The 72089-nt window shown below is 40.4% G+C and overlaps 2 protein-coding genes across 3 annotated transcripts; both read left to right on the forward strand.

The window, feature by feature from the left end:
• The first annotated feature begins 7032 nt into the window (after positions 1-7032).
• On the forward strand, positions 7033-9478 carry LOC131228764 (uncharacterized). 2 transcript variants are annotated; one of them, XR_009163088.1, is made up of 3 exons: positions 7033-7341; positions 7456-7530; positions 9253-9478. XR_009163088.1 is itself a non-coding variant. In XM_058224630.1 (2 exons), the coding sequence occupies exons 1-2, from the start codon at positions 7793-7795 to the stop codon at positions 9440-9442; spliced, it is 312 nt and encodes a 103-aa protein (XP_058080613.1). In that variant the 5' UTR covers positions 7720-7792; the 3' UTR covers positions 9443-9478. The 2 variants fall into 2 exon arrangements, 1 of the variants encoding a protein (XP_058080613.1); XM_058224630.1 differs by lacking the exons at positions 7033-7341; positions 7456-7530 and adding an exon at positions 7720-7914.
• Positions 9479-11598: 2120 nt separating this feature from the next.
• Positions 11599-31122, forward strand: LOC131225365 (structural maintenance of chromosomes protein 4-like). Its single transcript, XM_058220891.1, has 4 exons — positions 11599-11839; positions 12074-12181; positions 13740-13974; positions 31040-31122. The coding sequence occupies exons 1-4, from the start codon at positions 11729-11731 to the stop codon at positions 31120-31122; spliced, it is 537 nt and encodes a 178-aa protein (XP_058076874.1). The 5' UTR covers positions 11599-11728.
• Positions 31123-72089: the final 40967 nt, after the last annotated feature.

Genomic DNA, 72089 nt, shown 5'->3' on the forward strand with positions numbered 1-72089 from the left:
ACATGTCTGACATCCTCCAGTTTCAAAGTTGTTCCATCTTTCTGACTTATATGAACGTCTCCCTTTCCAACAATACTGCACGGCTCATCATCATCCAGGTAGACTCTCCCGAAGTCACTTGATACATAATTACGCAGAACTTCCTTACATGAAGTGGCATGAAATGAAGCACCCGAGTCTATGACCTAAGACTCATTCCTCGTATCAAGAGACAAGATCAATGCCTCTGTGTCACTCTCCTTAGATAGATTTACTGAATCCTTCCCGCCTTGAGAGCTTCCTTCTTGTTTCTTGAGCGACCTACAATCATATTTCATGTGCCCCTTCCTATCGCAATGCTAAAACTCGTCTTTGTCTTTCGATCCCTTGGACTTCTTACTCGACTTAGAACGTCCGTGTTTATTGCCTCCTTTGTTCAGTGATCTTCCTCTTCGTTTAACATTTAGAGCATTCCCTGAATCCCCTAAAATTCTTGATACCTTTCTTCTAGATTCTTCGCTGAGAATTAGATTGGCCACAACATCAAATTTCAGTTTTGTCAACCCTGAAGAATTGCTCACAACAATCAGCAAACCATCCCAACTGTTTGGCAAACTGGATAAGATCAATAACTCTCTGACCTCATCCTAAAAAATAATGTCAACAGATTCCAACTGGCTTGTGACTGTATTGAACTCGTTTAGATGTTCAGTCATGCTCCCACCATTTGACATTTTTATGTTGAATAGCTGTTTCATAAGATGAACCTTATTGGATGCTGAGGATTTTTCATACATGGTGGCCAGGGCTTCCATTAATTCTTTTGTGGTTTTCATCTTAGATATATTAAAGGCGATGCTCTTAGACAAAGAGAGTCGGATTGTTCCTAAAGCCTTCCGATCTAATAAAAAAATTCATCATCTGTCATCTTTTCTGGTTTCTTCTCTTTTCCTCCTAGAGGAATATAGAGGTCCTTCTGATACAGATAATCCTCCATCTGTATCTTTCAGAAGGCAAAGTTTAAACCATCAAGCTTCTCAATTCTAGTCTTCCCTTCTTCCGTCATCGCTCCCAATAAAACTAAACCAATAACTCTGATACCAGTTGTTGCATAGCTCGCCAACAACACAATGAACCGAGATCCAATCTCCGGTATCACCCACAAATGATAAACAGAAAGAAATATAAACCAGAAAAAGAATCAAAACATTCCAAACAAACCACAAGATAAGATATACATAGAAAAATTCCAACAAGGGTAAAAAACCACAGATGCAAACTTCCACTATGAAGAAAAACGAAGATTACAAGGTAATATACTAACCTCTCCCTGTAAGTACAGAGAAAATCCTTTGTCAACACCTTAGAATTATTTTCCATATCCTAGAAAAGCCCTAGGGACACCTGTTTATAGTTTTGGCAACTTTTCTTTCGCACCCTTGCGAAAACCGACTCAAAAATCCGCAGTCCGCATCAAATCCGGAAACGAATCTGCGTAACCTCAACTGGTCGAGCATGGGCCTCGACCGGTCGAGCACCTCAAAACTCAAAACTTGATGCTCACTAGACTTTGAGTCGAGCAGTCCTCGACTGGTCAAGTGGGCCACTCGACCGGTTGAGTAGGGCACTCGACTGGTCGAGCGGCCCTTAGATGTGGCTCCACATCTCAACAGGATGTGTATGGAAAATCATTCATGATAATACTATGTGTCGATTTGTTGAAACACACATCATCGAAACTATACCTTGAAACTTAGTTGGTTTATTTACCTATTAGACTTAATACCATGATCATTTGTGATTTTTAATGTTACTTTGTGACTTGTAGAATACCTTAAATGGTATGGGTGACGAGTCCTTATTTTGTATTCACTTGTGATTGGTTTTAGTGCCTTAAGTGGTACGGGTGACGAGCCCTTTGATTTATGTCCATGATTGGACATGTGACTACAAGAATTATTAAATTTATTATGGTATTATGATTTGAAGGCCACTGAGTGTAAAGAAATTTCATAATTGGTTCTTTTGCAAACTGATTTAATCAAGGATTGGCTAATCATACATTCACGGTACTTATGACATCATTGTATGGCATTAGAGTTTCCGGGTAATGCCAGTGATGTCTCTTGTGATTTATTATTTCACTACAAAAAAATCGAGTAAAGGCTATGGACCTTGGAAGCTTTTAGCTACGGATATAAATTGTAGCTAATTTGTTACAGTTTTAATCCGTAGCTAAAACCTCCTTAATCCGTAGCTAAAATATACATTCCACCATCTTCTTATTAGAGATTGATGGTGCTTAAGGGGCTCCATGGGGCCCATTGGAATATATGTGTTTTATCTAAGCTGCCCCTAAATTCTGATATATAATTTCAGCAGATGAGCCCAAAAAGTAGGTAGATTAAAAGTCTAAGTGGACCACACCATAAGAAATAATAAAAAATAAATTTCTATCGTTAATATTTTATGTGGTCCAGTTACGGCTTCGATCTAACCCATTTTTTGGATCAACCCTTAAAATGATCTTTTAAAATGAATGGACGGAGTAGATAAATAACATTAATCACGGTGGGCCCCACAAGATCTAAGATTAAGGACTTAGAAGTGTCGTCCGTCAACACCCCCCCTAAAAAAAAATCTCGCTCGTGACCCAAATCTCTCTCTCACGCGCCTGCCCCTCTCCCAAAACCTACTCTCTTCCGCCCGTGCCTCTCCCCAAACCCAAACCCTCTCTCTCGCGCCCCCTGTTTCCCAACCTCTCTCTCTCTCTCGCTAGGGTTTTCAAAACCCCCTTTCGCTGCAAACTCATCGTTGATATGTGATCACACCATGTGCTAGGATTTTCAAAACCCCTTTCATCTTATCCTCATCACCACCTCATCTCCTCCACCAGTCGCAGCCCCTGTGACCACAAATTTCTTCCGCAGCCACCGTCCCTGCTCCACCAGCGTCGCCACCTCCACTGATTGACGCCAACATTTGCCCCATCGAGAGCTCGTGTCACGCCCCGAACTCAGAAACCGGGCTCACAAAATTCTCGATCGCCGAATTGGCACCGACAGCCTCCGTAGAACCCCATTCTCGGTTCTCGGCACTCATTCACCAGGTTCCGATCTTGGGATACTACAAGGAGGATTTATAATCATCAGTCTAATTCATAATGAGCATAACCAAAAGTATAACTCACAAATAATAACCACAAGAACACCACCACGAAATCCACTATGATGAAAAACTTTTGAGTACAATGCGTCTGAAAGGGAAAATACAATATGATGATAATAATAGGAACTCCAAAAGCTCGACTGCACGCTCCAACTCTAACGAGGCTATGGCTGCATCTTGGCGTCACTTGCACGCATCAATCGTGCATAAGCTTATAGAACGCTTAGAGAGTGGTGTAAGTGTGTACGCAATATAAGCGTGCTCAGAATGCAAGGTCAGAGTAATGCGAAATCATGTTGATGAACACATGTATGCAATCAACCATACCAAGGCCATGCGATGCAGAATGCAAGTCAAGCAAGTCAATCCTCATCCACATATCAATGCAGCTCCTCACTAGAACATCAAATCAGTACGGTTCTCAGTATGGATAATCAGCGGGGTCAAGTACACTCTACGCCAGCTTGCCGCCGCTATCCGAATGCACAACTAGGAGGGTGGAAGAGACCTCACTATCCGCCTGCCAATATCGGGCCCGGCTCATTGATAGCGGACCGATCCCTCAAGCTAGTCAAACTCAACCTAGAAATTGCCCCCTCACTTAGGCGGGTAAGGTCACACCCTCTTCCAACCGACCACGATACATTGGGAGATACAACCTACTAGTATACGGCCCTTGTACGCTCGTGTATCCACTCGGTCTCGACGTTGGAGTCATCCTCTGGTACCATCGGGTTTAGGGATTTTCACCTAAGGATATCTATGTCGCCCATATGCTAGAACCAAATATTTTCGGTATCCAATCCTGCCATCCACGATGTGTCTGTAGAGGCTATGGCCCTGATGTCGCTAGGGCATACAGTAACTACAATCACACAAATGCAAGTGCATGAGTCACATTATCAGTCATGCAACAGTCCTGCATGTACCATGCACTTATATGGGGTAACTCCGCCTATCAGGGAGCCTATAAACAGTCCGCCCGAAGGCATATGCTATGATCGGTCACTCCTCACATCAGGCATACATATGATGCGAATGATCATGAATCATGGATCTATACTAAACATGTATAAAGAGATGGACTCTGTGTATAACGGAGATGGGCCTAGACGGCCTACTTACCGCAAATATGGGCCTATCGTGAGCCTTAGGGAGAGTTATAATGCGGACATTTAACCAACATTATCCATTCAATGTGGACGTCAAACCATCATTGCTCCCAAGGTGTAGCCCACTATAAAATCAACACATATACCATGGTGGAATTACACTACATTGGGCCTTATGTACATCCTATTGGGCCTTGACCCATGGGCCTCCGGTACATCAAATGGGCCTCATACATGGGTCTCGTATATACATATCAAGGTGGGCCTCAATGACGGGCCACAAATGCATCATCATGGGCTTAGTCATATGGGCTTTGCATACATCACAATGGGCCTCATAATATGGGCCCTATACAAATCAAAGTGGGCCTTAACATGGACCACCAATACATCAAGGTGGGCCTCAACAGACCGCCCACACAAACACACCAAGATGGGCCCTATCACACGACCTTAAAATATTTTCCAAAATGATTAGACGGTTGGATGAAACATATGCATCAAGGTAGGACCCACACTAATGGAGGGTGTGGATCACAATATATACTTAAGTGGGTTCCAAGTGGGGCCTACCATAATGTTTATTTTCCACCCAACCTAGGGCCCAACCTAAGGTTTATTTTCCACCCAACTGATCATAAGGCCACGGGGACCTTGGGTAGGGCCCACTGTAATATTTATTTGCAATCTAACCTATTCATAAGGTCACGTGGACCTTGGGTAGGGCCCACTGGATTGGGGCCCACTGGAATGTTTATTTTCCAGCCTTCCCGTTGATAGGGTCACGTGGCCATGGGGGCCACTAGAATGTTTAATGCCATCCAACTGTTGATAAGGTCACGTGGACAGGGAGCCCACTGTGATAGTTATTTGCCGCCCAACCTGTTTATAAGGTCATTTGGACCTGGGGGTGGGCGTGGGGCCCACCGAAACGTGGTTCACAAATCTAGCCCACCCATTATGTGAGTCCCACCTGACTGACGGTCTAGACCAAGTTTCAGCAACATTCAAAACTCAGGTAGGCCCCACCAAGTGATTTTATATGTTGATTTTAAATGGTGTGGCCCACCTGAGTTCCGTATACGGCTGATTTTTGGGGTGACACATGGTCTGAGGGGACCCATCAAATGCATGGTGTTGATGGCCGAAACGCGTCAAGGTGGGGCCCACAGTTGGGCCGCGAGGGCCCTGCCAGGCCATCCACCCACCCAAGCAACCGCAGGCGTGCTGCCTGCGTCTTCTGACAGCAGCAGCGCTGCTACAGCATTGTTAATTTTTTTAAATACCGCTTTCTCACAGTTTTTCACAGGTGGGGCCCTCATCAGAAAAATCCGCCTCGCTCATTGGCTTCCATATCCCAAGGCCATCCAAACAAGCCCGATATGTAGCATATTTTTGGTGAATAAAAACATCAAAGCGGGTTTTAATGATAAACATTACTGTTTCCCATGGTATGGCTCGTATGATTATCAGATTGATCTCAACTTCTGGCTCAACGCCTAAAATGATCTGAGGAAGAGGATGGATGGCTTGGATTTGACTATACATCAAGGTGGGGCTTGCATGAGAGGCCCACCACTTCTCTCTCTCTCTCTCTCTCTTTTTAAAGTACACACCCATGCCAGTATACACACTCCATGACAGGCTCGCCCGTCTAGCGTCCAGTGACGTTGGACGGTGTGGATAAACACATGCATTGTGGTGGGTCCCACATGGACGTGGCCCACCAACTATATATATATTTATATATTAGTAAAATATAAGTATACCATATATATATATATTCCCACTGGATGGTGGATTTTTTTTGCCTAAAATGTGGTGGGCCTCACCATTGATGAATGGAGTAGATTTAACATGATTTGGTGGGGCCCACTTTATTCTAGGGAGGGGAAAGAAAGAGAGAGAGAGAGAGATATATGGTGATAGAGAGGAGGGACCCCGCCACTATGGGCCCTCCATTGATACAACACATACATCAAAATGGGTCCCACAATAAGTGGGCCCTAAAGATAAGATTTCAACGGTGGATCACCCACCTCTAAGCCTCCTCCTTGCTCCCTTGGCTTCAAATGCTCCTTGCCTTTGCCTTGGACAATGGATGATGGGAGATTAATGGTGTGGATGAGAGATGAGAGGGTGTAGATGGAAGATGAGAAGGTGGACCACACTTGTGGTTTGGCAGAGAGGGGTTGGACATGTGAGGCTTGAGTTGCTTGGGAGATTTGAGAAATAAGAGAGAGAGAGAGATGATATGGATGGGTGAGGTGTGATGGGTGATGGGTTGAATTAAAAATTTGTAAAAGTAGTATGGTTGTGGTTGAAATTTGGAAAAAGAGGAGTGGTAAAGTGGAAAGAGAGTGGACTTTTGAAAAAAGTAGGGATGGGTTGTTCTACTTTAGGTAAGGCTTGCACTTGACATTGATTAATGGGACATATCGTAGAGATTCCCTCGAAATTCGCAACATACGGTGTTTCTTCGGAATGAACGCAGATCGACATCTTCTAGCCTAAGTATCAGTTCGGTGCATGAGTCGCGGCGTTGGAACTGCGGTGACGGCGCGGTCGCTAAGGTATAGGTTTCGGTTCGAGCCAACTTTGGCATACAGGTCTTGGCTTAGAATTACGCACAAACATCGGGTATGGTGCGAAGGTTGCCGGAATTCGACCGGAAGAATCGTGGAAGGTAATGGAACGGTACAGACTAGGACACGGGTCTTACAGCTCAATTCAGAGTTTTAGTTGATTTTTCTTATTTCAAATCAAGGGTTTTCTGTTTTAGAATATCTTTTCTTTTTCCCTTTTCATATTATATAATTTTTTTTAACTTTTAGCCATTTTTCCCCGTTCGATTCGATGGGGATGGTGATTTTTTGATGAAGTTAAAAATTTCTGTGTGGTTGTTATACATGATGGGGAATCTAGCCCATGCAGAGTGCACATGGTAGTTATCCTGTTCCCCCAGTGGGCCTCGCCACGAAGCTGCAGCCATGGGATGCTCCTACTGATCCGTAATGGGAGGGTATAAGAGAATGTTGTCAGCTGAGGACATTGGAAGGGAAAACGCTCAACCCATTTCTAGGTTTTGGTTTCACCTTGTCCGGAGAAGCCAGAAACATGAGATTTCTCTTCTAATTTCTAATTCTTATTTGTTTTTACCTTCCTCATGATGTATTTTTTTTGCTGTGGAACATAGGTGACTGGACTACTACCTGATGCAGTCGGTACTACTTGCAATCAACATCTTGAGAAAGTACTTGGAACAGATCATGTAAGCATTCTGCGTGTTCCAATTAGAATGGAGAAGGGAATTCTCCAGACTTACATGGAGGTTAATCGTTAATTAGAAATCTTAGTTTTTTTCTGTTTAATCTGATCTTTTATAGATATCAAGCTTCTACATTTGATAGCCTGGCCCCAATCTACATTTAAAAAGAATGTTGAGGTTATACTCATGAATGCTTCTAATCAAACTTGCTAAAATTACAATACCAATTGAAAGTAGCAAGGAATCTAGCTAATCTCTAATCAATATGCAGTTTGTTGGTAATGAGAATGGCATCATTGCATTTCAGATGGAAGGTCAAGACAAATCAAATCAACAGAACTCAGTTTCTTCAGGAGATGCTTTGTTTCTTGTCCATTGGAAAGACAGGTTTTTAAATGTCAAGTTTTTTGTCATGTTGATTCAGGTTTTTTGTCATCTTGATTCAAGTTTTTAATTTTAATTTTAATTTTATTTTGTTGTTGAAGCATGTATGTTTCTATTGCCACTTGTATGCAGGTTTCTATTGCCACTTGTATGTTTCTGTTGCCACTTGTTTAATATTGCAAGTAAAGGTTCTAATGATTTGGTAGTGGGCCCAGCCTCTAAAGGAATCCGCCAATCAGCCATTTGGATTAGGACTTCTGTTCCCTACTCTTTTCTTTAATTTATTTGCTTTTATTGCTTGCTCAAAAAAAAAAAAAGTCGTATTTATTTGCAATGCATGTATTAGGTGAAATGCTCTGTCTATCAATGATGAGTTTTTTTTTTTTTTTTTTTTTTTTTTTAAAGGCTGGTGGGTCTAGTTAGTAAAAAGGTGCCATAGAGAACCACCTATTGCTTAGAGAAGCCAGCCTTTTGTCTCCTGGTCTATTCATCATGCGATTCCCATCCTAGGGGAAAATATCTGTGTACCTACATGTTTGTAATGGTCTAGTAATAGTGTTATAACCTGAGTAGTTTTTTGCTAACACACATGGGCCTTTCCTACTGTCTAATATGCTTTTAAAGTTTTGCATTAACATGTGTCTTAACCATGAATGATGAATGCTCTCAATCTAGTTGGTCACTCTCTTTTAACACAATATTACATAACTTCGACAGCTACAATAGCTACACTGACCATTATTTTGAGAGAAAAAATGTGCAAGTTGTCATATTACAAAACATGGCATAGTGTTTACTCTTATAATCATCTTATAATAGAATTAGCGAATGGAATTTGTCAATTTCTTTCCCATAATGTGACTTGTTTTTTGTTCATGTTACAACGTTTACCTGATTTGAACCTATCATCGTGTAGGTTCTCTAGTCTCTACCTTGGATGGGCCATGTCCTAAAATCATTTCATTGGAGTTTTGGGGAAGAAAGTGGATGGTTATCAGAAATCAACTGAAGTTAATTTGACTTCCCATTTTCACCCTTCAAAATCCTTCAATCCAAGGATTACATTGTCCAGTTGGCCACAGGATATGGTATATGGCCCTATCCCATGTGCTAGTTATGTGTATTCTTTTCCCGCTTTGTGGACTTTATAATAAATTGTTGTTTCCTCTTTAAAAAAAAGGCATTGGATTGAACCCTGGATCACTCACACACACCACACCGTCTGTCTGCTTATCTAACTAGCGGGAGATATCTAACACACTACATTTTCTTTTTGGTTGGATGTTTCCTTTAGCCATTCTTGAGGCCTGATTTATTGCACATGCTATTTTTTGAGTGCAGGTATCTTGTTCCTGCTGACTTAACTGTGGGGCAATTTGTTTACGTGATTCGAAAGAGTATGAATCTGACCCATGAGAAGGCCATTTTCTTCTTTGTGAAGAATATTTTGCCACTCACTGGCAAGGAATTTGAGACAAATTTCATTACTTCCATGATGCTCCATTTGGATGCACCGAGTGTATTGGATTAGGATCAGATTAGGAAACATTCACATAATGTTTGAATATTGGATGTTCTAATGAAGGCACAAAGGCTTAGTACAAGAAGTCACAAACCCATACATCACAGTGGGCTCCACAAAGCCCCTGCTTGGACCAAGTCTATCTAAGCAGGGGCTGGATGCAATCCATTTCCACCTCCAGGGGCCCGGTCTCAGATTATACGTCCCAAAACTCTCCAACATTGGAGGATTGAAGCCGTTCAACTTTTGGCCTCTTTATCGTTGAATTTCCCAATGACAACAAATTGTAGGAATGGCCCAATGGATCTTGGGTCCGGATTCGGATTACTAACTGTACAGACGAAATATATGATCTTGGACCTTAAGATATGGCTGAAACATGTGCAGGGGAAATGATACTTAGAGCTGACAGGCCGAGCATGGAAAGGCCATTTGTAGGCCAAATGGAAGGGTTGAGATTTCTCCATAAGGGAGTATTCAGGGAATAGACGCGGAATGCGTCCTACCCTAGTTGACAACGTATGGGCAGATTTGTGGGGGCCACTGTGACCTATCTGTTTATTCAAGCTGTACATCCCTTTTCTCATATCATTTTAAGGTATGAGATCAAAAATAGGTAGATCCAAATAGACATTAGCATGCTACTTAGAGAACAATGACATTATGGCTGGTAATGGGGTGGGCCAGAGCTAGGCAAAATTGATATTTTGAATAGGCCTGGCCTGTCTATTTCAAAATCCAATGCTGAACCAGCCCCAGGCCTGCCCATTGCTAGGCCTAGTTGATATTTAGAGGAAAAGACTTAGTTTTCTCTTCTCTCTTATGAGTTGGGTGGTTTTGTTTGTTGTTTCACAAATTAGAAACAAAAGAATGCATCTATGATCCTCCTTTTTATCTATTGGATCTTATCTTGATTCAACTATTTTAATTATGATTTTCTCTATGTTAAGTATTGTAAGGAGACATTTTATGATGTTTCCCTTTTTTGTTGATCTTTATCACTGACTAGAGGACAAGACTGCCTTTCTTATCTGCTTTCTGTTATACATATATATGCATATTTATATTGTTTATTCTTTATGATTTGCAGCTTCGCCATTTCTGTGATGCGTGGTCAAATTTAGCTAGTGCATATATGAGGAAAGGAAGACTTAATGAGGCAGCCCAGTGTTGTCACGAGGCTCTTGCATTGAACCCTCGCTTGGTGAATCCTTGTTTTGTTTTATCATTTAGTTTCCTTCTTTTGTTGTAGATGCATTGAAATTACTATTTGCAGATCTTCCCCTTATTGGCAGGTTGATGCTCATAGCATCCTTGGTAATCTGATGAAGGCACAAAGGCTTAGTACAAGAAGTAAGTCACAGTGGATTCAATACATTATTTTCATTGGATGTTCTTAAAGACTCGAAATTGCGCTAATTAGAAGCTCATAACCATCTGTCCATCGCCTATTTTGATATGTTGAGAAAAGGTTAGAGAAACCTGTCAGATTTAACAGTAATTTTTTCTAGACATGGGTCCCACTTGCAACCTAGACTGAGGAACTATAGGGTATTTTATTTAATGGATTTTTTTGGATGCTTATTACAAAAAAAGGACCTTATGAAGCAGTGTTTTGGGTCTTACTCTCACTTGTCATTTGTCATTTGTCCATCTTATATCAATTTTTACTTCATGAATAACCTCAAATGGTTTCTTTTTTGCAGTTTGTCAGAAAATGCATATGTTCTTATGGTAGAGGTATTGAAGAAAATGCATATATTCTATAGGCATTAAGCTCCCTTGTTGCTTCACTACTTGAGAAAGAAAAGGATCTTCAACTTCTCTCCGACTGGTCCAATTCCTCCTGCTTTGGGTAATTTGACCATGCTCAAAATTTTGTATTTTTTTTTTATAAATTAGATTTCAGGTACAATTCCTACAGAATTAGGGAATCTCAAGAATTTGGTTGAGTTGACATTGCAACGTAACATTCTGACTAGTCTAATTCCTCATGCTTCGAGTAATTTGAGAAACCTTACATTGTTGTTGGTCCGATTCCTCCAGGTAAGCTTGCAACACTAATTTGTTTATAACTACAGGTATTTGTGTGGCCTTTTGGATTATTAATAAAATTCCATCATTTAAAAAAATGACACAACTCTATAAATATCTTGGATGATTATAGCTGAAATGAGGATGTTCAGATAGATTAGTGGCAAGATGAGGAGTTTGTTCCTTGTAGGATTTTACAGCTTTGTAAAACTTCTAAGTCTCATGGTGGATGTGGCTACCATATGCTAGTTGTTGTCATTTATGCTGCTTTTGATTCTTGATTCACTTTCTAGTTATTCTGCTTTTGAAGAAGTTCTCCCACATGCTCCAACATTGATGATTGATGTGTTTGGCAATTATGTTATTCAAAAGGTATGATTTTTCTAGAAAAACAATCATTGGCTTCCTTCCATTTTTTTTTCTTTTTTTCCTTTTCCCCGTAAAGATACCTTCAATTCTTTTTCCCCTGCTCATCTGCCCTCCTTTATCTTTTTTTAAAAGGCTGTGGGTTGGTGATTTGGTAGTCTCTATATTTATTCTCATGTTGGTTGTATGAACTCATTCGCCTATGATATAAAAATGCTCGGTTATTGTTTTTCTTTGCAGTTTTTTGATCATGGAAGCCCTGAGCAGAGAAAAGAACTAGCAAATCAGCTTGCTGGCCACATTCAACCTTTGAGCCTTCAGATGTATGGGTGCTGGGTAATTCAAAAGGTATTATTATGGGTCATTTGTTGGGTGGGGCTTGGCATGTACTGTTTTCTTCTTTATACAGACAAATAGTTCTTGGCAGTCGGCTTTTGGACTGTCCTATATACTACTCAACATTGATCAATGCACACACTGTATACTAGACAACTCAATATTTATGAGGATACCAATGACTAATTCTGAATCAATTTGAATTTTCAGGGCCCTACACAATTCAATCTGACTAATCCACGCTTACACATGTTGCCCTTTTTAATGGACGGTATCTGCTTGATTTTATTTTTATTATTATTATAGTTGTTGTGGGATGCAAATATGCTCTGCTTGAATTCATGATGGGAGCTGATTACTTGGGTTTTACCAACCAAAGGGTAAGTGTTAATGCAGATGGACAACATTCTTATGATCTCAGACTAGTTTGAGATCTGTGACTAAGACTCACTAACACAACATCGACACCATATATAGACCAATGTTTCAAAAATTGAACCATAGGCCAACCCATTTCATAAGTAGGAAGAAAATCAGGTGCAATAGAAATGCTTGTTTTGGTTGATTGTAGGAAGATGTGAACCTAATGCTTGAGAATTAGTTTGAGTTAAGAAACACTTTGTAAGATGTCTCATCTGGAGTGCATCCCATTTTTAGTTGTGTTTGGACTGAGCGTTGAGCCCATGTGTTGGAAATGTATGTGCTTGTATTTTTAGATCTTGTTTAATTAATATTACTTCCAAATCTATAAATATACACGAGTGCAAAGAATTCTATGATATGCTTCATGCATTTGTCAAATCATTGTAGTTGTCCGATCAGTGTGATTTGGGCGCTATGGTGTATCCATGATTGGGTCCATAGAATAATCTGGGTCACCATGTGCAATTTGTATTGCACTTTATATTGCTGCCTTGCTGGTTGTATAATAGGTAATTTGCGATATGGATGTATACTTCTAACATGTCTGGATCTTTTTCTTGGAAGTGGATCTAAATGGTGCATAGGTAGCAGTCCTAAATATTTTTTTGTTTATAGTCTAAATTTGGTTTTTTGTCTAATTAGCTAGCAATCAAAGGCCTCAAATATATATTTTTTTAATAACTTGTTAGGCAACAAATGGTTTTTACTAAATCTATTTCATCACTATAGCCTTGTCTCAGCTATTAGGGGCAGCCCGGGCAGGATTCCATGAAAATCTATTTGTTGATCAAATTCCATTGCTGAATACATTGGGTAGTTTGTTGTTCTCTTAACATTAGTCCACTTCTGATTTTTATTTTTTTTCTATTTGAGAATGATTTACTATTGCACATCAGCTCAACAGATCTATGTTGTAATTACAATTATCTATAATAATAATAATTTTTTCATTATAATGCATTCATAATAGTTATCATTGTGGTTACAATTATTCATTATGTGACAGGTTTTCAGGTGAGATGAACGAGTTTCAAAACAAAACAGTCTGCAGTTTTGAGAAAATGGTTATACATGATGCACTTCTTTCACTTTGTCTTTCTTTCCCCCAATGGTCACTCTGATTTATGAATGCCATAACTATTTATAGGATGATGGAATATACGAAGCTGTTGTAGGAAGTGACTTTGTCATTACTAGAGTTGCATTTCGAGACAACTCTTTAAATGTCTACATAAATGATCGTGGAAGTAATTTTATAGAGGTCACTAAGAAATTGAAAGGAAAAGGAGTGGACTTGGACAACAATCGGTTTTTGATTCTTCAGGTGGGTGATGGGCTGATGGCTAAAAAAGGCCATCTTGAAAAATCCATTCATCTTAATGGTTCTTACCATCCGATCCATAGCATGAAAAATGGATGGCCATGTTCATTTATAATAAAAAAATAAAATAGGTCAAATTATCAATTTCAATCATCAATTGGTGGTGTCATCCTCTGTTTGAGTTTTGCTTGTGGTTTTGAAACAATTGCTTGCAATGAATGTTTATGAGCACTAGGTGGCCTATTAATGAAAACGATGTCTCCATCCATAATACGTCTGTTTATGATTTGACCAACTTTCAAATATGTATGTCCTTTTGAACCTTTCCTAATTGCATAAGTGGCTGAGCCATCTCTGTATGTTACACATAATTTGTCATCCACTAGTTTCTGTAAATGAAAATAAGAGGATTGATCTTAACAGTATGGTTGCCATGCACATAGAAAATGCTTGCAATGAATGTTTATGAGTATTAGGTGGCCTATTAATGAAAACAATGTCTCCGTCCATAATACGCTTGTTTATGATTTGACCAACTTTCAAATATGTATGTCCTTTTGAACCTTCCCTAATTGCATAAGTGGCTGAACCATCTCTGTATGTTACACATAATTTGTCATCCACTAGTTTCTATAAATGATCCATGTTGTATGCCGTGACCTTCTCTTCAAATGTGATCTTTGAACAATTTCTAATGGTAAACCGATTTCATGAATCCCTTTATATGCATCCCCAGTAATCACACTACGAGAAGAGAACCCTGATCCCTTCACAATATTTGGTGCAGCCAAACACAGCCTAATTTTGATTTGTATTATTAAGCACCCATGGTTTGGAATTGGCAGGAGATATATGAAACAAGGGAACCTAACCTAAACCTATACTTATAACCTAAACCTATTCTCAAACCCCAAAACCTATAACCTAAACCTTAACCTAAACCTATAACCTATAACCTATAACATGAACCTATAACCTAAACTCAATTCCCTAAACCTTAACCTATAACCTAACCTAAACCTATACTTATAACCTAAACCTATACTTATAAGCTAAACCTATAACCTACAACATTAACGTTAACCTATAACCTAAACCTATACATATAACCTAAACCTAAACTTCTAACCTTAACCTAAACCTATTCTCAAATCCCAAAACCTATACTTATAACCTAAACCTAAACCTTAACTTATAACCTTAACCTATAACCTTAACCTATAACCTATAACCTAAGCCTATACTTATAACCTTAACCTAAACCTATTCTTAAATCCCAAAACCTATAACCTAAACCTAAAACTTAACCTATAACCTATAACCTATACCTATAACCTATAACCTAAACTCAATTCCCTAAACCTTAACCTATAACCTAAACGCAATTCCCTAAACCTTAACCCATAACCTAACCTAAACCTAAACCTAAACCATTAACCTTAACCTAAACCTTAATCTAAACTTATAACCTAAACCTAAACCTAAACTTATAACCTAAACCTATTCTTAAATCCCAAAACCTATAACCTAAACCTAAACCTTAACTTATAACCCAACCTAAACCTAAACTTATAACCTAAACCTATTCTCAAATCCCAAAACTTATAACCTAAACCTAAACCTTAACCTATAACCCAACCTAAACCTATTCTCAAATCCCAAAACTTATAACCTAAACCTAAACCTTAACCTATAACCCAACCTAAACCTATTCTCAAATCCCAAAACTTATAACGTACGTCTCTTGTCAAGAATGCACATGTGTAGTTCATCAAACAATATATTATATGATATCGTGTGCATGATATCTATGCTGTAATTACAGTTATCTATAATAATAATAATTTGTTCATTATAGTGCATTCACAATAGTTATCATTGTGATTACAATTATTCATTATGTGACAGGTTTTCAGGTGAAATGATCAAATTTTAAAACAAAACAGTCTGCGGTTTTGAGAAGCAATTCCTAGGATGTATGTGTATTTCAAGGGCCATTTACACCTTGGAAGCATATAATAGAAGGTAAGGAAAACCCTCGAGTTCCCTTCTTTGAATCATGAAAAGGTATTTGTGATGAATCCCATGCATTGGCAATATTAGGCATGCTCATGAGCAGGACATGTATAATTCCGTAAAAATTGATGAAGCAGACCCGGATGTGCGTCGGAGCTATTCGGATATTGAGCGGGGGTCCCTGAAAAATGGGAACCGCTGTTATGATCATGATGAAGCTGTCCATTTCCTATGGATAATATTAGAGTGGCCTGGCCATTTGGACAGACCGTGTTTATATATTTGGTCGCCATTAATGGAGTAGACTCGGATGTGCATCGGAGCTATCCGGATGAGCAGGGGTCCCTAGAAGATGGGAACCGCTATTATGATCATGATGAATCTGTCCAATTCCTATGAAAAGTATTGAAAAGGCCTGACCAATTGGAGTAGGCCGTGTTTATATCTGTATTTGCAGGGACCACACCCTTATCCTATAACCTAAACCTATTCTTAAATCCCAAAACCTATAACTACAACTTAAACCTTAACCTAAACCTATAACTTATAACCTAAACTCAATTCCCTAAACTTTAACCTACAACCTAACCTAAACCTATACTTATAACCTAAACCTATTCTCAAATCCCAAAACCTATAACCTAAACCTTAACCTAAACCTATAACCTATAACCTATAACATGAACCTTTAACCTAAACTCAATTCCCTAAACCTTAACCTATAACCTAACCTAAACCTATACTTATAACCTAAACCTATACTTATAAGCTAAACCTATAACCTACAACATTAACCTTAACCTATAACCAAAACCTATACATATAACTTAAACCTAAACTTCTAACCTTAACCTAAATCTATTCTCAAATCCCAAAACCTATACTTATAACCTAAACCTAAACCTAAACCTTAACTTATAACCTTAACTTAAACTTATAACCTTAACCTATAACCTTAACCTATAACCTATAACCTAAACCTATACTTATAACCTTAATCTAAACTTCTAACTTTAACCTAAACCTATTCTCAAATCCCAAAACCTATAACCTAAACCTAAAACTTAACCTATAACCTATAACCTATACCTATAGCCTATAACCTAAACTCAATTTCCTAAACCTTAACTTATAACCAAAATGCAATTCCTTAAACCTTAACCCATAACCTAACCTAAACCTAAACCTAAACCTAAACCTATAACCTAAACCTAAACCTAAACCCAAAACCTAAATGTATTCTCAAATCCCTAAACCTAAACCTACACCTAATCCTAATCTCAACTTCCTAACCTAAACCTAAACCTAAACTTGAAAACCCAAACCTAAACCCGATCCCAAATTGTAACGCCTTGAAATTCGGGGGTCAAGCATAACTCAGCTCTCGAGTTTCAAAACATCACTTATACAACATATGTAATGATGGATGTATGTTATCTGTATGAGTACATAAAACATGAAATAGATTAAGCCAAACTACAAACTTAATTCAGGGATAAGTGCAAGTCGCAAGCGGAAGACTTAAAGAAATATATATGAACATGTACAAGTCCCTATGATATGTATACTCTGCCAGGTCATAATTACAAGTGTTTATTTTTTAAATATAAGTATCAAAATGAAATCATCTATTACAAAGAAAACCTAGAATCCCTGTAGATTAGGACACGACTCACATGAACCCGCCTGAGAACTGCATAAAAGAAAACGCGTCCTCGTCATCCTCAAACTCCTGCTCTACCTCAGGGGTCGTGTCATCATCTGCATCTAAGACAGAATCTAGTTGGTGTTGAAACACCGTCCTAGAATATGGGAGTGAGTGATCAACTCAGTGGAATTATACAGTAAAAGTTAACATGTTATCAAATCAATCAAGCAGTAATGATAAGGCAATACAATCAAACACGTCCTAATTACTCTTGTTAATGCAAGAATGTATGTAGAAATGATGCATGCTCTCGCCTGCACTCCCTCAGCGTCTTCATCTTACGGTACGCATGACAGCCTCCCGCAGTGCCAACGACGCCAAAGCACATGCAATGCGGTGCATGAACATGATTACCAAGTTGTTATTAGTCCTTTTCATACAGCTGGATTAGGAAGCGAAGGTACCTTCCTCATATCAATTCTCAAACGGTGATCCATTCTAGGGTCGTCAGTCCAAGACAATCTCACACGATCATATGGTTTTAGGTCGCTGCAAAGGGCTCGTCACCAATCAATGCATGCCTATCATACCTTAGTTACTACCTTAAGGCTTGTCGCCTCAATGCAGTATCAAGGTATGCTTGAGGTCACTACAAAGGGCTCGTCACCAATCAATGTAGGCCGACAGTACGAATATAGTGTCCCATACCACCATAATCGGCTCACGAGTTTGGTGTGCTCACTGGTCACTACGGGGAGGCTCGTCACCCCAGCGTAGGCCGACGACTAGACCACGGTGTCCCAAAACCACCATGCCCGGCTCATGAGTCTTAGCGGATCAAAGTACAATGGTTAACAGGATTGCATTGGTAAGTTTGGTACCCTAGATTCAAACAATAGCATCCATACATGGTGTACATCCACCAGGACAATCGGGTTACTTGACGAGCTCGACTGGCACAAGCGCACGTTGAGTTGAATGGCATAGAGTGCGCAAACACTCCATGTGGCTAAACCATTGCCGACAACCCTAATATGACTCGGGTTCGTCAAACACATCCTACGTGGCAACACGACCTCACCCACAAATTCAAGCTTGTTACCGATTTCCTGGACTATTTCATAGTCTCAGACATCTTTAATTATAACAGATATTCATACTAACAATTTAGAACAGTAATGGAACAACAATTCTAATCATACGGTAAGTGAGCATTTGATGAATATCAACTTAACATGGATTTACACATAAGTAGTGCTTGAATTTAAATAACAAAGAATGAAAATTGCATGTAGGAAATCATACACACCCATAGGATAGTTGAGAATCTCTTCTCAACGCCCGTAAACAGAATAATATATTACACGCTAGATCATTCAGACATTTCTACAAACACTTAAACTACATATTTCAACATACATAACGTATGTTGGTGATAACACACATTTGGACAATTCCTTTTGCCAAGGAGTTGATACACATACAACTAGCACAAATACACGACAATTAATCATGGCAAACACATGTTCGTATATCATACGTAATGCCCGTAAACAGAATAATATATTACACGCTAGATCATTCAGACATTTCTACAAACACTTAAACTACATATTTCAACATACATAACGTATGTTGGTGATAACACACATTTGGACAATTCCTTTTGCCAAGGAGTTGATACACATACAACTAGCACAAATACACGACAATTAATCATGGCAAACACATGTTCGTATATCATACGTATACGATACTTTCTACCTATACATAGAATACACAAATCTCAATATATCTCATATATATCAGGAACGCAATATAAATATCATATTTAACATGTGAAATTACACCCAAAACAATAATAAACCATTAACCGACATTGAAAGCCTTGAAAACCATAACCTATACGAATATAGTCTACACCTTAAACCAGAAAAAGCGCAACAGATCTGATTCAGACGATAAGTCTTCGTCAACAGCGACTAGATAACCTAAGGCATGAATAAAATGAACTACATCAACACTTAGACTATTTTAAGCTCTAAAATAGGTTAGGATTGATTAACTTACCCAAGAATGAACTTAGAATCGCCGGAATCATGATTCAGAAGTGATGGTTTAGGGACGCAGAATAACAGGGAAAAATCTCAAGATGATTCACCGACTTCTCTCTCACTTTCTCTCTCTTTTCCTCTCTCTCTCTCTTAGCTAGGGTTAGAAAATTCGTATGGAATTGAGAGTGAGGGTTTAAAGGTCTTTATATAGGCCTAACATTGATGAAAATAGCCCCAGGGCCAAGGTATACTTAGGTTATAACAAAATCGGGTCTATTTCGATCCAACAGAGCACTTCTAGTGGTCCGTTCTCCACGTGCGGTCGGACTTAAGCTCACTGACCATGGATCTAAGTAAGGCCGAGTTTTTATACCGATCAAATTTACAGATCAGCTGTGGCGGACCAATCTCAATTCAACGGTCACCGAAACTTGATCAGGTCCACAAGCACTATGACATGCCTGAGCCATCTTCACTGATCTGAGGGTAAATTTGGGTCAGAATCCAACGGTCAGAAAGCTTAAAATCGGTGCGCAAGCGACTCGACTCAGATTTCATAAATATATATTTAATTTCTCCACTTTCTCACACTCTTTACTCCGGACTCAAGCAACTCGACTCAGGACATCATCTGGAGTTAATTTTTGAGGTGATGGTCAAGCCTAATGAGGTGATCATAATTGTCTAAGATCATCGCTATCGGACTTTCGACGCGCGGTCCAGGTCCGATACAAAGTTTCCAAGTACTCCCGAGAGCAACTGGATTTAGCGTTGAATCCTAGATTTTAGAGTAACATAGCGCTAACGATTCTACAGGTTTTGAGTCCTGCAGATCAAATTTAAAGTGATTGGTGCTAATTTCACAAGCAATTGAGTTTTAACGCTAATTAACCCACATTTAACTTCTAAGGAATTTGAGGTAGTACTCGGGTCTTTGCATGAAATTTTTCGGGTCATTACAATCTACCCCCCTAAAAGAAAATTTTCATCCCTGAAATTCGTACCTTCTCTTACTCCTCAAGGATCTGAGGGTAGCTCTTTCTGACCGCAGCTTTAGTCTCCCAAGTAGCCTCTTCTTCACTATGTTACGTCCATAGTACTTTCACAAGAGGGATGATCTTGCTACGCAATACCTACTCCTTCCTGTCTAGGATACGTGTTAGTCGTAGTACATATGTGGCATCCCGCTGAACTGCACCTGCTCCCAACTGATAATATGCGAAGGATCAGGAACGTACTTCTTCAGCATAGAAACATGAAATATGTTATGCACGCCCGCAAGTGGTGTGGGCAAAGCAAGGCGGTATGCTACCGCTCCCACTCGATCCAGTATTTGAAATGGACTAATAAATCTCAGTGTGAGCTTCCCCTTCTTACCGAACTGCAGGACTCCCTTCATAGGGGAAACCTTAAGAAATATTGGTCTCCAACTTCAAACTCAAGCGGTCGTTGCCTCGTATCAGCGTAACTCTTTTGCCTGCTTTTGGCTGTCAGAAGTCGACGTCGAATAACGTCAACTTTCTCTGAAGTCGCCTGTATCAACTCTGGGCCAATCAAACTACGCTCGTCAACTTTTGCCCAGTAATGCGGTGCTCTACATGGGCGGCCATACAATGCCTCGTGGGGAGCCATGCCGATACTCGCCTGGAAGCTGTTGTTATATGCGAACTCTGCATAAGGGAGAACTCATCCCAACTGTTCTTGAAATTCAAAACACAAGCTTGCAACATGTCTTTCAGAATCTGATTCACACGTTTCGTCTGCCCGTCTGTCTGCAGATGAAACGTGGTGCTGAATTTCAATTTCACACCCATCGCTTCTTGGATACGAGTCTAGAAGATAGATGTGAATCGCGTGTCCCTGTCAGACACAATCTCCAAGGGAATCTGTGTAGACGTACAATCTCCTTGATATACAACCTAGCCAACTCGTCTGGAGAGTTTGTGACTCTAATCGGTAAGAAATGAGCCGACTTCGTCAATCGGTTGACGATCACCCAAATAGAGTCATGTCTCGTCCTTGTTCTCGGTAGCCCTGAAATAAAATTCATAAAGATGAAGTCCCAACTCCATTCTGCTATGGGCATGGGCTGAAGCAGTCCATGAGGTCGGCGATGCTCTGCTTTGACTTGGTGGCACATGAGACAATGAGATACGAACTCAGCAATGTGAACCTTTATGTTGTCCCACCAATAAGATCTCCTCATATCTTAATACATTTTCGTGCTACCAGGATGCATCGCAAGCTTAGAATTATGGGCTGACTCGAGAACCTCCCGTCTCAAGTCAGGAATGTCTGGGACACATAGCCGGCCATAATATCTTAGGCCCCCATCTGAACCAACACTCTACTCGAAGTTCTCATCTGTACTAACCCGCTCTCTCATCTTCGCCAATAGCTCATCATCTGCTTGAGCTGCAATGATCCTCTCATCAACGAGGGGCTGTACTCGAATGTGTGTGATAACATCATACGGCTCTTCTACCATAAGTTTCTGCTCAAAGTCTCACACAAACTCCATCATGTCCCATTCTGCTATCATTAGAGGAGCCGCAAACTCTATAACCTTCTTGCGACTCAACGCATCTGCCACAAGGTTTGCCTTGCCCGGATGGTAAGAAACATCGAACTGAAAGTCTTTCAATGTTTCCATCCATCGGTGTTGCCTCATATTCAAGTCACGCTGCGTGAAGATATACTTAAGGCTCTTGTGGTCGCAAAAGAGTTCGAACTCCTCTCCGTAGAGGTAATGTCTCCAGAGCTTTAATGCGAAAATGACAGCTGCCAACTCCAGGTCATGTGTAGGGTAATTCTCTTCGTGTTTCCTCAACTGTCTCGAGGCATATGCAATCACCCTGTCCTTCTGCATAAGGACACAACCCAGACCGATGCGAGAGGCGTCAGTATATATCGTATACTTAACCCCTTGCTCTGACAATACTAGCACAGGGGCGGACATCAACTTGTCCTTCAGCTCCTGAAAAGCTATTTCCGCCTTTTCATTCTAAGCAAACTTCAAGTCTTTCCATGTCAACTGAGACAATGGTCTGGCTATCTTCGAGAAGTCTCGTATGAAATGTCGATAATAGCCTGCTAGACCTAGAAAGCTTCTCACCTCAGTAATCGAACCAGGCTTCTTCCAGTCCTGAACTGCAGCTACCTTAGCGAGATCGATTGCTATCCCTTCCTTGGACACCACATGTCCTAGGAACTTGACTTCCTCTTTCTAGAAATCACATTTCTTAAACTGCGTAAAAAGTTGATTCTTCTTGAGAGTATCCAAGACCGCTCTTAAGTGCTCCTCATGCTCTTCCCGACTCGCAGAGTATATCAAAATGTCATCGATAAAGACAATGATGAATCGAAATATAAATGGCCAAAATACCCTGTTCATCAGATCCATGAACACGGCTGGTGCATTCATAAGACCGAACGACATCACAAGGAACTCATAATGGCCGAAACTAGTCTTGAATGCGGTCTTCTGCACGTCCTCATTCTTGACGCACAACTGATGATACCCTAACTGCAGATCAACCTTTGAAAAGTACCGTGCCCCCTTCAACTGATCAAATAGATCATCGATCCTGGGCAAGGGATACTTATTCTTCACAGTCACCTGATTTAACTTGCGATAATCTATACATAATCGCAAGGAACCATCCTCTTCTTGACAAACAGAACAGGTGCTCCCCAAGGAGACACACTAGGTCGAATGAAACCTAACTTCAACAAGCCATTTATCTGCTTCCTCAATTCCTCCATTTCACTTGGAGGCATGCGATTGGTGGGCAAAGAAATAGGTGTCACACCAGGCATGAGATCGATAGTAAAATTAATCTCGCGCCGAGGGGGTAATCCAGGAATCGACTCGAATAAATCTTTAGAATCCCAAACTACTGGCATGCTTTCAAGCGCCGAACTAGCAATACTCTCTAACAGAGAAGTATAATAACCAAAACGGAAAGGGCAATCTTTAGAATCCCAAACTACTGGCGTGCTTTCAACCAAGAAATGGTGTACTCGGAAAGTCAGATCGCGGTCTGGGAACCATAGGTGCTCGCATATGGGATGACTTGTCCCCATCCTGCTCAGCTCGTAGGGACATGCTCACCAACTCAGCATAAGAAGATATGCTAGCACAACACATCTTCGATCGAATCTCAAGCCTCAACCCCTCAGAAAAATACCGCATCCGCATCGGCTGATCACCTAGAAGCAATGGAGCATAACGACCCAGCTTAGTAAACCGGTTCTCATACTCAGTCACCGACATCCCTCGTTGATGGAGGCGAAGGAACTCACTCTCCTTTTCATGTCGGTAAGTGACCGAGAAATACTTCTCATGGAAGCGTGCCTCAAACGCCTGCCACGTCCACTCAAAACCCTTCGCAACTGTGCGGAGAACAGTGTCCCACCATAAACTGGCCTCCTTTTCAAACATGAAGGAGGGAAGCTCGACCTGCTCAACCTCGGAACAGTGAAGCGGCCTTAGTATCTTAGAGATGCGGTCAATCCAGTACTCGGCCTCCTTGGGTCTATGAGAACCCGCAAATGTGGGAGGTCGTAAGCGTTGGAATCACTCAAATGTGCCGCTCGCACTAGTGTTCCCAGATGGGTGCATAGGTGAAGCAGGTGGAGTTGCCCCCATCGACTGAGTAAAGATGCCGGCCATGGAAGATAAAAATTACTGCTACTGCTGCTACTGCTATATCAACAACATCATCTGTTCAAGCCTATCAGGAGGCAGAGCGGACAAAGATGCATGAGGCGTCAACGCAGATGCATGGTTCAGCTCAAGAACCGAAGGCGTGATTGGTGTAGCCATGGGTGGTACCATAGGAGTCAGCCCAGCAGTGGGGCCAGTAGCTGGCCGAGAGTCCAACCCAACACCAAATTGAGATGGGCCCGACTGTGGATCCGTCTGGCTATCTCCTAAGGGGGAAACTCCGGCAAGCGACTCACCCAAAGAGAGATGGGTCGAAGTCTTCAAACCCTTAGGAGGCATACCCTACATTCAAGAGAGGATGCAACCTGTGAGATTCAACATCCACATAATCCACTCACACAAAATTTACATCACAACTCAAGAAAAAACAACATGCATTCCATTTAACAAAATTGTCGTAATACAAAAGTGCAGCATTACATGGTTCACGACAGAGAAAGCATGTGAGCTCATACATCTTAAGCTTCAAACCATAAAATAACTTCTAAACTACTACGCCTATAACGGCTACACATAGCAACAAGTAAATAAATAGAGCAAGGGACAGCTACATCTACAACTACTCATCAGAATCAAGAGATGGAGGAGGGGCACCCTTATCCTACAGGCAACACAGGATAGACTTCAGCGTTCGAGACATCTTCTTGAACTTATGTTTCACGAGGCCTCGAAGATCCATAATATCCTGGCGTAGGACAGCCTGACCCTCCTCAAGTTGAGCTATATAGGCATCCCTAATGGCCTGATCTGTGCCCGGCTCTGGTGCCACAGGAGGAGAACTCTCACTTGTGTCCCAGGCCTCTACTTCTTCCTCGTCCTGCTCTTTTTCTTCTTCTATCTCAGCTCCACCTTCGCCATTATTCTCTTCCTCATCTCTCTCAGTCTCATCATCACTTTCTTCAAGTGAGGCTTGTCGTCGATGAGGCCCAATGTCCATCTGATTAAGGGTCATCTCATTAATGTAACGAACAGGTACTGACTTTTCTGTCCTAAGCTTGTAGCCAAACTCATGTGTAAGCTTACAAATGAGTCGGCCAAATGAGAGCGATTCGGTCGTCCTATTCGAACGAGCGATAAGGATTATCTGACGCAAGATGTACGTTGGCACACATAGCTTCTCTCCTTGCTTCACCTGATACAGAAAATCTACCATCAGGCGCGTACACTCGCTAAGGTTACTCCACCTTGGATAAACATTGAATGTGCACATATGGTGAAGCAAGCGGAAGTTGTCCGTCATGTTGGTAGCTAAAAGGCTTCTATTAGGCTGCCATTCGACTAGACGACCACACAGGAACAGCGTGCGGCGATCCCTCTCGCTCGTACTACTCAGATTCTTCTCACTAGCATGAACCTCGCCAAGCGGCACGTTCAGAAGTCGGGATATTAAAGTGACGTTGATCGTGGCCTCCCGATCTCTTCCCCAAGGGATCTTGAACTGCAATGGCTCCAGCGAAGGTTCCTGAATATGGGCGTAAAAAGCTCGGACAGTACTCACATTGGCGCGGTATTCACCCTCGAATAGGGGACACTAACCGGCCCCTTCCAGGCGCTCCAATAAGAGAAATTCACCAAATAGCCTCGGATCTACATGAGCTTCAAAAAGGACTCTACGGCCTTCATAAACTCCATGAGATAGCTCCGCCAATAAGGTTCTTCCAACAGGAGACTATGGATTAAGGTCCCACTTTGTCTGAAACTCTCGAGTGGCGGTCGTGCTCACGGCTGCACCTCTCGGCCTCCGTGCACGGGTTGGGCGGCTAGGCCCGAATTCATCAACGGGAGCTCTTTTCTTCCCCATGAAAGAGAGAATGGAGAAAATGAAAAATATGGCCATAACAAACTCGAATAAGGCCATGGAAAATGAGAGAAAAGAGGAAAATGAGAAGAATGGTGAGGCTTCCATGAATTTGAGACTTAAAGGAAGGATTTAAGCGCTCAAATGGAAAGAAAAGAGAGGGAAAATAGTAGTGGAGATGGGTTTTGAGATGGGTAGGATGGGGATGCATGAAAATGGAAGAAGAAAGGATTTGGGGAGGGATTTTTGTGGGGTTTTGAGAGAAATTTCAAGAAAAGGGAAGCTTGGAGGGTGGCTTTGTGAAGGAAGGAGGGTTTAGAAGGGGTTTTAATCGTACAACCCTGAATGAGTAGGCCACACTAGACCCCACATGTGTCGGCCCGAGCCGGCCCGCTGAGCGGCGAGGGCTCGCCGAACTGGCGAGGTCATCACCAGTGTTTGGACAGTCCGGCGATGACTCCCCATTTGGGCAAGGTCCTCCTGGCCCCTAAGCTCAAAAAAGATGTGGGTCTCCCCTGGGTTCCCCTGGAATTGCCCCGATTGGGCCCTTAGTCCAATTCGACGCTTCTCGGGCCACTAGGAATAGAATCTGATACAAATACACTATTACCGTCTTTTTAATGGCTAAAAAGGGATAATACACCGTCTAAACTCGTCAATGGACGGTCTAGAAGAGATTTGGGTCGCTGTGTGGGATTAGGAGTGTGCACGGACTCGATCTCGGTGATCGTTTTCAGTCAAATTTCGTCGATAAGAGCAACTGGAAAACCTACACTGATTCTAGAATAAGCTCGCACCCTCCTACACTAAGGTGGCATTAGCGTGTGTTGTGTGACCATAACCTAGGTCCGGTTTAATCCAAATCATACTTTGATACCAACTTGTAACGCCCTGAAATTCGGGGGTTGAGCATAACTCAGCTCCCGAGTTTTAAAACATCACTTATGCAACATATGTAATGATGGATGTATGTTGTTTATATGAGTATATAAAACATGGAATAGATTAAGCCAAACTACAAACTTAATTCAGGGATAAGTGCAAGTCGCAAGCGGAAGACTTAAAGAAATATATATAAACATGTACAAGTCCCTGTGATATGTATGCTCTGCCAGGTCATAATTACAAGTGTTTGTTTTCAAAATATAAGTATCAAAATAAAATCATCTATTATAAAGAAAACCTAGAATCCCTGTAGATTAGGACACGGCGCACATGAACCCGCCTGAGAACTGCATAAAAGAAAACGCGTCTTCGTCATCCTCATACTCCTACTCTGCCTCAGGGGTCGTGTCATCATCTGCATCTAAGACAGAGTCTGGTTGGTGTTGAAACACCGTCCCAGAATGTGGGAGTGAGTGATCAACTCAGTGGAACTATACAGTAAAAGTTAACATGTTATCAAATCAATCAAGCAGTAATGATAAGGCAATACAATCAAACACATCCTAATTACTCTTGTTAATGCAAGGATGTATATAGAAATGATGCATGCTCTCGCCTACACTCCCTCAGCGTCTTACGGTACATGACAACCTCCCGCAGTGCCAACGACGCCAAAGCACATGCAATGCGGTGCATGAACATGATTACTAAGTTGTTATTAGTCCTTTTCATACAGCAGGATTGGGAAACTAAGGTACCTTCCTCATATTAATTCTCAAACGGTGATCCATTCTAGGGTCGTCAGTCCAAGACAATCTCACACGATCATATGGTTCTAGGTCACCGCAAAGGGCTCATTACCAATCAATGCATGCTTATCATACCTTAGTTACTACCTTAAGGCTCGTCGCCTTAATGCAGTATTAAGGTATGCTCGAGGTCACTACAAAAGGGCTCGTTACAAATCAATGTAGGCTGACAGCACGAATATAGTGTCCCATACCACCATAAACGGCTCATGAGTCTGGTGTGCTCACTGGTCACTACGGGGAGGCTCGTCACCCCATCGTAGGCCGACAGCTCGACCACGGTGTCCCGTACTACCATGCCCGGCTCATGAGTCTTAACGGATCAAAGTACAATGGTTAACGGGATTGCATTGGTAAGTTTGGTACCCTAGATTCAAACAATTGCGTCCATACATGGTGTACACCATCGGCACAATTGGGTTACTTGACGAGCTCGACTAGCATGAGCGCACATTGAGTTGAACGACATAGAGTGCGCAAACACTCCGTGTGGCTAAACCACTGCCGACAACCCTAATACGACTCGGGTTCGTCAAACACGTCCTACGTGGTGAAAATGACCTCAGCCACAAATTCAAGCTTGTTACCGATTTCCTAGACTATTTCATAGTCCCAACCATCTTCAATTATAATAGATATTCATACTAACAATTTAGAACAGTAATGGAACAACAATTCTAATCATACAGTATGTGAGCATTTGATGAATATCAACTTAACATGAATTTACACATAAGTAGTGCTTGAATTTAAACAACAAAGAATGGAAATTGCATGTAGGAAATCATACACACCCATAGGATAGTTGAGAATCTCTTCTCAACGCCCGTAAACAGAATAATATATTACACGCTAGATCATTCAGACATTTCTACAAACACTTAAACTACATATTTCAACATACATGACGTATGTTGGTGATAACACACATTTGGACAATTCCTTTTGCCAAGGAGTTGATACATATACAACTAGCACAAATACACGACAATTAATCATGGTAAACACATGTTCGTATATCATACGTATACGATACTTTCTACCTATACATAGAATACATAATCTCAATATATCTCATATATATCAGGAACGCAATATAAACATCGCATTTAGCATGTGAAATTACACCCACAACAATAATAAACCCTTAACCGACATTGAAAGCCTTGAAAACCATAACCTATACGAATATAGTTCGTACCTTAAACTAGAAAAAGCACAACAGATCTGATTCAGACGATAAGTCTTCGTCAACGGCGACTAGATAACATAAGGCATGAATAAAATGAACTACATCAACACTTAGACTATTCTAAGCTCTAAAACAGGTTAGGGTTGATTGACTTACCCAAGAATGAACTTAGAATCGCCGGAATCATGATTCAGAAGTGATGGTTTAGGGGCGCAGAATAACAGGGAAGAATCTCAAGATGATTCATCGACTTCTCTCTCACTTTCTCTCTTTTCCTCTCTCTCTCTTAGCTAGGGTTAGAAAATTCGTATGGAATTGAGAGTGAGGGTTTAAAGGTCTTTATATAGGCCTAACATTGATGAAAATAGCCCTAGGGCCAAGGTATACTTAGGTTATAACCAAATCGGGTCTATTTCGGTCTAACGGAGCACTTCTAGTGGTCCTTTCTCCACGTGCGGTCGGACCTAAGCTCATTGACTATGGATCTAGGTCAAGCTGAGTTTTTGTACCGATCGGATTTACAGATCAGCCCTGGCTGACCAATATTAATTCAACGGTCACCGAAACTCAATCAGGTCTACAAGCATTATAAACTTGCTTGGGCTATCTTCCCTGATCCGAGGGTAAATTTGGGTCAGAATCTAATGGTCAGAAAGCTTAGAATCAGCGCTCAAGCGACACGACTCAGATTTCACAAATATATATTTAATTTCTCCGCTTTCTCACATTCTTTACTCTGGACTCAAGCAAATCGACTCAGGACATCATTTGGACTTAATTTTTGAGGTGATGGTCAAGCCCAACAAGGTGATCATAATTGTCTAAGATCATCGCTATCGGACCTTAACCTATAACCTAAAACCTAAACCTAAACCTAAAAACTAAATGTATTCTTAAATCCCTAAACCTAAACCTACATCTAATCCTAATCTCAACTCTCAAACCTAAACCTAAACCTAAACTTAAAAACCCAAACCTAAACCTGATCCCGAACCCGAACCCCATTGCCTAAAGCTAAACCTTAACTTATTCTCAATTCCCTAAACCTATAGCTTATAACCTAAACCTAAACCTTAACCTAAACTTAAACCTAAACCTTAACCTATACTTATAACCTTAACCTAAACCAAAACCTATGACCTAAAACCTTAACCTATAACCTATAACCTAAACCTAAACCTAAACCTTAACCTAAAACTTAAAACCTAAACCTAAAACCTAAATGTATTCTCAAATCCCTAAACCTAAAACTTCACCTAATACTAATCTCAACTCCCTAACCTAAATCTAAACCTAAACTTGAAAACCCAAACATAAACCCGAACTCGAACCCGAACCCGATTTCCTAAACCTAAACCTTAACCTATAGCCTAAACCTTAACCTATAACCTATAACCTAAACTCAATTCCCTAAACCTTAACCTATAACCTAACCTAAACCTAAACCTATAACCTAAACCTAAACCTAAACCTAAATGTAAAACTTAAACCTAAACCTAAAATGTAAAACCTAAACCTAAACCTAAAACGTAAATGTATTCTCAAATCCCTAAACCTACAACTGGAGTCACAAACACCAATAGGGAGAATCTTTCGGCGATTTCACAACCCGCTTGGTGTGTACCTAAGTTTGTACTTGGGTCATGTTATTTACAACATCTGAATTTCTTCTAGCCATACTTGCAACTTGAATTATTTCATGGTTTTGGGATCTGAAATTTAGCAAATGTCTAACCATTTTTAGAAGAACACTACCACAGAAAATTTCTATATTAGCAGTGTCTTAATGCTTGGTTTTGCCCCATTTTCATCTATATATCATTCCTGGGGCAACTAATAGAAAATTTGAACGGTTCTATACCGACAAAGTAAGTATACGTTAAGTTTCCTCTTGTCCTATGCAGGGCTTTGACAAACTGAAAGAGATAGTTGAGAAGTGGGAGGGCATAATAAAGACACCAACATGATTTAATCTAAAGTTTTTTGTTGACAAAGACACTTATGAAGCCATGGATGAACTTACAAAGTTGCAGAACAAGACTGCTCATAAGCTGGCCATGGAAGTCATCCGCAACTGAAATGAAAGTGTTTCTCTTGCCTTGCTTCAATCTGAGGCAGCTCATATGAGGCAAGAATGGTTCTTGGTTCACCATTGCTGAATGGTCTTGTAACTCTTCACCATTAGTAATTGCTTCAATCTGAGGCAGCTCATATGTGATTGTAATTGAATGAATGAATGATTATGCAGATGATAATTCAATGAATGAATGATTGTAATTGAATGAATGAATGATTATGCATGTGGTAATTGAATGAATGAATGAATGATTATAATTTTTTTTAGTGTAGGCTATTGCTACGGGCATCAACCGTAGCTGTTATAAAATTTGGGATATTGCTACGGATTCGACACTACTTTTAGCTACCAATGATATCCGTAGCTGTAGTTTTTTTGGATATAGAAAAATTTGCTACAGATATTTAACCTATTACTACGGATTAGATCCGTAGCCATAGGTTTTAGACCTATTGTTTCGGGACCTACGATGACGGTCATGCCACAGACGTTCTACGGATTTAATCCGTAGCTATAGGTCTATGGCTACGGATAAAATTCGTAGCCTTTGCCCATTTTTCTGGTAGTGTTTTGTCACCTTAGATTCTGGGTAGTGCCAATGTATCTCTTGTGATTTTAGTTTTATTATGTTACTTGAGATTCTGAGCAATGCCGACAATGTCTCTTGTAATTTTGTATTTTTATTTGTCATCTAAGATTTCTAGTAATGCAGATAACATCTTTTGTGATTTCCTCAAGTTGGATGTACATTAATGCATTAATTAAGATTCACATATGATAAAATTATTATATTTGCTTTGTATGATGTTTATGAACTATACTAAGCTATGATGATGGATGTGTAATATTGGAGGGAAGTTTCTACTGAGCTGGCAAGTCATACTTTCAAATTCGAAAAACAAACAACAAGTAATGCATGTCTAGAGGATCATGAGGAGTCACATGGATGAGGAGCCCTATATGTGAGAGATAGAGCTTCTCAAGTTGAAACAATAGTTGGATAGTTTTTCATTATAGTAGAATTATTAAATCTTTCAGTTTGTAACAAATCCCCAACTGAGTGGATAATTTGTGATTTAATGCGCTACCCTATATCTCCACTTTCAATGTTTAGCACTTTCTATTATTTTATGTGATGCATACCATGTGAATGCGAAATGCGAAATGTATATTCAAAAAAAATTATATGTAATTAAGAAGCATTCTTTTAGTATTGAGCTAGCACTCTCGAATTCAGGATCTGAGTCACCGTTGCTCCGATGCCGAGTTTTGGGGCGTTACACAGTTGATTACTTCTTGTACTTCTAAGAGATAAGGGAAGTGTTAAGAAACATACAGTATCCCATAATAGATCATCAAATGAGAGCACATTCTGCCTAGTCAGTATTAACATAGGCAACAAGTTTAAGAGGATATGTAGATGAAAAAAACAATGATCGATCTATAGTGCCCCTTAAGTATCAAATAATCTGCAAGACAACCATCGTATGTAAGGTACGAGCTATGCAATGAACTGACTAACAACCTATCAGTATAAGTGATACTAGGTCTAGTCATTATTAAGTAAATAAGACTACCAACAAGGCAACAGTATAGGGAAGGTTATTCCAAAAGATCATCATCTTGTTTACTATATTGAGATCATTCAATTCCATTGACTTCTCAATTATTGTATGATCATAAAGGTTTGCGTTACTGATGAAATCATAGGTATATTTATATTGACTGATGAGTATACCACGATTGGTATGAGAGACTTTTAATCTAATGAAGTATATTAGACTACCCAGGTCTTTCATGTGGAATGATAATTAAAGAACTTATTGAAGCCTTGTTATTACGAATATGTCACTACCAGTTAGGAGTAAATCGTCAACATAAATAAGTAGGATGGCAATCCCATATGAAGAAAATCATATGAGTAAGGAGAGATAATGAAAGGGACAAGCTCTCCGGGGGGGGGGGGGGTTATGAATATGACTATGCCACTAAAAATTAAAGAACTGAAAGATTAAATAAATTAGAACTAATCAGATATCTCAATTGTAATAGTATTGAGAAATTGATTCAAACCTTATTCAAAGGACAATCTTATACCAAAAATAAATGTTTTAGGTAGGACAACCTGATTTCATAAATGTAGTAAGGATCAAGATCACAAGCTAAAATAAGAAGAATAGAAAAGAAAGCTATCTATTATAAACATTCACCACATGTACATAAAAAGATTACAACCATTCAACACATATACATCACATACATCATTCACCACAAAACACCAAGAGTTATAGTGGTTTGGTGTATACACCAACTATTTTCAAACAGCCACACCTACTCCACTCCCAATAATCACAACCCATGTGATATTGATGTTCACTAATAATTAAGGTTTTTGCAGGTTCACCTTAAAACCTATATAGTTGTGTTTTCAAATGGGCTATCACAATCAAAACCCCATGCTGAGATTTTTTGGCTATCTCAGTCAAAACCAATATAAAGATTTTCTGGATATCTCAAGAAACAAAATATAAATAAAGAATAATACTTATTTTCTTCCGAAGACGCTCTTCGATGTAGCCCATAAAACTGCTTCTTTTGATATGGAAATGTTCAATGTCCAATAGCACAATCGAGGGTTCTAGGTTCTAATTTGATTTTAAATTAATTCAAACATTGAGCTACTTGTTTGAATTCCTTAGATCTTATAAAGAAGAGTATAAACTCCCTTTATAATATAAGATTCATAAAAGAGATATATAATTTACAAAATAAAAAGCTATATTAAAAAGATTTAAAATACCTTGCAATAGCTTGAAGAAGATGGAGACTTTTCTCTCATAAAGTGAAGGCTTTTGGTGGCTTTTCTAAATGAATTCGGAGTGAGAAAAGACCTTTATTTATAGGTTGAAAAGTTGTTGCTTCGACTGGTCTAAGGTTTCCTTCAACTGGTCTCAGAATCAGCTAAATTTCAAATTTTGGGGGCGATCGGATAAAACTGTTCTTCGACTGGTTAAAGGGCCTGCTTGACTAGTCAAGTGGCCTGCTCGATCGGTCGAGCATAGCCTTCAACTAGTCGATGGTGCTAAAGAATGGTTACTGGACTTCGAGTAGAGCACACTTTGACTAGTCGAGGAGGTGCCTTTGACTGGTTAAGCACCCTGCTCGACTGGTCGAGGAACTAATAGAAAAAGTCCATTTTTAAGTTCAAATCTTGGACTGGTCGAAATTTTTCCTAAATTGGTTGAACCAAAGCCTGGACTAGTCGAACTAAGGCTTAGACTGGTCGAAGTAAAGCCTAACGAAAGTATAAAAACACATATATGTGTAGCATATGAAAGAACATAAGTCTAAGGTCTCTCTAGGGTCAATTATACCTGAAATTATTGGACATTGAAGTATATACCTTAAAACTTCTACCTGAATCTTCAGTAGCATTTAGTGAATCTTCTACTTGAAGTAAACTTGTAGTTATAGCTTGATCTTGAACTTGAAGTAACCATCTTCTTGTCTTGCACTTTCTAACTTCATGTGTTAATCTTAAAGGTGAACTTTCCATCACTTGTGTGAACTACATTATAAGCTGTTTGTCCCATCAAAATTTGACAAATTAGGGTGCTTTATACATTACAACACTTATAATCTCCCCCTTTGTCAAATTCGTGAAAAAACATACTTAGAACAAAATACAAATATAAAATTTCTACTTTTCTTGCAATGCTGCGAAATTCACATACTCTCCCAATATGATCACAAAATCTACTCCCCCTCAATCTGAACTTGGACTTGTGTAGAATACTTGGATTGACAAATATATTTCCAAACATACAATCTACACAATCCATTCCAGCATCATTTGATTCAATCATAACCCATAAATCTCTCCCCCCTTTTGTCACAACTTGACAAAGGAAGACAGAATGACAATCATGAATAAATAATTGAATGACACTAGAAGCAATATGATTAAGAGTAAATTAGGAGAGTAAGGATCAGATTAAGAGAGCATAAAGAAAGTAACATCTAAGAGAATGAATTAAGTCATACAACCCAAGCATAAGTGAAAGTTATACAATCTAAAACAAAATCAAGGTCAAACTAATCTGAACTAGAGGAAGAAGGAGGTGGGATAGATGGGTCAAATATTTTAAAAAATTTTCAAAATTTTTGCATAAAAATTATAAAAAAATACAAAAAATAACATGATTTAATTAATTTAAAATACACATAGTAATATCATGTTTTAATTTGGAGAATCTATTTCTGTCAAGTGGTTTAGTTATAATGTCGGCACGTTGATTTTCAGTGTAGATGTATTTTAAAGAAATGCTTTTATCTTTAACCAATTCTTGAATATAATGATAGCGAATGTCTATATACTTCGTATGAGAATGTTGAATGGGATTTTTTGAAATATTAATTATGCTAGAGTTATCACAATACAAGATCATTGTATGTTGCGCAATTCCATAATCGGTTAGCATTGTTTTCATCTAAACCAGATGGGTACATGCATTACCAGATGCAATGTATTCAACCTCAGTTGTAGATAAAGAAACCGAACTCTGTTTCTTACTGTGCCAGGAAATTAAATAATTTCCAACATAAAAACATCCACCACTAGTAGACTTTCTATCATCAATGTTCCTTCCCAGTCAGCATCTATATATCCAACTAGTTGTACATTTGTATCATGTGGATACCAAAGTTCAAAGTTAGTAGTACTTGCAACATATCTAATTATGTGCTTAACAATAATAACATGTCATTCTTTTGGATCAGATTAATATCTAGCACAGATTCCTACATTGAAAGCAATATCTGGTCTACTAGCATGCAGTTAAGTATAAGAGACTACCAATCATGTTGCGATATAAGCGAGAGTCTATACTTTTACCTGTTTCATCCTTTGAAAGTTTGAGAGTCGTACTCATAGGAGTATCGAATTTCTTATTGTTCTCAAATCCAAATTTCTTAACCAAATTTAAGGTATATTTGGTTTGAGAAATGAAGATAGCATCTTCTTGCTGTTTAACTTGTAAGCTTAGAAAGTAATTTAATTCTCCAACCATACTCATCTTGAATTTGGATTTCATAAGCTCTTCAAACTCAACAGATAGGTTAGTGCTTGTAGAACCATAGATAATATCATCAACATAGATCTGCATAATTAGTATGTGTTCGTTGTATTTTTTAACAAATAAAGTTTCATCAACACTTCCCATGATAAAATTGTGACTGAGTAAAAACTTATTCAGCTTCTTATATCATGCCCTAGGAGCTTGTTTAAGACCGTAAAGTGCCTTTTTAAGGCGATATATATGATTTAAGTGTTTAGGGTCCTCAAAACCCTTAGGTTGTTCAACATAGACCTCTTCATGTAGATTACCATTTAAAAATGCATTTTTAACTTCCATTTGATATATCTTGAATTTTTTGAAGCAAGCAATGGATATAAACAATCTGATGGATTCAAGGCGAGCTACTGGCACAAAGGTTTCATCATAATTGATTCCTTCTATTTGAGTATACCCTTGTACAACCAGTCTAGCCTTATTTCTAATTATATTTCCCATTTCATCAAAATTTATTTTTGAAAATCCATTTGGTTCCAATTATATGTTTATTAGTTGGTCTTGGAACCAAGTATTAGACATCATTCCTAACAAATTGATTTAATTATTCTTGTATGGCTACAATCCAATTTTCATCGGTAAGTGCTTCCTTTACGTTGGCTGGTTCAATTTAAGAAGTAAAACAAACATAATTGCAAATATTCTCAAATTATTTTCTAGTTCGCAAACCAGTGAGAGGATTACCTAATATCAGATCAGTAGGATGGTCTTTGACTGATCTTAGTTCGGTATTAACTGGACTAGATGAAGAGTCAAGTTTCTCAATTAAATTAACTTCATCATCTTCTGTACTAGGTGTAGGTGTGATCAGGTGATCATCAATTACAACATTAATGGATTCCTGGATCACTCTTGTTCTTTTATTAAGAACATGATATGCTCAACTATTCATAGCATAACTCAAGAATATCCCTTCATCACTCTTAGCTTCAAACTTTCCTAAGTTTTCATGGTCACGTAGTATGAAGCACTTACTTCAAAAAATTTGAAAGTACTTAACAGTTGGTTTCTTATTAAACCATAACTTATAGGCTGTTTTATCTTTTGATTTTCTTATATACACACGGTTTATAATATAACATGTAGTATTTATAGCTTCAACCCACAAGTTTTTAGGTAATTTCATGCTATTTAGCATAACATTGACCATCTCTTGTACTATCTATTCTTCCTTTTAACAACCCCATTTTGTTGAGGTGTTTTGGGAGCAGAAAACTCATACGATATGCCATGATCAGTATAGTATTTTTCAAATTTACTATTTTTGAATTCAGTACCATGATCGCTTCTGATCTTGATAACATTCATTTCTTTTTCAGTCTGAATTCATTTTAGTATTCTTTTGACTTTATCGAAAGTCTCAGATTTTTCTCTTATGAATGCTACCCCAGTAAATCTGGTAAGGTCATCAACAATAACCAGAAAGTACTTCTTTTCACCTCTTCTCTCCGTTCTGGTCGGTCCAACTAAATCCATATAGAGAAGTTTAAGAGGTTTGATTGTGGCAAAGGAGTTCACTTTCTTATAACTACTTCTAGTTTGTTTGCTGATTTGGCATGTGCCACATATTTTATCAACCCTTTTTTAGTTTGGGTAGACCTCGAATAGGATCAATCTTGCTTAGTCTGTAGAGGTTTCTATAGTTTACATGTCCAAGACATTTATGCCATAATTTCGTTTCGTCTGTTTGGACCATGTAACACGAAAATTTAGAAAAGCAAGACTCATTGATAATATAGCAATTTTCAGAAGTCCTATGATTATTTAATATCACACAACCTTTCTCATTTGAAATCTTGCATTCTTGATTAGTAAATTTTACACTGTTTGTTATTGCAGATTTGAGATATACTAAGAAGATTGTGTTTAAGACCTTCAACATATAAGAGGTTTTCAAAAGGAGGAAGGTTAGAGAGATGAATAATACCTTGGCCGATAATCCTTCAGTTGCTTCCATCACCAAAAGTAACTGAACCATCATTCATTTAATTGTAGTTGGTGAATATATCCTTGTCACGTGTCATATATCTAGAATATCTACTGTCTAGATACCATTTTGAATGGTTAGAACTTTGAAAGCAGTGTGGGCAACAAGACAAGTAACTTTTGGAACTCATTTCATTATAGTTCTGGGTTTAGGAGTACCATTGCTTTTTCTTGGCTTGTGAGAGTTAGAATTTCCCTGTCTATCAATTCTGATAACATTAGAGTTAGATTTGAGAAGCTCTTTGAGTAAGTCCACTATTTTTTTAGCTAAGGGGTTATATCTTTGATTTCTAATTCTGATGTTATTAGAATTAACTTTAGAAGCTTGAAATGGTTTTGAAAATTTGAAATTGTTTTAGTCATTATTTCTCAAATTCTTACCTTTTGAGTTTGAGGATTCTCCTTTTACAAATATACAAGATACAATCTTATTTTTCAGAGGAGTATCTTTGAAATAGCCCAGACCCGATTTATCACCACACTTTCTTGATGCAGTTAATAATTTTTCCAGTTTAGGGTCTCCATGGGCGTATCTCCAAGTATCCTTAGAACTCAATAGAGAAGAAACTTCGAGTTTTAAATTCTCATTTTCTATTCTAAGTTTTTCAAATTTAGAAGTATTGAAACGTAAACAAGTTTTACTTTTTCATAACAATTAGAAAGATGAGATTTTTTCAAAACAATATTTTCAAGTTCATCTTTTAATTTAAGAAATTTTTCTTTTTGAATCTTTAACTTGACAGCTATTTTACAACTTTCCCTGTATAAGGCATTGTAGGCATCCTGAAAATCATCTTCATTTTCATTTTTAGGGTCACTCTTGAGATTTTCATAATCAGATAAGTTACAACTATTTGAGGAGGTAACTTGGCTATAGTCATTACGGCCTTCACTTCATTTGCAGTTTTTAGTTCTGATTCATCTGACTCGGAAGAACTTTCAGAGCCAGATGATTCATCCCAAGTAGCTAACATGCCCTTTCTTTTTGACTTATCCCTTTTGGGACATTTATTTGCCAAATGCATATATTCATGGCAGTTGAAACATTGACTATCTTTTATAGATTTCTACATTTTAGATTTTCCCCTTCTCTTATCAGAAGGTTTTTGAAAATCAACTCTTTTTTTACTTTTGAAAATCTTATAAATTTTTTTACCAAGTAAAGCCATATCATCTTCTGTATCTTCAATATCAGAATTAACATTGTTATCTTTTGAAATAGATTTGGATAACTTAAGGGCAATGGACTTACCTTTGGGAGCTTTAAAATTTAACTCATATGTTTGAAGAGAACCAACTAACTCCTCAACCTTCATTTGATCACTGTCTCTTAATTCTTGAATGATAGTTACTTTGGAATTAAACCTCTTAGGAAGAGATCGCAGTATTTTAGCACAGACTTTGCTTTCTGGGATTTCATCTCTTAGATCCCACATAGAATTAACTATATCATTTAATTTCGTATAAAAGTCCACGAAAGTTTCATTTTTTTCCATATGAATTTTCTCAAACCTTATAGTGAGGATTTAAACTTTAGATTTCTTGACAATAGTAGTTCCTTCTTGTGTCATTTCAAGAATATCCCAAGACTTGTTTAGCTTTATCACATAAAATGATTCTTTTGAATTCATCAGGTGATACAGCACATGTAATTGCATTTAAAGCCTTAACATTTGTACCACTTTCATTTTTCTGATGTGTAGTCCATAAATAAAAATTAGTTTCTTTAATGAACTTGGTTCCATCACTGCCCAAAACCTCAGACACAGGTGGTTTCAATTTGGTTATCGTGGCTTACCACACACTTTCATCTATGGATTTTAAAAAATCCTCATTCTAGCATTCTAATAAGTATAATTTGAACCATCAAAGAGTGGTGGCCTGATAATAGACAAGCTATCGAAGTTTGACATAATGAAAGCTCTAGATCTTTAAACTCAAGGAACTTATTCCAAGTAAATGAGCAACTTAGCTCTAATACCACTTGAAAGGGGTGAGCTCTTAGTCCTTGGGGGGAGCGGGAATAGGACTATGCCAATAAAAATTAAAGAATTGAAAGATTAAATAAATCAGAACTAATCAGAGATCTCAATTGTAATAGTATTGAGAAATTGATTCAAACCTTGTTCAAAGGACAACCTTACACCAAAAACAAATGTTTTAGGTAGGACAACCTAATTTCTTGAACATAGTAAGGATCAAGATCACAAACTAAAATAAGAAGAATAGGAAAGAAAGCTATCTATTACAAGCATTCACCATATATACATAAAAAGATTACAACCATTTAACACATATACATCACATATATCATTTACCACAAAACACCAGGAGTTATAATGGTTCTATCACGTCCCAAACTCGAGAACTGGGTTAAAAAAATTCCTGATCACCGAATCCGGTGTTAACAGCCTCCCATTCTCGGCTCCTAATGCCCATATGCCAGATTCCAATCCTGGGATCCTACAAGGAGGATTTTTAGTATATTTTTTTCTTTAAAGGAGCATAACTACAAGCATAACCAAGTCACAATGACATCATCACCACATATCCACTAATAAAATCATTTGAGTACAATGATAAAAAGGGAAAGTACATATACATGAAACAAAACTCCAAAGTTTTGGCACCTGCTCCTGTCGCAACGCTGCTACGACCTAACATCACCTGCATGCAACAGTAGTGCATAATCTTACTACGAAGCTTAGAGGGTGGTGTATGTGTGTGCGTAAAGCATGTGCCAAGCATATAATATTAGCGTAAGCGGAATACCGGTAAGTCTATAAATCATACTATATCAGAGTATGCAATATAGATCGGCTATGTAATACGGAGTCATAATGAGCCGAATATCAAATGTCGAGATGTAATACAATATGTAATTCCTGGCGAACCACGAATACCATCAGCCTCATCTAGGATATATAAATGCAGAAACATAGCAACCCAAATGCCATATGCCGCGGATGTAATGTGATATGCAGATCTTGACGAGTCCATAATACCATCAATCTTATTCAAGCTATGCAATACAGAAGCATAGTAAAATAAATGCTTTATGCTGAGGATGCAATGCAATATGCAGTGTGAAAGAAATGACCAAGCGAAAGTGTGAAGTCGGGATGATAGTACATAGTATCGCAAACTTTGGGCCCATCACAAGGGTCTTCTATTCAAACCAGTCTCATACTTAAATTTGGATAGCTATACTCAATGTGGTAAACTCCTGATCTCAGGTTGGTTGCGCACATAACCAAAATCCTGACCATTACGAAGGTACACATAATGATTTGATAGTACACCACCAGCCTGAGTGGATAATGAATGAATGGATGAATGAGTCAACTGCTGAGTACACAACTCCTGCTTAGTAAGTCCACATACAGCCACCACAACACTTCCGATGTGGGACAAGGTTCCGCCCCACTGCATGCACAGTAGCTTGCCAAGCACTGGTAGCTTGCCCAGGCCATTAGGCCCCACCCACATCACCGTCTACCCACATGTGCCTACCCACGTGTGCAATAGAGATAGGGCGTCACAATATCAGTACCGTACATCTCTAGGATCATCACCATGGTCTAATACACTCTACGCCAATTTTTTACCCCATCTAAGCACACAACTGGGTAAGTGGAAGAGACCTCACTATCCGCTTGCCAATATCGGCCCAGCTCGTCGATAGTGGACCCATTCCTCAAGATGGATTTGACTCAGCCTAGTCATTGCCCCATCCCTTGAGCGGGTAAGGCCACACCCCTTATAACCAACTACGACACAGTGGAAGACACGGCCTCTTGGTATTCGACACTCGTGTGCTCATGTATCCACTTGGTCTCAACGTTGGAGCATCCTCCATGATACCATAAGGTTTTGGGGACTTTCACCCTGCGACATCTATGGTGCCCTCGTGCTAGAACTAATATTTTCAGTGTCTAATCTTACCATCCATGATATGCCTGTGGAGGCTACGACCCTGACGTTACTAAGGCGTACAAAGATCATATCATACAAATGCGAGATGCATGAGTTATACCATCCAGTCGTGCATCAATTCTGCACGTACTGCTCTCATATGGGGCAACTCCGTCTCACAAGGAGCCCCATAATAAACTAGACCAATGACATATGCTATGATCAATCGCTCTTCATAATAAGCATACATATGATGCGTATGGGCATGTATCATGATGTAATGAAGTAAATAGGCATGATTATTTGATAAGGTAGACAACAATAATCTACAATCGACCATCACCGGCATGTCACATACTAAGAGTGTAAACTGAACGACGTGCTCCTTCTACAACTATAGGAGCTCATGTGGTATGTCTTACATTAGTCTTCTAAGGCTCTGCATGATCCAAGACAGGGACGACGGGTTTAGTCCATACATCGAGATAGGTTCTATATAGTGGATATACTAAACCTGATACTACATATTCTTCCATTTAAAATGAAGGAGGTGATGATGATGTACTAATGTCAAAGATAGGCCTCACACTCGTCTTAAGAAGATAAATGGACAGTGTGGATGATACATACATAACACGAGGTCCTAACAATCGATTACAAGGTAGGATATATCTCACGTGGTGGGTTAAGCGGGTAAACAACAAGTGGGCTTTCTCTTTATCATGAACAATTGGGCTTTTCTATGAGGGCCCGATACAAATACGAGGTGGGTCTTAGTAAGATTCACACATCCAGGACTATATAACCCTACAAACAGTCCTGCTCATCATCTAAGTGGGCTCTCGGGTTTGAGTCACTAAACTTGGGTAAACACATGTATCTAGGTGGACCACATTTGTTATGGAAGGCCTGGTAAGAACACAAGGAGGCTCCAAGATTTGGGTAGTTCTACAAGGTATGGTGAAGAGCATCATTATCAAATAGGGCCCAACTGCTTGGGTTAGCCCAATAAGGTAAAGTGGAAATCGCTACATCAATGTGGGCCTAATGCTTGAGATAGCTCAATAAGGGAAACATGGGTATCACTAGCATTAATGGGGGCCCAACAATTTGGGATAGCCCAATAAGGATAGGGTGAAAATGGACGTAATGATGGACCCTAGGGAGGTTTACAATGTGGACATTTAACCACCATTGCTCCTAAGGTGCGACCCATTTGGAATATGGAATCTAGCATATAATGGGTACCCATGGCCCTAATACTATCTAGAAAGTGGATGGACAACGTATACACATTACTTACACATGGTGGGCCTCACAAGGCAGCCCTTAACACGGGCATAAAACATATACATCACTATGGGCCTCTCAAGGTGGCCCATGGCTTAGGGAATGTATGGATATGATACATATAATCATATAAATTAAGGTAGGCTTCTCATCACAAAGGGGTCCATAGCCCTGAAACAATGAGTGGGTCGCGTGTGCATCATGGTGGGCCTCACAGGCCAGCCCTATGGCCTAGAAAATGGGTAAACAATGTGCTTACGATATGCACATCAAAGTGGGCCTCACAACTGCACAATGGGTAGCAAAACATATAACAAGTGGGGCCCTTGCACATCATAAATGGGCTTTACCAAAAAGGTGGCTAACGTGGACATGGTACATACAACATGGTGGACCTTACACACAATCACAATGGACCAGATACATCTCAATGGGCCTTATCACAATGGGCCACATATATCTCAATGGGCCTCATCATAGTGACCTCACATACATCTTAATTGGCCTCATGCAATTGCAATGGGCCTGACACAACATAATGAGCCTCATATATATCTCAATGGGCTTCACACAAGGGCCTCATATACATCATATTGGGCCTCATCACATGGGCCTCACATACATCACAATGGGCCTCATCACATAGGCCTTACATACAACTGGTGGGCCTTACATACAGCAGGTGGGCCCTGCACGTACAGTAGGCCCTGCTAATGGATAGAGTGGATACAATGCATACACTACGATGGTTTCCATGGATGGACGACCTGAATATAACACATATATCATGGTGGATCCCACCTTTCCAGCTGGACGGTGTGGATGCCACACGTGCAGCATGTGTGGCCCAGATGGACAACAAGGATAAAACACATATGCCACGGTGGTTTACATCATCCAAACAATTGGACGGTGAGGATATAAAATACATGCATCACGTGGGTCCCATGTCCCATTGACAATGCAGGCAAAACACTTGTATCACGGTGGACCCCACATGCATGGACGGATGGTGAGGATAAAACCCATACGTCAAGGTGGTCCCTCATCCAGAGATGGGCAACGTGGATGAAACACCTACATATGGTGGGGTCCACGTCTAGTGGACTGGACGACAAGGATAAAACACAACATCAAGGTGGGGTCTAGTCCTTGTATAAGGATAGGATGGTGTGGACGATCACATACATCAAAGTAGGCCCCACCCCCACACGTGCTGCACGTGCAGGGTGGGTCCCACCGTCCTTAGATGGACGAATGGATGGCGTCGATAAAATCCATGTATTGACAAGGTGGGCCATCAATAGGGAAAGAGAGAGATATGGAGAGAGAAAATCGAGTGGTGAAGGGAGCTCCACCACTATGAGCTCCCTTTATAAGGTACAAAGCATACATCAAATGCGTCTCACCAAATGTGGGCCCTCAAATCATACAAATCAACGGTGGAAATCCTTTTCCCACTCGCAAGATCAAGGTCTAAATGACCTTCTTATAATAAAAAGATAAACATCATGATGGGGTCCATGGAGAATGGCCCCATCATGGGATGAACATATGAATCATGGTCGGCCATCAGCCACACCTAGGGTCCAAAGTGAGATCCATACCATCAATCGGTAGGCCCCACTTAGCCCATCATTAAAATTACAAATCTAGTCCTATAAATACCCACTGATTCCACTTTTTCTTGGTTCTTTGGAATGCTAAGCTCCTTAGCTTCTTCTTTGATGGAGGATGATGAAGGTTAAAGGGTTAAGATGAGAGATTAGGGGTAAGAAGTGGGCCACACACTTGGATTCTTTCTCTTTTCTCTCCTTAGTCTTTTTCTCTCTTGGTTGCTAGGAAAAATGGTAGAGAATGAAATGAGTGAAAGATGGGAGATGTAAGGAGAGAGGGATGAGTGTGTAAGAAGAATGACATGAGAAGTATGGGTTGTGTTGACTTTTGGGTGAGAGAGGGATGGGTGTCATGCCTTGTTGGTAAGAGAGGGATGGGCTAGGTATGGGTTATATTTGACTAGTACTTGATTCATTGATGTGATAGATTGAGTAGAGATTCTCTCGGGATTCGCAACATATGGGGTTTTCTTGAAATAAATGCGGACACAACTCCTGGCCTGGGTATCGCATCGGTGCGCAAGTTATGTCATTGAAATCCTGGCAACGGCGCTATCGCTAGGGTATAAGTTTCAACTCGACTCAACTAAAGTATATGGGATACAACTTAAGGTCCCGGGCAAATGCTGCCTACAGGTCGCGGGTCGCCAAAATTCGATGGGGAGGATCGCGGGAGCCTAAGGAATGGTATGGACTAGGATATGAGCCTTACAGGTTCGGTGTGTACACCAACTATTCTCAAATAGCTACACCTACTCCACTCCCAATAATCATAACCCACATGATATTGACATCACTAATAATTATGGTTTTCTCAGGTTCACCTTAAAACCTATACAGTTGTGTTTTCAAATAGACCATCACATTCAAAACCCCACGCTAAGATTTTCTAGCTATCTTAATCAAAATCAATACAAAGATTTTCTGGATATCTCAAGATACCAAAAATAAATAAAGAATAATACTTATCTTCTTTTGAAGACGCTCTTTAATGTAACCCGTAGAATCGCTTCTTTTGATGTAGAAATGTTCAATGTCCAATAATACAATCAAGGGTTCTAGGTTCTAATTTGATTTTAAATTAATTCAAACCTTGGGCTACTTGTTTGAATTCCTTAGATCTCACAAAGAAGAGTATAAACTCCCTTTATAACATAAGATTCATAAAAGAGATCTAGAAATTACAAAATGAAAAGCTATATTAAAAAGATTTAAAATACCTTGCAATAGCTTGAAGAAGATGGAGACTTTTCTCTCTCGAAGTGAAGGCTTTTTGTGGCTTTTCTGAATGAATTTAGAGTGAGAAAAGACCTTTATTTATAGGTTGAAAAGTTGTTGTTTCGACTTGTCTAAGAATCAACCACATTTCAAATATTGGGCGTGATCAAATGAAACTATTCTTCGACTGGTCAAAAGGCCTGCTCGACCAGTCGAGCATAGCCTTTGATTGGTCAAGGGTGCCAAAGAATGGTTACTGGACTTCGAGTCGAGCACTCTTTGGCTAGTCGAGGAGGTGCCTTCGACTGGTCGAGCACCCTGCTCGACTGGTCGAGGAACCAACATAAAAAGTCCATTTTTAAGTTTAAATCTTAGACTAGTCAAAACTTTCCCTAGACTAGTCGAACCAAAGCTTGGACTAGTCGAACTAAAGCTTAGACTGGTCGAACTAAAGCCTAACCAAAGTATAAAAACCCATATATGTTTAGCATGAGAAAGAACCTAAGTCTTAGGTCTCTGTAAGGTCAATTATACTTGAAATTATTAGACATTGAAGTATATACCTTGAAACTTGTATTGAAGTAAACTTGTAGTTGTAGCTTGATCTTGAACTAGAAGTGAAGTAGCGCTTAAACTTGAAGTAACCATCTTCATGTCTTGCACGTTCTAACTTCATGTGTTGATCTTGAAGGTGAACTTTCCATCACTTGTGTGAACCACATTATAAGTTGTTTTGTCCCATCGAAATTTGACAAATAAGGGTGCTTTATACATCACAACACTTACAGATAATGACCACTTTGACGAAATCCTGCACAAGTTACAATCTCATGGAACCGCTGAAACTAGGCACAGGGTGCTTGTTTTAGATCATATAGTGCGTTTTGAAGTTTGCACGCTAATTTTTTCTGACTTGTTTTGGAGTAAGGAGGTTGAGGTATGTACATAATTTCTTGTAAATCTCCATGGAGAAAAGCATTTTTGATGTCTATTTATCGAATATAGTAACTACAAGTTGCTAAAACTGCAAGTAGCATTTGAAGAATCTTCATCTTTTGCTATTAGAGCAAAGGCCTCTTCATAGTCAATGCCATACTCTTATTTATATCTATCAAGAGATCCATCCGATTTGAGGCCATTTACTACCAATCATCTGCTAACCTACAGGACAAGGAACAAGGTCCCATGTTTGATTCTTCATAAGTGCCTGTAATTCTTCGGCCATGGCGCCCCTCTAGCATTGATGTGCAGAAGAAGCCTGATAATATAAAGTGAGAATAAAAGAAGACTCTAGACCAGAAAACATAGAGTGAATGAGCCGATCAGGAGGATGTGATGGATGAGTAGATCGACATACCTATAGGAGAAGGGATATATTGGCCATAGGTTAAGTAGCAGGAGGAGGAGAAGATGGTTCTTACTTTCGTCGTTGATGACCCTGCACATGAGTTGGAGTCATATGTGAAATAAGGGATATACCAGGGAACCATGTTAACTAACAGGGACAACATGGCTATTTCCCAGAGTTGGTGAAGGTTGAGAATGAAATGGAAAATGTTCCATAAAGATAACATTTCTCTAAACATGAACACGATGACACTAAGAATCATAACACCGATATCCCTTATGTGTGTTTTCAAATATGAGATATCTGTAGTGGACATAATTTGGCAAAATTTAGTGTTATTCATGTAAAGAAATATGAACATAACAAACACATCCTAATACATGAAATAATGAGTAAGCAGGTAGGGATCCAAAGAGAAAGTAAGGATAAGTATTGCCAAGATTTTTCATAGGCATGTGATTTATAAGATATGTGGAATGTAACATTGCCTGAACCTAAAAAATATGTGAAACAAAGTATCTATCATCAAAGTGTTGAATGTCTTGACAATATGTCAATTATTTCTTTTAACAATGTCATTCTGCTAAGGTTTCGGAACAATTCATCTAATGAATGACTCCATGATCTAACAAATTTGTCGTAAATTCTTGTGAAATATACTCTCCTCCTAAATCAGAGTGGAGAACCTTAATCTTTTTCTCAAACTGTGTGGCCACCATAACATGGAGGTGTTTAAATAATGTGAATACTTGTGACTTATTGCACATAAAATATATCCATGTATAATGAATAAATTTGTCTATAAAGATCACAAAATATCACATATTAGATATGGATAAAACAAGAGATGGCCCATAAACATTAGCATGCGTAATCTCAAAAGGGGAAGTAGATCAAGAAGAAGTAAGAGAGAAATGTATATATTTACTCTTAGATAAATAACATGATGAGCAGGAGATATCAAGTGATGATGAACATGTGAGAAAGTCAATAAGAATGTGGATGACCAAGGCAAAGTTTCCACACCTTATTTTCACGAATAATATTAATAGAGGAAAAAAATAATGTTGGAGTAACAAATTTATCAAAATCAAGCAGGAAAAGCTGACCTTTCCTCCTACGAGTACTGTCATGTCTGACTTTTTAATAGGAGAGCAACATTCAACACTATCTACTATGGCTGAGTTTTCTACAATATCCAATATGGTCCTTTTAGCCCCTTCTTCGGCATCATGGAAGAATGAAATCTCTTGGTTCAATGTCATCGATTTTGTTGGAGCAGAGGATGGATTTGGCTTGTGGGATTAAAGGGTGCGACAATGATGAAGATGGAGTTTCGGTAGTGGTGGTGTTTGAAGGTGGATTGCAGGTGGTGGGGTTTGGTGATTAGGGATTGGGAATCAGGGTTTTGGTGATGAGGTTGGTGATTAGGGATTGGGGATTGGGGGTTTGGTGTAGTCATATTTGATGTAGGGTAATAGCTGGTAGTGATGTTAGAAATGGCAGTGATGAGAACTGCGTTTGGATGTGGGTGCACCATAGGCAATCTCTGAACTAGTAGTGATAATAAGCATCATGATGGCAAACAATTTAATGATCAATGACATAAATGTACCACTCTAATACCATAATAACACAAGGAATTTTGGAGAATTTCTATAGATGATTTTTCTGTATTTTCTTTACCCCAAATAAAGTTTATATAGAGATGTACAATGTATATACAAGGAAAGATATTGATGGAAATAAACCGATATACATGAAAGGAAAATCAATGAATATAAATGGAAGGGAAATCAATCAGGATGATGTCTATTAGGATTACCCTTGGATGAGTCGTCAATATTCAACTTGATGCAACCTCTATATATGCGGCTTTATAAGCCATTGCATGATTTCAGCATTTCTATTCCTAACTGTTATTTAATAAGTGCCTACTACCTAGAGCCTCAACGGTTTGATGAAGGATTTTTTTTTCTTGTCTCTCCATGTTATTCTCTGAATTCCCTTTATCCAACCCTTAACTCTCTTGATGACATCATCTGTTTGGGTGCTTTTCCCCTTACCTTTGTAAGCATTTATGCTCAATCTTAGCTTCCTTAAAATTAAGCCAGGAATAAGGCTTTGAAGGATTTTAAATCTAGAAGAGCCATTGGTTAAGCTCTCTAATTACAAGATCCTCTATTGAATGGTTTAGAGGTTTAGAAAGCGAATGCCGAAAATCTTGTTGAAAAAATTCCCAAAATATAATAGCATGCTCCCTCGAGATTAATGTCTTCACCATCAACTGCCCTATGGACTACTGATGGGTCATGAGTAAATCATTTTTCTTTTGTATATATTACTTCATCTCTATCTTTAATGTTTTATTTGAATGGTGATGATAACACAAATCATGATTAACTTCATAGGATTCATATCCCAACATGAAGACCAACTCTTATCTCTTCAATTTCTGTTCATGATGCTTGTTACGAGAACAATTGTTAGTAAAGCCTCATCATTTTGGTGTGGAATGATACTGGCTAGCCACATGTGTAGCCAGACTTAGGTATCAATATTGCACACATTTAAGAGATCTGGGTTGTTAGGAAGAGATCTTAGTTTCTCCACATTAAATGTTAGGGTCTATTTATTTCAAAAAATATCATGGTACTGTAAGGAAATGTGCAATGATTAAAAAGTACTTTACATATCTCTTAATAATTGCTGATTTGACTGTCGATTCTTGTTTGTGGTTTATCAATGGTATGGAATTTAGAATGATATCATTTTACATTATTTTAAAGTCAAACATTACCAAAATACACTGATGTCGCTGTTTGGATTCAAGATTTTCATTGTATGTTTACAAATTCCATTACCCATCTCCTAAATACATCTTCATCTGATTAACGATTCTCGTATTTGATTTGACAATGGTTAAATCATAATGATGGCACATTTCCTTTACATTACCATGTAATTGGTGAAACAAAAAGGTGCTTAGAGTAAGTGGGCTTGGTGTTAGAGTGAATGGTTTTGGCTTATATTATTAAGGTTAGCACATCTTTATCTTGTATTGTTATAAATAAAGTGACGTAAAGAGATCTCTGTACACTTTTTTTTTTGTTAAAATAATATAGTATTAGAGTAGAGGAAATCCTAATTTCCTCCCTCTCATTTGTTTATCTTCCCCTTTCTTTATCCTCTTCCTTTTTCTAGTCTCAATAATCTCAGCTCATTGCTACACATTCCTCGCATGATATATATCGTTTCCAGAAGTAGTGAAGCTTGCTTCCATTGTACTAGTGACATCAAAGACACTCACTCTATGATATGGTACTATTGAAGTAGTAGAGCTTGCCACTGATCACCATGCCATTAGAAGTTATAGCACTCACAACTTGCAGCAATGGCACTTGTCCCCTCTTAGCATCTACTGGATGCAACAACACTCATCACTTGTCTCAACGCCATCAAAAATAGCGACAATCACCATCTATCTTTATTTACCAGAAGTAGTAACACCTACCGTCTTTATCAGCATCAAAGCAGTAGCATCCCATGGTACTAGAGCCATTAGTCCATTGCCACATCATCATCTAGTGCTCGTAGTATTGCTCTTAACAGTGTATCCACCTTTGAATCGCATTGACAATTCTTAGTCATAGCAATAACAACTCTAATTGCACATCCATTGCGACAGTGGCCCACTAAGTTTGGTTTACTTCCACTATGATAGATCAACAACTGTTATTTGTAACACTGAATTGTTGGGACAACGACCTTTGCTCTAATAGTTGTCTATCTCACTTCATTGACATTGTATTTGTCTTCGTACCATGTTGATGATGTGAATTGGGCTACTTCAATTTCTTTTTAATTGCATGGATGCCTCTATTTTGGTGCTTGCATTTAAGTCTCGTTTAATTTATGCACCAGTTCAATTCTTTATAAGATAGTGTGAGGTAGTATGATGCATGATTCGACAAGCTCATTTCTTGAAAAGATATGCTCGTTAGGTAATGATCCATAGTACTTCCAATCCTGTCTTTCACTAATGTACCGAACACATTAAGGCTAATTGCCATGTGATTAAGTGAAAAACTTGTTATTGATCTCATATCTCTATTTAATGTTTCTTCTAAAGATTAATTGGCTAACTGATGTAGGACTAAGTCAAGGATAATCACATGGAAAGCTAGGATAGAAAGAAACTAGGCTAGAAAGTTTGATCCAAAGGTCTAACACACATTATAGCTTCCAAGGTCATAAGTTTGCAATCATTTGTGTATTTCGCATCTATAAAATGTAATACCACGAGCTTTTCAATACTCGAGTATTGAAAGTTCTTGAGTGTTACCATGAAATTTAACTTAGTATATACATGTGTACAATATCAATTTAGCCAATCTTAACCTTATATCTAAATGATTGTTGGAAATAATCTTCATCCATAGATCAAGTCATCTGAGCATTGATTTTTAAGACAAAATCATCCTATATCTAAGTATTCTCACTTGTCTATCACAACCGACCATTCAGTTAACTATTCACTACTAGATAAAGATATCTGATCGTCCACTTTGAGTTTGGACTACCCGATCATAGTAAACTATTACTCGATCTCTACATCCGCTTGTAAACGTATCAAATCGAGATTATGATCCGTTTATCTTGTTCATCACCTATGAATATGCTTAACCCACCATCAGAACCACAATATGAGGAACTTACAAATGTGAAAGTCACTTGAATCTAATGGTATACATGTTCTATCTCATGATCACTCCAAAAATTCACTTGTGTTCATCTGTTTATAAAACTGACCGTACACCCACCTATATACACGATTAGAGCATTAACCATCAAGTTTTACTATTTTTAACATGTTATTTGACCATTTATCATATTTAGATCCATCAAACGGGGTACTCAAATATCGGAATAAAGTGCTCAATTTGAAGATCGTAAGTTATATGCCATAACTATCTGTTAACTTCTTTATTAGAGCTATGAAAATGTTGATTTAGACCTCGGGGCAGTATAACCCATTAAAAAGGTATTTTGGTTATTTGAAAGAGATCAAAGCCCGAACTAAGGCGATGTAAAGAGCACAAAAAATCAAAAGTGCTTGTCAAATTTAAATGCATTCGGATGGTATAGTTCAACGTTACGGAGTGTGAAAGTTGGAGAAATAAAAGATAGTAAAATCGTATTAGGATATTTTACTATCTTTTATTTCTCCAACTTTCACACTCCGTAAAGAAAGTTCATAGGATATTTAAATGCATTGAGTAAAGAAAGTTCATAGGTAGTCATAATAGGATATTTTCCTTCATATGAACGATTTAGATTTCCCATCATATGAACTGAGTGTGAAATACGAAGACACACTTTAGTAGGCTTTTCCTTAAGGCGTAAAGTTATCCTTTCGAGGCTTATCAATTCTTTATAAATTTGGATCTTTCGATTTAACCACTTCTCACAGTCCATCGCAATTTAAACTTGGACCACACTTTGGCCTCATATGGCTATGAGATCCTACAAAATTTAGACCCCAATCTATAATCCTACACCATTGAATGTTGAAGCTAGTTCCTTCCTTTTGTCGTAGTAGGTGAAATTTCAGATTGAGGCTGCTTCCCACCATTCATCAACCACCAAATTTTGTCAACAATTTGCCTATTTTGACTACATAATTCATTCAAAATTGGGCCCTGATCATTAACCATGGACCGCTAATTGAGAATTAAGTCTATTTTGGCATCCGCTAGGAGTATTTTCAAGATAGGCTTAACTATGCCTCAAATCGACCCCATATATAGTCCCATTGCCCAACACGACCTGAATAGACTGATGAGCAGAGTGGATTTTATGGAAACTCTTCACAGTGGACCCCACATGGCCATTGAAATTGAACCGGAAGCAGGGAGCTTCCACACGCTCTAATAACGTCCGAGAAACTATAAGAAACTCACACAATAGAGGATCTCTCCCACTAGGATTCTGGATTCGAATCCTCCATGAATTTGAATCATTCAACCCCCCCTTTGAAGGAGTTTCGACCCTTCCCAACAAGAAAAGGGGATGAGAGATGCGAGAAAGAAACGACATTCCACTGTTTTTCTTGAAACACAACCGCATCGTGTGGAAGTTTCTTCTATGCAAACCACCAAGCAAGGATATCCAAATCTTCAATTTTAAGGGTCAGGGAGCATCATTTGACCAATCTAAATAATCCATAATGATCACCTTAAAGAAAGATGGGTTAAAACAAAATCCGCCATTAAAGTGACGGTCACCTCCTTTGTTTGATCATTGACCGTCAATCGCTGAAGTTGCTCCATTCCAAGATCAAATCCATATATTAGATGGCCCATCTGAATATCTCCATTTTACTAGAGTACTAAGCTAAACCAATCAATCATCTGCACAATGATTAAGAAAAGAACACTTAACACCATGATTGAGCGATGTTGCTCTTCACACATGTTGAGTGCCTATGAGATACTTCCGCATGTTGTATTAACTCGAGCCAAGCCCTTGTTACATACATAAGAATTCTTTGAAATCCTACATAAACCCTACCACCAATAGATGTTCCAGTAAAAAAAATCAGAGAGAGAGAAAACAATTGGCGAAAGAGAGAACAGTGTGTACCCGATTGACGTCTCATCGAGTCAAGAACTGGGTCCATATTTGAGTTCATTTTTCCTAGCATCAGAGGTAAGAGAGCTACTCCAAATTCTCCATTTTCAATCCTTATTTATTGATAGAATTCCATCTAAGGTTTTAATATTAAACTACGTATAAAGATTTAAGGGTTGAGTCAACTCAGTGAAGGAAATTACTGATAAAGGGTTTGGTCGGGTTGAGAAGAGTTGTTGATTAAGGTAAGAGGGTATCTATGTTCCACTTTTGTTAAAATCCCTAATTGGATTGGAAAATTACTTCAATCCTAACCTAAATCTACATATATACGTAACACTACCCTAAGTTTTGACCCTAACCGTACAATCAGTGTAATATGACGATCTAACCATATGAATCATGTTGATTATGCTACAGTTGGGTACTACAACACATATATTTAAATTTAGTAATGTTAGAGTGTGATCAAATGTAAGAGGTGATGGTTCGTCCTTCAAAATTTGTGATTGAATTGATTTCATTACCTTATTTTTACATGCTTCAAGTTTTTATTGTCAATCATATTCCCTATGTAAATCGTTGTTACGTAATTATAATTATTGCATTAAAACATTGTAATGCAAGTCTCGTGTTGGAAATTTCACTCCTAATAGTCGATATATTATCATGGACATAATGTGTTTTGGGTAGTGTTCCTCTTGGTCAACACATAATCCCGTGGGTTGGGTAGTTGTGCATAATTGATGTAAGTAAATTGTCATGCATGTTACATCATATCTAGGATTGGATGTCATAAATAGTCGCTCAATGAACAAATCGTATCAAGTAAATCTTCCAATCACGTGTTGTGTCACCTTGAGACGTTTGCATAAATCCACGTTAATGTTGGACACGCCAACGAATTTCCATAGTATGGGATGTAGGGCGAGCTGAGTATTTTTGAATTATTTTGCACACTGTGATGATTTCTACATGTGATGGACTGCGTATACTTTGCTAGGCATGCATTTCATGTAGAATGTTCACGCATACCGATACCACTTATATTTTTGGAGTTTGAGATGTATTGAGACTCTTCTATTATTCTTATGAATTGCTTGAAACATTATAAACTTTAAAGGACAACCACCACAATGAGTAGGGGATTGACCCTCTTAAACCTACAAATATTGTAGGTGAATTACAGGTTGATGATACGGACAATGATCGTTTTGTGGAAAACATGTTTGAATAGAGAAGAAGAATAGCATAAGATTTGCTTTTATTTATTTTTCTGTTGCTTACTTAAAGCCAATGTAATAAGCTCCGATTAAGAGGTGTAATGACCCGAAAAATTTTATGCCAAGACCCGAGTACTATCTCTATTTTCCTTAGAAGCTATTTGTGGGGTAATTAGCGCTTAACTCGATTGTTTGTGAAATTAGCATCAATCACTTTAAATTTGATCTGCATGACTCAAAACCTATAGAATAGTTAGCGCTATGTTACTCTGAAATTTGGGATTCATCGCTAAATCTAGTCGCTCTTGGAAATTTTTGGAAGTTCTTGATCAGACCTGAACCGCGCGTCGAAAGTCTGATAGCGATGATCTTAGGCTGTATTGGTCACAATGTTGGACTTAGCCATCACCTCAAAAATCAAGTCCAGATGATGTTCTGGGTCAATTTGATTGAGTCCGGAGTGAAGAGTGTGAGAACGGTGGAAATTAAATGAGATTTTATGAAATCTGAATCGTGTCGCATGCGCGACGATTTTAAGCAATCTGACCATTGGATTCTGACCCAATTTCATACTCTGAACAGGGAAGATGTCCCAGGCATGTCCTTATGCTTATGGACCTAATCGAGATTCGGTTACCGTTGAATTGAGTGTGGTCCGCCACGACTGATCTGTAGATCCGATCGGTACGAAAACTCAGTCTGACTTAGATCCATGGTCAGTGAGCTTAAGTCCGACCTCTCATGAAAAAAGGCCCACCAGAAGTGTTCCGTTGGATCGAGAGAAGCCTATTTTAGTTATAACTTAAGTATACCTTGGCCCTGGGGTTATTTCCATCAATGTTAGGCCTATATATAGACCTTAAAACCCTAGCTCTCTTTTCCATACGAATTTCCTAACCCTAGCTAAGAAAGAGAAAGGAAAAGAGAGAGAAAGTGAGAGAGAAGTTGGTGAATCATCTTAGATTCTTTCCTGTTCTTCTTCATCCTTAAACCTTCACTTTTGAATCGTTTTATTGGTGATTTGAAGTTTCTTCTTGGGTAAGTTAACCTAACCCTAATCTGTTTTAGAGCTTAGAATAGTTTATATGTGTTGTAGCTCATTTCTATTCTTGCTTTAGGTTATCTTGTCGCCGTTGACGAAGACATATCGTCTGAATCAGTTCGGTGTTCTATTTTTGGCTTAAGGTGCGGACTTTAATCGTATAGGTTATGGTTTTCAAGGCTTTCAATGCCCAGCTAATGGGTTATTCTTGTTATGGATGAAATTTCACATGTCAAATGCTATGTTTATCTTGCGTTCCTGATATGCATGTGCTATATTGAGATTTGTGCATTCTATGTATATGTATAAAGTACCGTATACGTATAAAATATGAACCTGTGTTTGTCATGATTAATTGTCATGTACTTATGCTAATTGTATGTGTGACAACTCCTTGGCAAAAGGAATTGTCCAAATGCGTGTATTTCAACATACGTCATGTATGTTGAACTATGTATTCTAAGTGTTTGTAGAAATGTCTGTATGATCTAAAGTGTAATATATTTACCTAATTGCGGGCGTTGAGAAGCGATTCTCAACACTCTTGTTGATGTGTATGATTTACCACATGCAAGTCATATTCCTTGTTGTTTAATTTCGAGTATTACTTATGTGAAAATCCATGTTAAGTTGATTACTCTTCAAATGCTTACATACCATATGATTTGAGTTGTTGTTCCATTACTATTCTATATTGTTGATATGAATATCTGTTGTAGTGGAATGTGTTTGGGACTATGAATTAGTCCAGGAAATCGGTAATCGGCCTTGAAATTGTGGCTGAGGTTGCTTTCGTCACATAGGACGTGATTTGACGAACCCGAGTCGTATTAGAGTTGTTGGCAGTGGTTTGGCCACATGGAGTATTTGCTCACTCTATGTCGTTCAACCCAACGTACGCTCGTGTTAGTCGAGTTCGTTAGGTAACCCGATTGTCCGATGTATGTTCACCATGTATGGACGCTATTGTATGAATCTAAGGTACCAAACTTACCAGTGCAAATCCTGTAAACTGTTGTACCTTGATCCGCTAAGACTCATGACCCGGACATGGTGGTATGGGATACCGTGGTCGAGCTGTCGGCCTACGCTGGGGTGGCGAGCCTCCCCGTAGTGACCAGTGAGCAACCAAACTCATGAGCCGATTATGGTGGTATGGGACACTATATTCGTGCTGTCGGCTTACATTGATTGGTGACGAGCCCTATGTAGTGACCTCGAGCATACCTGGATACCGCATTGAGGTGACGAGCCTTATTGTAATACGAAGGTATGATAGGTGTGCATTGATTGGTGACGAGCCCTTTGCAACGACCTAAAACCATATGATCGTATGAGATGCCTAGGACTGACGACCCTAGAATGGATCGCTGTTTAGACGTTGATATGAGGAAGGTACCTTAGCTTCCCAATCCTGCTGTATGAAAAGGACTAATAATAACTTGGTAATCATGTTCATGCACCACATTTACATGTGCTTTGAAGATGTGGCGCACTTTGAGGCGATGTCATGCGTAACGTAAGATGAAGACGGTGAGGGTGTACGCGCGAGGGCATACATCATTCTACATACATCCTTGCACTAACAAGAGTACTTAGGACATGTTTGATTATTCTATTTTATCATTACTGCTTGATTGAATTGATAACATGTTAACCTTTGCTTTATTGTTCCACTGTGTTGATCACTCACTCCCACGTTCTGGGACGGTGTTTAAACACCCACCAGACTGTTTTAGCTGCAGATGTTGATGAGACCTCTGAGGCAGAGCAGGAGATTGAGGATGATGAGGCTGCATTTTCATTCATGCAGTTTTCAGACGGGTTCTAGTGAGCCTTGTTCTGATGCGCGGCATTCTGGGATTTCTTTTTGGGAATAAATGATGTAATTTAATACTTGTAATCTTGATAGTAACACTTGTAAGCATGACCTGGTATGTATATGTATTTCAGGGATTTACACATGTACACATATATTTCATTAAGTCTTCCGCTTGCGTTCTTCACTTATCCCTGAATTATGTTTGCAGTTTGGCTTAATCTATTCCATGTTTTATGCACTCTTACAGACAACATACATCCATCATCAAATATGTTGCATAAGTGATGTTTTGAAACTCGGGAGCTGAGTTATGCTCGACCCTCGAATTTCAGGGCATTTCAAGTTGGTATCAGAGCATGAATTGGATTAAACCGGACCTGGGTTATGGTCATATACCGCACACTGTTTCCATGTTAGTGTATTTGGGTGTGAGTTTATCGTAGACTTGTGTTTGTGTTCCGTTGCTTCTATCGGTGAAAGTTTATGGAAAACGATCGCCGAGATCGAGTCTGTGTTCTCTCCTGATTACACACAGCCACCCAAAATCTCTTCTAGACCATCTATTAATGAGTCTAGATGGTTTATTTTCCCATCTCAACCCTTCAATTTTTAAGAAATCTCTTTTTGTATCAGATTTCTACCCGAATAGCCCGATAGGCGTCGAACTAAGCAAAGGGGCCGATCGGGGCATTTTCAGGGGAGCCCAGGGGGGGACCCACCTCATTTAGAGCATAAGAGACTAGGAGGACCTTGCCCAAATGGCGAGCCATCGCCGGACAGTCCAGAGACTGGCGATGTCCTCGCCAATCAGCGGGCCAGGCCGGGCCGATGAGTTTGGGGCTTAGTGTGGCCCACCCCTCCACGGTTTGCTGATTAAAACCCCTCCTAAAACCTATTCCCTTCACAAATCACCCTCCCTAGCTCCCCTTTCCTCCAAGTTCTCTTCAAAACTCCACCAAATCTCTTTCAAATCTTCTTCTTCTTCCATTTTCATGCACACCCAACCAACCCATCTCAAAACCTCACCCCCTATTGCTGTTTACATCTCCTTTGCTTCTCATCTGGGCTCTTAAATCCTCTTTTGGGATCTCAAGTGTGTGGAAGCTTCACCATTCTTCCTATTTCTTTCTTTCTCTCATTTTTCATGGCCCTCTTTGAGTTCATCACGGCCATATTTTCCATCTCTACCCTTCTTTCTTTGATGGGGAAGAAGAGAGCGCCCGTGGATGAAGCCGGGCCTAGCCGCCCAACCCGTGCAAGGAGGCCGAGAGGTGCCGCCACGAGCACGATCGCCGCCCGTGAGTTTCAAACCAAGTGAGACCTTGATCTTCGAGCTCCTATCGGAAGAACCTTGTTGGCGAAACTATCGTATGGAGTCTATGAAGGCCGTAGGGTTCTTTTTGAGGCTCATGTTGATCCGCGGCTGTATGACGAGTTTTTATTGTTAGAGCGCCTGGAAGGGGTTGGTTGGTGTCCCTTGTTTGAGGGCGAGTATCGCGCGAATACAAGTACTGTTCGAGCTTTTTATGCCAATATTCGTGATCCATCGCTGGAGCCTCTGTAGTTCAAGATTCCTTGTGGTAGCGGTCGGGAGGCTATGGTCAGCGTCGCTTTGATATCCCGACTCCTCAATGTGCCACTTGGTGAGGTGCATGCCAGTGAGAAGAATTTGAACAGTATGCACGAGAGGGATCGTCGCACCCAGTTCCTATGTGGTCGTCTGGTCAAGTCTTCTAGCTACCAACATGACGGACGACTTTTGCTTGCTTCACCACATGTGTATGTTCAATGTGTATCCAAGGTGGAGCAACCGCAGTGAGTGTACGCGCCTGATGATAGATTTTCTGTATCAGGTGGGGCAAGGAGCAAAGTTATGTGTGCCGATGTACATCTTGCGTCAGATTATCCTTATCGCTCGTTCGACTAGGAGGAGCGAATCGCTTCCATTTGGCCGACTCATCTGTAAGCTTGCACATGAGTTTGGCTATAGGCTTGGGGCAGAAAAGTCGGTACCTATTTGTCACATTAATCTGACGACCCTTAAGTAGATGGAAATTGGTCCTCGTCGACAGGCCTCTGAGAGTGAGGATGAGTCAGAGAGTGATGAGGATGAGAGTTATGGCGAAGGTGGAGCTGAGATTGAAGAAGAAACAGAGCAGGGCGAGGAAGAGGTTGAGGCACAGGATACGAGTGAGAGCTCTCCTCCTGTGGCACCAGAGCACAGCGCAGATCAGGCTGCCAGGGATGTCCGTATCGCTCGGCTTGGGGAAGGGCAGGCTGTTCTATGCAAGGACATCATGGATCTTCGAGGCCTTGTGAAGCATAAGTTTAAGATGGTGACTCAAACTCTGAAGTCTATCCCGTGTTGCTTGCAGAATAAGGGTGCCCCGCCTCCATCTCCTGATTCCGATGAGTAGTTTCGTTGTAGTCGTCCTTTGCTTTGTTTTGTTATTTCTTTCTATGTGTAGCCGTTGTTGGCATTAGTTGTTGGAAGTTGTTTGTTGTTGTTTGAAGTTTTAGATGTTGTAGTTCACATGCTTTCTCTGTCGTGATTCATGTAATGCTGTACTACTTGTATTGCGACAAATTTTGTTAAATGGAATGCATGTTGTTTATTGTTGAAGTTGTGCTGTGAATGCTGTGTGGGTGGATCATGTGGGCGTAGAATTTTACAGGTTGCATCCTCTGTTGAATATAGGGTATGCCTCCTAAGGGTTTGAAGACTTCAGCCCGTCTCTCCTTGGTTGAGTCGCTTGTCAGGGTTCCTCCCCTGAGCGATAGCCAGACGGATCCACAGTCGGGCCCGTCTCATGCTGGTGTTGGGCCGACACCTATGGCTCCTCCAGTCACGCCTTCAGTTCCTGAGCCGAGTCGTGCATCTTCGTCTACTCCACCTTCTGATTAGTTTGAGCAGATGATGCTCTTGATGTAGCAGCAGCAGATTCAGCAGCAGCAGCAGCAGCAGTTTCTATCTTCCATGGCTGGCATCTTTGCTCAGTCAGTGGAGGCGACTCCTCCTGCTTCACCTATGCCCCCATCTGGGAGCGCTAGTGCGAGCGGCACTTTTGAGCAATTTCAGCGCTTACGACCTCCCACATTTGCAGGTTCTCATAGACCCGAGGAGGCCGAGTATTGGATTGATCGCATCTCTAAGATGCTGAGACCGCTGCACTGTTCAGAGGTTGAGCAGGTTGAGCTTGCCTCCTTCATGTTTGAGAAGGAGGTCAGTCTATGGTGGGACAGTGTTCTTCGCACTATCGAGGAAGGATATGAGTGGTCGTGGCAGGCGTTTGAGGCACGCTTCCACGAGAAGTACTTCCCGGTTACGTACCGACATGAGAAGGAGAGTGAGTTCCTTCACCTCCGCCAGGGAGGGCTGTCGGTGACGAAGTATGAGAACCGGTTCACTGAGCTAGGTTAGTATATTTCTTTGATTCTGAGCGATCAGCCGATGAGGATGCAGCGCTTTTCTGAGGGATTGAGGCCTGAGATCCGATCGAAGATATGCTATGCTAGCATTTCTTCCTATGCGGAGTTGGTGAGCATGTCCTTGCGAGCAGAGCAAGACGGGGACAGATCGTCCCGTATGCGAGCACCTGTGGTTCCCAGACCTGCACCTTTTCTCGGCAAGAGGCCGCGGGCAGATTCTCCTCCTAGGCGTTCAGCACCGCTCGCTCAGCAGATGCGAACTGATCTTCGTTGTTCATATTGTGGGAAGATGGGGCATTTGGATTGTTTTTACTTTTCACGTATGCGGGCCAGTGGTTTTACTCCACCGCAGAGGATTAGCCGTCCGATGCCTCAAGTTATTTCACCACCACCTCTTCGTTCAGCGCCAGTTCATCCGTCCTTCAGACCTACTGTACCTAACTTCAGGCTACCTCAGCGGCCCATGGTTCCTCCCCCGAATCGTCAGCAGCAGGCTCGAGTTCATGCGCTCTCAGCTGAAGCACCTATGTTTGACTTGGTGCTGAGATCCTTCGAGGTTACAGCGTACATTGAAGGTATTCCCATTTTTATGTTGTTAGATACAGGGTCCACTACCTCTCTTATATCATATGCGGCAGTTAGGCGTCTGAGTTTGAGCACTGTTTCTATAAAAGGAGTGACGCTCACTACCACTACAGGGATCTCCTCTGCTATGAACAAGCGTTGTTTGGATTGTTTGATTGATCTAGGAAGTGGATGGATTCTTGTTGACCTTTTTGTCGTGCCTCTTTTCCATTACGATGTTATTATGGGTATGGATTGGCTCACGGGGATGCGGGCAGAGATTGATTGTGAAGCAAGGTCGGTGACAATCCATGGACCTGAGGGCGAGACAGTTACCTTCCCTGCTCAGGTCAGTCTCCCTTTTCGCCTTGATTATTATACTTCTCTATTGGAGAGTATGGCTGGATTGGTGTTTGAAAGCACGCCTGTAGTTCGGGAGTTTGAAGATGTATTTGAGTCGATTCCTGGATTACCCCCTCAGCGTGAGATTGATTTCACTATCGATCTCATGCCTAGTGCGGTGCCCATTTCTTTGCCCACCTATCGTATGCCTCAGAGTGAAATGGAGGAATTGAGAAAGCAGATAGATGGTTTGTTGAATTTGGGCTTTATTCGGCCTAGTGTGTCTCCTTGGGGAGCACCTATCTTGTTTGTGAAGCAGAAAGATGGTTCCTTGCGATTATGTATTGATTATCGCAGGTTAAATCAGGTCACTGTGAAGAATAAGTACCCTTTGCCCAGGATTGATGATCTATTTGATCAGTTGAAGGGGGCACGGTACTTTTCAAAAGTTGATCTGCAGTCAGGGTATCATCAGTTGCACGTCAAGAATGAGGACGTGCAGAAGACCGCTTTCAGGACTAGTTTCGGTCACTATGAGTTCCTCGTGATGTCATTCGGTCTTAAGAACGCACCGACCGTGTTCATGGATTTGATGAACAGGGTATTTCGGCCATTCCTATTCCGATTCGTCATTGTCTTTATCGATGACATCTTGATATACTCGGCGAGTCGGGAAGAGCACAAGGAGCACTTAAGAACGGTCTTGGATACTCTTAGGAAGAATCAGCTGTTTGCGCAGTTCAAGAAGTATGATTTCTGGAAAGAAGAAGTCAAGTTCCTGGGACATGTGGTGTCCAAGGAAGGGATAGCTGTTGATCTTGCCAAGGTAGCTGCAGTTCAGGATTGGAAGCAGCCTGGTTCAGTTACTGAGGTAAGGAGTTTTCTGGGTCTTGCAGGCTATTATCGACGCTTCATACGAGACTTCTCGAAGATAGCCAGACCGTTGTCTCAGTTGACACGTAAAGATTTGAAGTTTGCTTGGAATGAGATGGCGGAGTTAGCTTTTCAAGAGTTGAAGGACAAGTTGACATCCGCCCCTATGCTAGTATTGCCAGAGCAAGGGGTTAGGTATACGATATATACTGATGCCTCTCGCATTGGCCTGGGTTGTGTCCTTATGCAGAAGGATAGGGTGATTGCTTATGCTTCGAGACAATTAAGGAAACACGAAGAGAATTACCCTACACACGACCTAGAATTAGCAGCTGTCATTTTCGCATTAAAGCTCTGGAGACATTACCTCTATGGAGAGGAGTTCGAGCTCTTTTGCGACCACAAGAGCCTTAAGTATATTTTCACGCAGCATGACTTGAATATGAGGCAGCGCCGATGGATGGAAACATTGAAAGACTTTAAGTTTGATGTTTCTTACCATCTAGGACAGGCGAGCCTTGTGGCAGATGCGTTGAGCCGCAAGAAGGCTGTAGAGTTTGCGGCTCTGCTAATGATAGCAGAATGGGACATGTTGGAGTTTGTGCGAGACTTTGAGCAGAAATTTACGGTGGAAGAGCCGTATGAAGTTATCGCACACATTCGTGTACAGCCCCTTATCGATGAGAAGATCGTTGCAACTCAAGCAGATGATGAGTTTTTGGCGAAGATGAGAAAACGGGTTGGTACAGATGAGAACTCCGACTGGAGTGTTAGTTCTAATGGGGGCCTATGATTTCGTAGCCGGTTATGTGTCCCAGACATTCCTGACTTGAGATGAGAGCTTCTCGAGTTAGCCCATAGTTCTAAGCTTGCGATGCGTCCAGGTAGCACGAAGATGTATCAGGATATGAGAAGATCTTATTGATGGGACAACATGAAGGTCCACATTGCTGAGTTTGTATCTCATTATCTCACGTGCCAGCAGGTCAATGCAGAGCATCGCCGACCTCTTGGGTTGCTTCAGCCCATGCCCATAGCAGAATGGAAGTGGGACTTCATCTCCATGAACTTTATTTCTGGGTTGCCGAGAATGAAGAAGGGACATGACTCTATTTGGATGATAGTCGACCGATTGACGAAGTCGGCTCATTTCTTGCTTATCAGAGTCACAAACTCTGTAGACGAGTTGGCTAGGTTGTTTATCAAGGAGATTGTACGTTTGCATGGAGTTCCCTTGGAGATTGTATCTGAGAGAGATACGCGTTTTACATCTATATTCTGGACTCGTATCCAGAAAGCGATGGGTGTGAAATTGAAGTTCAGCACCGCGTTTCATCTGCAGACAGATGGGCAGACAGAACGCGTGAATCAGATCCTAGAAGACATGTTGTGAGCTTGTGTTTTGAATTTCAAGGACAGTTGGGATGATTGTCTGCAGTATGCAGAGTTCGCGTATAATAACAGTTTCCAGGTGAGTATAGGCATGGCTCCTTATGAGGTGTTGTATGGTCGCCCGTGCAGAGCACCGCATTGCTAGGCAGAAGTAGGCGAGCGTAGTTTGATTGGCCCGGAGTTGGTGCAGGCGACTTCAGAGAAAGTTGACATCATTCAACGTCGACTTCTGACAGCTCAGAGTAGGCAGAAGAGTTCGCTGATACGAGGCGACGACCGCTTGAGTTTGAGGTTGGAGACCATGTATTTCTTAAGGTCTCTCCTATGAAGGGAGTTCTGCGGTTCGGTAAGAACGGAAAGCTCACGCCGAGATTTAATGGTCCATTTCAAATTCTGGATCGAGTGGGAGCAGTAGCATACCGCCGTACTTTGCCCACACCTCTTGCGAGTGTGCATAATGTATTTCATGTTTCTATGCTGAAGAAGTATGTTCCTGACCTTTCGCATATTATCAGTTGGGAACAGGTGCAGTTGAGCAAGGATGCCACATATGTACTGCGACCGACGCGTATTCTAGACAGGAAGGAGCAGGTATTGCGTAGCAAGGTCATCCCTCTTGTGAAAGTTCTATGGACGCATCATAATGAAGAAGAAGCTACTTGGGAAACCGAAGTTGAGGTCAGAAAGAACTACCCTCAGATCCTTGAGGAATATGAGAAGGTATGAATTTCGAGGACAAAATTTTCTTTAAGGGGGGTAGATTGTAATGACCTGAAAATTTTTATGCCAAGACCCGAGTACTATCTCTATTTTCCTTAGAAGCTGTTTGTGGGGTAATTAGCTCTTAACTCGATTGTTTATGAAATTAGCATCAATCACTTTAAATTTGATCTGCATGACTCAAAACCTATAGAATAGTTAGCGCTATGTTACTCTGAAATCTGGGATTCATCGCTAAATCCAGTTGCTCTTGGAAATTTTTAGAAGTTCTGGATCAGACCTGGACCGCGCGTCGAAAGTCCGATAGCGATGATCTTAGGCTGTATTGGTCACCATGTTGGACTTGGCCATCACCTCAAAAATCAAGTCCAGATGATATTCTCGGTCGATTTGATTAAGTTTGGAGTGAAGAGTGTGAGAACGGTGGAAATTAAATGAGATTTTATGAAATCTGAGTCGTGTCGTATGCGCGACGATTTTAAGCAATCTGACCGTTGGATTCTTACCCAATTTCACCCTCTGATCAGGGAAGATGGCCCAGGCATGTCCTTATGCTTGTGGACCTGATCGAGATTCGGTGATAGTTGAATTGAGTGTGGTCCTCCACGGCTGATTTGTAGATCCGATCAGTACGAAAACTCAGTCTGATCTAGATCCATGGTCAATGGGCTTAAGTCCGACCTCTCGTGGAAAAAGGCCCACCGGAAGTATTCCGTTGGATCGAGAGAAGCCTATTTTGGTTATAACCTAAGTATACCTTGGCCCTGGGGTTATTTCCATCAATGTTAGGCCTATATATAGACCTTAAAACCCTAGTTCTCTTTTCCATACGAATTTCCTAACCCTAGCTAAGAAAGAGAAAGGAAAAGAGAGAGAAAGTGAGAGAGAAGTTGGTGAATCATCTTAGATTCTTTCCTGTTCTTCTTCATCCTTAAACCTTCACTTTTGAATCGTTTTTCCGGCGATTCGAAGTTTCTTCTTGGGTAAGTTAACCTAACCATAATCTGTTTTAGAGCTTAGAATAGTTTATGTGTATTGTAGCTCATTTCTATTCTTGCTTTAGGTTATCTTGTCGCTGTTGATGAAGACATATCGTCTGAATCAGTTCGGTGTTCTATTTCTGGCTTAAGGTGCGGACTTTAATCGTATAGGTTATGGTTTTCAAGGCTTTCAATGCCAGCTAATGGTTTATTCTTGTTATGGATGAAATTTCACATGTCAAATGCTATGTTTATCTTGCGTTCCTGATATGCATGTGCTATATTGAGATTTGTGTATTCTATGTATATGTATAAAGTACCGTATACGTATAAAATATGAACCTGTGTTTGTCATGATTAATTGTCGTGTACTTATGCTAATTGTATGTGTGACAACTCCTTGGCAAAAGGAATTGTCCAAATGCGTGTATTTCAACATACGTCATGTATGTTGAACTATGTATTCTAAGTGTTTGTAGAAATGTCTGTATGATCTAAAGTGTGATATATTTACCTAATTGCGGGCGTTGAGAAGTGATTCTCAACACTCTTGTTGATGTGTATGATTTACCACATGCAAGTCATATTCCTTGTTGTTTAATTCGAGTATTACTTATGTGAAAATCCATGTTAAGTTGATTACTCTTCAAATGCTTACATACCATATGATTTGACTTGTTGTTCCATTACTATTCTATATTGTTGATATGAATATCTGTTGTAGTGGAATGTGTTTGGGACTATGAATTAGTCCAGGAAATCGGTAATCGGCCTTAAAATTGTGGCTGAGGTTGCTTTCGTCACATAGGATGTGATTTGACGAACCCGAGTCGTATTAGAGTTGTTGGCAGTGGTTTGGCCACATGGAGTATTTGCGCACTCTATGTCGTTCAACCCAACGTACGCTCGTGTTAGTCGAGTTCGTTAAGTAACCCGATTGTCCGATGTATGTTCACCATGTATGGACGCTATTGTATGAATCTAAGGTACCAAACTTACCAGTGCAAATCCTGTAAACTGTTGTACCTTGATCCGCTAAGACTCATGAGCCGGACATGGTGGTATGGGATACCGTGGTCGAGCTGTCGGCCTACGCTGGGGTGACGAGCCTCCCTGTAGTGACTAGTGAGCAACCAATGTAAGTCCCGTATCCTTGATCGTACTGTTCCATAGGCTTTCGCAGTCCTCACGGTCGAATTTTGGTGACTCGCGATCTATAACTAGCGTTTGCGCGCGATCCTGAGTCGTATCCCGTATTCCAGAGTCGGCTTGACCCGAGACTTGTATCATTGCGACCGCGCCATCGCCGCGGTTCTAACGTCGTGGATTACGTCCCGAGGTGATACCCAGGCCAGGAGATGTGGGCCCCCGTTCAGTTTGAGGAAAATGCCGCACATTTGCAAACCTAAGACAATCTTTCAAATCAATCACATTTCATCCCATCAATCACCTCACATGTCAAGTACAACACTCATTTCCAAGTAACCCCAAAGTCAAAGCAACCTTACATGTCAAGTACACCTATCATTCCATCACCTTTCACCCATCCCTCACCCATCATTCATACATCTCTCTCTCTCTCATTTCTCAAACTTACCTCCCAAGCAACCCAACGTCCAAGCTCCTCCAATCTCCATGAGAGAGCTTGGTGTGGCCCACCTTCCTACCACCCAATTCCCCCATCCAATGATCATCTCGACCGTTGAAATCATTCACTTGGAACTCTAGAGCACATCGGCGAAAGAAGGAGGAAGAGATCAAAGGTGGGTGTTTTTTTTATTATTATATATGATTTGATTTTTTTGTGATTTGAGGACCCACATATGGTGGGACCCATCTTGATCTAAGCATTGTATCATGGAGGAGCTCATAATGGCGGAGCTCCTCCTACCTCATCCGATCTCTCTCACTTTTCTCTATCCCTCTCTTGTGATGCATGTGGCCCACTAGATCCACACCGATCGTGGACCCACTATGATGTACGTTTTATCTATGCCGTCCGATCGTGAGGCCCACCTTGCTGCTGCCCGTTGTTGGACAGATCTTGGGTGAAGGAAAATATAAATATTGGCTTGATCCAACCCACGGTGGGCCATCACGCGTGACCCACTTGATGAGTGCGTTGTATGCACGCCACCCGTCCCTGGCCAGATGTGGACCCACCTTGATGACGCCTTCCATCCAGACCGCTCGTCCTCTGGACGTTCAGGACGTTTGGATGGAGTGGAAGTACATATATCAGCTAGATTCATAGCTGATGGGTCTTTATTTTATTTTATTTTATCTGGGCCGTCCATCTGTTGGACCGCCAACAGCTACTGTAGCTTCCTTAACATCAGCTATGTGTGCTGATTATGAGGTACATGTTATATCAGACCGTCCGTCCAGGACTATGTATACACATGTGGGGTGTATCCACACCGTCCAGCAGCTTATGGACGATGCTGGACCCACGGTGATGTATATTCATGTCATCCATTGCATAGACGTGGGGCCCATGTATGTGTTATATCCAGACCTTCCAACGTCTGCAAGTGGCCCCACCCTGAGTTGTGTATCTGATCTGGACCGTCCAGGTGTACTGGACGGTGGCAGGTCACCTTGTTTTGTGTATATTCACACCGTCCACTGCTTGGACGGTGGAGCTCCACCTTGAAGCATTGGTTCTACATCCACTCTATCCAGCCGTGGACCCCACTTGCTACTAAGTGAGGGATGGGATGTGTTATATCCACACCGTCCATTCTTTTGGTGAGCACGTCATATGGCTTGAGATGGCATTGAAGCAGATCCAAATCTGTGGTGGGCCACGTGTGTGGCAGCCACCTTGATATATGTATTCCCCTCACCGTCCATCTGGACGTGAGGCAGATCCAAGTTTTGGTTGGCCACGTATGTGGGACCCACCATGATGCATGTATTAAATCCACACCGTCCAGCGTCCATGGTCTGGACGCTGGATATCCCTGGACGCTGGATCCTTGCTGGGCATAATAATAATGATAATAATAAATATTATAATATATATAATATTATATTGTGTGATGGGCCCCACGTGGGACCCACCTGATGTGGGCAGCGGACTGGTTGGATGTCTCAAAATCAGCAATATAGTTGCTGTATGATGCCAGTACGTGGGACCCACACGTGAGACATGTGTTAGATCCTTACCGTCCATCTGGACGGTGGGTCACATGCAGCGGACGGCTGCTGCTACCCAGAGACGTCAGCAGGCCAAGTGGGCCCTGACCATGATGTATGGTTTACATCCACACTGTTCATATCACAGTGGACCCCACCATAATATATGTATTACATATCCACCGTCCAGTTTGTTGGACAGTGGGAGCCCACCTCACATATGCTTTTATCCACGCTGTCCATCCATTTTTTTTGGGATGAGGCCCACCTGTGTGTACTGTGAAGGACACCATGATGTATGTCTTTTAACCACGCCTTCCGGCCCAGCCACGTGGTCGTGGAGCCCACCATGCTGTACGGGTTTTATCTGCACCGTCCAGCAATGGGTCCCACTGCAAGATGTCGATAAGATTTGTGGCCCAGCATGTGGTATGTGAGAGCCACACCGTCCAGCCACGTGGATGGTGGATCCCACCATGAGGTATACGTTATATTTCCCCGTCCATTCATTATTGGTGGGTCCCATATGTGTGGGCCCACCTGGTATTTATGTTTCATTCAAGCCGTCCAATGTGGCCCACCTTGATGTATTTATTTTGTATCCATTCCGTCCATCTATCCAGGGACGTGGGATCCGCCTGTTGTGAGCAGATTTACTAGTGTACCTCACTTCAGCTATGTAGCTGTTGTACCACATCAGCAAGTTATGGGGGCCTCATCATGAGGTATGAGTTTGATCCTCACCATCCATTTGAGGACGTGAGATCTAACCCTCGCCGTCCATCTAAGGATGTGGACCCCACACTTGATGCATATTAGGCCCGTGTGTAAGGCCCACCTATTGTGTATTCGAGGGCCATGAGTAGGGCCCACTTGTTGTGTGTATGAGGCCCATTGATGCGGTCCGCTTGATGTATATGAGGACCATTGGTGTGGCCCATTGATGCTACCCACTTGTTGTATCTGAGGCCCATGGGTCGTAGCCCATTGTGATGTATTTCCAGCCCATTTGGTAAGGCCTAATGAGATGTATATTCTGCCCCATGTATTACGGCCCATTGTGATGTACATGAAGTTCATGAGCATGGCCCAATGCGAAGCTTATATGGCCCTTGTATGAGGCTCATTCTGATGTGTATTAGGCCTTTATGTGAGGTCATGGGCCCATTATATGTTTAACCCTATGTGGGCCACTCCTCGGGAGCAATGTTGGTTGAATGTCCACATTGATGGGCAATGGTGGTTGGATGTCCACATTGTGACCTTCTCTTAGGCCTTGTTAGGCCCATTCCAATTTGCCGACTCTGATTATCGATCGATCTCGATTGTCGTGACCGATTTACCGACTCTGATTTTCGATCGATCCCGATTATCGTGACCGATTTGCCGACTCTGATTATCGATCGATCCCGCTTGTCGTGACCGATTTACCGATTCTGATTATCGATTGATCCCGATTGTCGTGACCGATGTGCCGACTCTGATTATCGATCGATCCCGATTGTCGTGACCGATTTGCCGACTCTGATTGTCGATCGATCTCGATTATCGTGACCGATTTGCCGATTCTGATTATCGATCGATCTCGATTGTCGTGACCGATTTACCGACTTTGATTTTCGATTGATCCCGATTAACGTGACCGATTTGCCGACTTTGATTATCGATCGATCCCGCTTGTCGTGACCGATTTACCGATTCTGATTATCGATTGATCCCGATTGTCGTGACCGATTTATTGACTCTGATTTTTGATCGATCGCGATTATCGTGACCGATTTGCCGACTCTGATTATCGATCGATCCCGCTTGTCGTGACCGATTTACCGATTCTGATTATCGATTGATCCCGATTGTCGTGACCGATGTGCCGACTCTGATTATCGATCGATCTCGATTGTGTGACCGATTCACCGACTCTGATTTTCGATCGATCTCGATTATCATGACCGATTTGCCAACTCTGATTATCGATCGATCCCACTTGTCGTGACCGATTTACTGATTCTGATTATCGATCGATCCCGATTGTCGTAGCCGATTGCCGATTCTGATTGACGTGACCGATTTGGCAACTTTGATTTTAATCAATCTCGATTGTCGTGATCGATTTACCGATTCTGATTATCGATTGATTTTGATTGACGAGGTCGAGTATCGACTCCGAATTGTCGAGGCCGATTGTATAATCCGATTCCGATTGTCAAGGCCGATTGTATAGGTCGATTACGATTGTTGAGGCCGATTTCGATGGCCGAGGCCGATTGTCGAGACCTATATGAGGCCCATCATGATGTATGTT

Source organism: Magnolia sinica, chromosome 2, assembly GCF_029962835.1.
Source record: "Magnolia sinica isolate HGM2019 chromosome 2, MsV1, whole genome shotgun sequence".
In the NCBI taxonomy this organism is placed as follows: domain Eukaryota; kingdom Viridiplantae; phylum Streptophyta; class Magnoliopsida; order Magnoliales; family Magnoliaceae; genus Magnolia; species Magnolia sinica.

What these genes read in the sequence shown, in the direction of transcription:
- LOC131228764 (XM_058224630.1), top strand. Translation starts at nt 7,793, where the DNA reads ATGCAGTTTGTTGGTAATGAGAATGGCATCATTGCATTTCAGATGGAA. An exon ending in CTTGTCCATTGGAAAGACAG is followed by an intron (nt 7,915 to 9,252) that starts GTTTTTAAATGT and finishes TTTTGAGTGCAG; the next exon opens with GTATCTTGTTCCTGCTGACT.
- LOC131225365 (XM_058220891.1), top strand. Translation starts at nt 11,729, where the DNA reads ATGCTGCTTTTGATTCTTGATTCACTTTCTAGTTATTCTGCTTTTGAA. An exon ending in GGTGCTGGGTAATTCAAAAG is followed by an intron (nt 12,182 to 13,739) that starts GTATTATTATGG and finishes AACTATTTATAG; the next exon opens with GATGATGGAATATACGAAGC. An exon ending in AAAATCCATTCATCTTAATG is followed by an intron (nt 13,975 to 31,039) that starts GTTCTTACCATC and finishes TTGTTGACAAAG; the next exon opens with ACACTTATGAAGCCATGGAT.